Source organism: Mugil cephalus, chromosome 16 (genome assembly GCF_022458985.1).
Source record: "Mugil cephalus isolate CIBA_MC_2020 chromosome 16, CIBA_Mcephalus_1.1, whole genome shotgun sequence".
NCBI lineage: Eukaryota > Metazoa > Chordata > Actinopteri > Mugiliformes > Mugilidae > Mugil > Mugil cephalus.
In genome coordinates, this window is record NC_061785.1 from 23441407 (window position 1) to 23513495 (window position 72089).

The 72089-nt window shown below is 39.8% G+C and overlaps 3 protein-coding genes across 13 annotated transcripts in view; 2 read left to right on the forward strand and 1 right to left on the reverse strand.

The window, feature by feature from the left end:
* The first annotated feature begins 485 nt into the window (after positions 1–485).
* exoc6 (exocyst complex component 6) lies at positions 486–35007 on the forward strand. Of its 9 annotated transcripts, none has more exons than XM_047608618.1 (25): positions 486–687; positions 6780–6951; positions 7613–7660; positions 8274–8364; positions 8743–8788; positions 9173–9226; positions 9866–10016; positions 10093–10254; positions 10469–10537; positions 10808–10891; positions 14707–14753; positions 14853–14973; positions 15433–15504; positions 15607–15704; positions 16813–16918; positions 17072–17181; positions 17832–17943; positions 18498–18632; positions 19919–20098; positions 20866–20895; positions 25886–26027; positions 26395–26468; positions 27621–27733; positions 28368–28379; positions 29556–35007. In XM_047608618.1, exons 1-25 carry the CDS (start codon positions 548–550, stop codon positions 29680–29682), a joined length of 2496 nt encoding a protein of 831 aa, XP_047464574.1. In that variant the 5' UTR covers positions 486–547; the 3' UTR covers positions 29683–35007. The 9 variants fall into 9 exon arrangements, with proteins under 9 accessions (XP_047464574.1, XP_047464575.1, XP_047464576.1 ...); XM_047608622.1 differs by lacking the exon at positions 486–687 and adding an exon at positions 762–1202; XM_047608619.1 differs by lacking the exon at positions 28368–28379 and having other exon boundaries at positions 487–687.
* Positions 35008–43777: 8770 nt separating this feature from the next.
* LOC125022500 (cytochrome P450 26A1) lies at positions 43778–48149 on the forward strand. The gene is made up of 7 exons (XM_047609196.1): positions 43778–44106; positions 44513–44737; positions 45639–45920; positions 46198–46347; positions 46461–46595; positions 47257–47403; positions 47552–48149. Exons 1-7 carry the CDS (start codon positions 43918–43920, stop codon positions 47888–47890), a joined length of 1467 nt encoding a protein of 488 aa, XP_047465152.1. The 5' UTR covers positions 43778–43917; the 3' UTR covers positions 47891–48149.
* A 15839-nt stretch (positions 48150–63988) lies between these two features.
* Positions 63989–72089, reverse strand: part of jmjd1cb (jumonji domain containing 1Cb) — a 92421-nt gene continuing 84320 nt past the window's right edge. For all 3 annotated transcript variants that reach the window (XM_047608414.1, XM_047608413.1, XM_047608415.1), the window contains 12 exons: positions 72010–72089; positions 71292–71526; positions 70806–71026; positions 70357–70707; positions 70091–70259; positions 69860–69950; positions 69548–69678; positions 69104–69226; positions 68733–68872; positions 68437–68613; positions 67000–67131; positions 63989–65519 (listed from right to left, as the gene is read on the reverse strand). The exon at positions 72010–72089 is cut by the window's right edge and continues 45 nt beyond it. In XM_047608414.1, the coding sequence (XP_047464370.1) occupies positions 65427–65519; positions 67000–67131; positions 68437–68613; positions 68733–68872; positions 69104–69226; positions 69548–69678; positions 69860–69950; positions 70091–70259; positions 70357–70707; positions 70806–71026; positions 71292–71526; positions 72010–72089 (1943 nt within the window). In that variant the 3' untranslated portion in view covers positions 63989–65426. The remainder of the gene's footprint in view (positions 65520–66999; positions 67132–68436; positions 68614–68732; positions 68873–69103; positions 69227–69547; positions 69679–69859; positions 69951–70090; positions 70260–70356; positions 70708–70805; positions 71027–71291; positions 71527–72009) is intronic.

Here is a 72089-nt window from a genome sequence, read left to right on the forward strand (position 1 = left end):
TGTTTGAAACACTTGGAGACTAGGTATTCTGCTCCTGTTGTAGAATGTGTTTGATGATATCATTTAGTGTTTTCATTAGGTTTTTCTATGTTTGTTGATATATTTTCTGTGCTATGCTTATTGACGTTTTCATTAAGTAACTAGAGCATACATGTGAGAAACAAGAGGTACAAAACATCTCCTGGTTTGATTTCTATTCCTTTTTCACCGATAGATGTCATCAATTTATTCATTCAAGCATTGTCAGAAACCAAAAACCTCTACCACAATTTATTCCAGCCTGCAGTGGTGAATAAATTCTTCTTCCTTTTTCACTTGAAACAGAGATCAGCTCAAATGAATTTTGTTGGTCTCAAAGTTCAGTGAATCACAAGGTCTGTTTTTCCTGTTGCACCCTCTTTTTCTGCTGACCATAGCAGGTGCCCTGGAATTCATCGCATGCACATACACACGCACAGTAAAGTGGGGTTGTCCTTGAGTCCTTGCTGTCCTCTCTCACACACAACACCCGCAGATATTTAGTCATTTGTGTAGTATTAAGAGAGAAATGGCCAGTGACAGGGTGCATGCAGCTTTACCCAACCCCCCTAGTCAAGGTGAAAAAGAAAACAAAGAAGAAGAGAATGTTTTTGGGAATATTTTTGCAGAATTAGAGTCTGTGGACTTACCTCTCGGAACCACCTTAAGGTAAATCTTTGCGATATCCAAGCCATGTTGTCATTTTATTTTATTTCTCCTGCTAGCCACAAATGATGACAGGTTTATTAACCTATTCAACAAAATGAGTGATTGAAAATGTTGTCTTTTTTTTTTTTTTTTTTAAACGAAGGTGGTTTGTACCATTTCTTATTTTATGGAGAGATGATAATTGCTTCAATCACCGTATGTTGTTGTTGCTATGCCTGGCCGCATTGCATTACGTGGAGTGAAAGTTTGGGGATGCGCAATTCTGTTGTTCAGGATATGTGGAAACAGAAGTTGATATCGCGGAAATAATTCCATTTAAGTGTAGTGCGCCCCCCTCAGGCCAGACCTCGTTGTGACCTGTACTTTGCTGTAGCTGTAGCTGTAGCTGCAGCGACAGGCGTAACGTACACAACAATCATGGCAGAGAATGAAACCCTGGAGTGTATAACGGAGCACGAGAGGATTCTGCAGGAAATTGAGAGCACCGACACGGCGTGTGTCGGCCCTACTCTACGGTAGGAGACATGGGTTCTTAGTACCCCCTTAGCATTTGTAACCTCTCTGTGGCTGGTTGTATGTCCTATTGTTCCGCCGCTAGCCCTAGCTGCCCCAGCCAGCCACCGGCCAGCTAACGATTGCAGCGCTAGTCTACAGCCGACAGGCTGTTTGAATTGAGCACCAGAGCTAGCTGCCCTGTTAGCTTCCGCGCTAGCATCCACCATTGTTTGAGTTTGGCAATTTAATTCTGGTTTTGGAAAACTGAGTTCGTGTGGGATTTTTCAGGTGCCGTGTTAAGACCGACGGCTCGGTGACCTGTCAGAAACGTAAACATCGTTTGTGGGTGTGGCTGTGAGACATATATCACAGATGTCGTTGTGCAGACTGACGTTAGCTAGCAGGCAAGCAGGCAGGCAACAATTTCGACGAGTTGTTCAGCAAAAAAAAATGTGAAAATGTAAAATGCTCCGGCTTTCCGTTATGCTACGATAGGATGAGCCGCCGTTGCTTCATGTGGTTGTGGCTGTCAAAGGAGATTGATAGCTCTGAATTGAGATGCGAAATGGCTCCAGCTAACGTTCTCTAGCGCGCAGCACTGGCTACATTTGGTAATTATCTAGATTTGTAGCTAATTAGGGCCGCCATGAGTGACATTCGTTGGTCACTTGCTAATAAACTGATTTTAGCTTCGGCTGCATCCCTCCGCCTCTCTCTCTCGTGCGCACACACACAGACAGACATGCCTGTAGGCTGTGGATGCTTTTCAGCACACCTGGGGAAACCAGTCAGTATAGTTTGTCCTCAAGGTACGGCTGTCATCCCAGCTTATTTCACTTTCAGTGATTATATTAGATAGATAGAAAGATCGGTAATAATTATAATGTCAATAACAACTTGAGTAAATCGAAATGTGCCATCGTTTACAAGAAACACAAGTGATCAGGAATTAAACACCACGTAGCTATCAAGCGCAAGATCTTTCTGCCCAAAAGTTTACATACCCTTAGTTCTTACTAACATCAATGATTACTTACGTCGTGTCTATTGTGGCCTGTTCGATTTTTGTTCAAGTCTTGTCATTGTGTATTTTGGAACGGCCACTCTACATTTTTTGCAGAAAGGCCTGTATTTCAACTGACATTTTTAGCATTATGCCATGCCAGATGTTCCTTGTAGTTCTAGGTCTACTGGCTGTGTGTTGATATCGCATCAGTAGCACCCCCTTTTCCAGTTTTGATAGTCCTAATTTTCATTTCTAAGTTTTTCTTTACGTTTTTAGTTCCCCTTCCTATTTTTTAAAACTCAACTACCTTTCAAGGGTGACATTTTCCACCAAGATCATTTGAAGTCAGTTTTTATTGTTTAAAAAGTGCTAACATTTTATGCAGTAAAAAAACAACTTGATCTGACCCTGTATAAAAAAAAATCCCGCGGTATGTACATTTATGAGACGTTCAATTAACAAAATATCAAAGTTGAGACAAGTGGCCTAGTTGTACTGCACACATCAATTGATCAAGTGTTGCTATAGATGTGTATTACTTATTTAAATGTACTTTATGTGTAACTAAATCCACTTTGTACATTCCGTAGCAAGTAGGACAAGGCAGTAAATCAGTAAATTTCAGAGGAGCTTGCTGCTGCATTACATCCGTAGTTAGAGATGTAACAATATGAAAATTTCATATCATGATCATTGTGGCCAAAATTGTCATTATTATCACAGTATTGTTTGCTCAAAATGTTCAAACAGTTCTTATACACACACTGAAATCTTTTAACCAAATTTTATTTTGAAAAAAATATAATAATAACAATAATAATAATAATAATAATAAAAAAGAAGTACAGTGAACTTGAGGATGTTGTTGCCACAGCTAGCATCTCTGGGTTTGGCTGCTGCATCCCCACTGTGTAAATAATGGAAACAAAAATGTATGATGGTTATCGTCTGACTGAGACACATTAACGTTACTCTAAAAAATAAAAACAAAACATGTTGCAGTGTTTCCTTTACGATTTTTTTTTAACACGGAACGTTTTATTCTTCAAATTTTTTGGATCTGTGTCGGACTTCCTGTTTATTATTTATTTATTTTAAGGATCCCCATTCGAACCAAATCTGAATATTCATATTCAGACTTGAAGCTTAGTGCAGCGCCAGAGCAGAAACAGACCAAACTTTAAGTTATGTTAAATTTACTTAATTAAGTTTACAGGAGTAATGTAACACTTAAACTTCAGTTTCCTGTATTCACTCTCTCACAATGTAGTGTAAGTAAAAGTCACCATTAAGGATATACAACTTAATTCTACATGGATGGCTTTTCAGGCATACATATGGTAAATTGTTTTCCTTTTATGTAGCAATTTTCTACCTATTGGTACTCAAACTGGTTTGCAGTCACACACCAGTGCCACTGGTGCAACTAGGGGTTCAGCGTCTTCTCAAGTCTTGTTGCACATTCCAGGATTCGAGCCACTAACCTTCTGGCTCATGTACAATCCTACCTACTGAGCTACAGCAACCCCATATGAATGCGGCAAAACATGAACAGAACCTTAGCAAGTTTACTGATGACTTAAGAAAATGCAGACACACCTCTGTCATTCTCTATTCTTTCTAGTGGCTGTGCCATGTACACGACTTTCTTTCTGAGTAGTCATTTTACATGCAAATATATGAAAAATTCTAATGCAGCTCTTGTCTTCAGCTGTGTATGGTCACATACACACACCTGCCAGTTCTCTGTGATGAGTTAGTGACGCTTCCATTGAGTTGCTGGCATGTCTAAAGTTTTGCACATTGACACAGCTACAGCTGCTGAAGAGAATGAAATAACACAGAATAAAGCATGTCATACTTGTTTGCTTGTAGGGAAATGGTGTAGCAGGAATAATTACTCTGCAGCGTCACTTTAATGTAGAAGAATAATCATTTAACGTGTTTCACAGCTATATGAACACATTGTAGTGGAGAAAAAAAACATTCTGGATACTTTTTGATGATACATCCTATATTTGCTATGGAAGTATCCTTTTGTAATATTTTCATGATGAATGTTTCTTGGCACTTTATATTATTCACATAAATAAACAAATTATGTGCATAAACACATATATGTTGTGTATTTGTTATCAATCTTGTTTGCCATGTAGTTTTAGTGATTTTTATTTTTATTTTTTTAACTTTGGTCTTCTGTTTTTGTAGAAATAATTGATTAAATCGTAAAGGATCCATAACATAAAAACACAGACATTTTACTTTTTGGCCATATCGCCCAGTTTTAGTTTATGGCATTTTATATGTTAAGATATATGCCAATCAGGCATAACATTATGACCACTGACAGGTGAAGTAGATAACTTGCATGGTTCCATGTCTGTCTGTGTCATGTTGTGTTTCCTGTTTTATTTTGTTAAGTTCTGGTGTTCCTGTCTGTGTTCCTTGTTTGTCTCTTGATTGGTTATTGGTTTCACCTGCGTTGATTGTCCTCATGTGCCTCACCTGTGTCTTGTCATCCCTCAGTCCTCATGTGTATATATAGCCCTGCCTTTCCCTTTGTTCCTTGTCGCGTCGTTAATGTTAGCTCCATGTCCTCATGCCATGTTCCATGTTTCCTCGTCCTTGTTCCACGTCATGTTCAATGTTACCTTGCCGTGTTTGATGGTTCTTTTGTATTTTTGGTTTTCCTGCTGTGCGCAGCGGTTTTTGTTAATTATTAAATACCTTTTTGTTTTGGAGATCCTGCCTCATCAGTAGTCCTGCATCTGGGTCCTCACCCCAACCTCCCCAACTCCCCCTTCTTGAGAGAACGACGCAACCAGTATGGACCCAGCAGACTTTGTTTTTGGCAGAAGAAATGAGGCGAGTAATCGCGTGTTACCAAGAGCGTGTGCTCGGGAGCGGGCTCTGGCTCATGCCAGAGTTCCAGCCCCGTTTTGAGGGCACTCGCCTGGCTAGGAGGGCCCCGACTGGGAGGCATGGCCCTCTTGGCCGCCCGGGGTGCAGACCTGCAGTCAGGCAGCCCGGGACCCGGCCGCCCGCACCTCCTCCAGTGCCTGCGCCCCGTACCCGGCTGCCCGCAGCGCTCCCAGTGCCTGCGCCCGGACCCGGCTTCCCGCAGCACCCCACATTCCAGTTCCTGAGGAGCCGTTTGCTCCCGTCGTCCACGTTCCAGTTCCTGAGGAGCCGTTTGCTCCCGTCGTCCACGTTCCAGTTCCTGAGGAGCCGTTTGCTCCCGTCGTCCACGTTCCAGTTCCTGAGGAGCCGTTTGCTCCCGTCGTCCACGTTCCAGTTCCTGAGGAGCCGTTTGCTCCCGTCGTCCACGTTCCAGTTCCTGAGGAACCGTTTGCTCCCGTCGTCCACGTTCCAGTTCCTGAGGAACCGTTTGCTCCCGTCGTCCACGTTCCAGTTCCTGAGGAGCCGTTTGCTCCCGTCGTCCACATTCCAGTTCCTGAGGAGCCATTTGCTCTTGTCGTCCATGTTCCTGAGGAGCCGTTTGCTCCCGTCGTCCACGTTCCAGTTCCTGAGGAGCCGTTTGCTCCCGTCGTCCACGTTCCAGTTCCGGACCCGGTCGCCCGCAACTCCCAGTGCCTGCGCCCCGTACCCAGCTGCCCGCAGCGCACCCAGTACCTGCGCCCCTGACGTGGCTGCCCGCAGCGCACCCAGTACCTGCGCCCCTGACGTGGCTGCCCGCAGTCCTCCCAGTACCTGCGCCCGGAGCCGATCTCCCGCAGCACCCCACATTCCAGTTCCTGAGGAGGCGTTTTCTCCCGTCGTCCACATTCCAGTTCCGGACCCGGTCGCCCGCAACTCCCAGTGCCTGCGCCCCGTACCCAGCTGCCCGCAGCGCACCCAGTACCTGCGCCCCTGACGTGGCTGCCCGCAGTCCTCCCAGTACCTGCGCCCGGAGCCGATCTCCCGCAGCACCCCACATTCCAGTTCCTGAGGAGGCGTTTTCTCCCGTCGTCCACATTCCAGTTCCCGAGGAGCCGTTTGCTCCCGTCGTCCACGTTCCAGTTCCCGAGGAACCGTTTGCTCCCGTCGTCCACGTTCCAGTTCCCGAGGAACCGTTTGCTCCCGTCGTCCACATTCCAGTTCCCGAGGAGCCGTTTGCTCCCGTCGTCCGCGTTCCCAAGGAGCCGTTTGCTCCCGTCGTCCGCGTTCCCGAGGAGCCGTTTGCTCCCGTCGTCTGCGTTCCTGTTGAGCCGTCCGCTCCAGCAGTCCATGTTCCTGAGCCAGTCGCCGCACCTGTTGCCCACGTCTACGTTCCCAATCCAGACCCGGTCGCCGCATCTGCTGCCCACGTCTACGTTCCCAATCCAGAGCCGGTCTCCAGTGGAGAAAAAAAACATTCTGGATACTTTTTGATGATAATATTTTCATGGTGAATGTTTCTTGGCTCATTGTCAGTGGCACTTTATATTATTCACATAAATAAACAAATTATGTGCATAAACACATAAATGTTGTGTATTTGTTATCAATCTTGTTTGCCATTAGGTTTTAGTGATTTTTATTTTTATTTTTTAACTTTGGTCTTCTGTTTATGATTAAATCGTAAAGGATTCACCTCTTTTGTCTTTCTCAGGTCTATTTATGATGACCAGCCCAATGCCCACAAGCGCTTCATGGAAAAGCTGGATGCCAGGATAAGAAACCATGACCGTGAGATTGAGAAGATGTGCAATTTTCATCACCAAGGCTTTGTAGATGCCATCACAGAGCTCCTCAAAGTCCGCGCTGATGCCGAGAAATTGATGGTAAGCAAGTTTATTAAAATGTCGGCCAGAAGAGGTGATAACAAAACTGTTTGCTTTTCAACTCATTGGCTGCTACATAGAAAATACACTGTCCACTTGAACTAACTTTACTTGTACAGCAGAAGGGCCAAATTAAAGTACATTTTCTGTCAAAGAGAACATTTTGATTTCCTTTGATTTCGTCTTAACTTTCTACATTCTCCACCAGTATTACAGAGTCTATAGGACTTGTAGTTAACATCTTTAATTACAGTTGCCTTAATTGAATTAAAACAGCATGGACTGTTGGTGCAGATATGATGAAAATTAAAAAAAGAAAATGTTGTGGTCACTATCCAGTGGGTATTGGAGACAGTAAGCATCTTTAATTTCTAACCTACCTGAAGTGACACTGATACAAATCAGACCACTTGACAATTTTAACAAAGTTCTCTTAGCTGATCCTGTTTTAAATTGTTGAAGATATTTCTTTCCATCCCGCCTTTTTGTGTGAAGACCGTGTTTCAATTGCCTTTGAGTAAAACTTCACAGACTAAAGAGCAGCTTGTATAGAATTTTGCTATGGAAGTATTCTAAAAATTCTGAATAAAGGAAAAGAAGAAAATGAGAGATTTTGTGGGTGTATAATTAAATTTACTTAATAAATTTGTTTCTCTTTAAGGGTCAAGTGACAGACACTAATCAAAGACTTCAAGAAGCTGGGAGGGAGGTAAGTCCATGTATTTTGTGTGTGTGTGAGCCTGTGCATAAGACCAAACTGCACCTTTTCTCCTTGGGTGACTTATTGAAGACCTTTCTGCATTAGCATTAGACAGTAGCCAATAGCGGTGATCTGTTTCTAAAGCCCTTTCACGTCGGACGAAAACCTGCAACACCGCAATCGACCCAGGATTTTATAGGCTCGGCTTGGCAGGAATGCTGCATCAACCTGCAAATTTACATGATGACGCTGATGTACCGGCTTGTCACATTCTGATTTTGTCACTGGACAGAGTATCAGGTATCTGACAATGACTGTGTCATTGTAGAAGCTCCAGAGCTGTGAGCAGCTCAAAAACAGAGCCAAGTTTTGGTCTACTCCTATAAAGACAGATCTATGAAGGGCAGAGATTTTTGTCCATTTTTTCTATCAAACAAATCAAATGTGTTTTGAAAAAATCAGGCGTGCAGCTCTCACAGTGGGAGGTCAGACCTGGGATTGCTGGCGATGTGAAAGCACACCAAAGGCGGGTCACCCAGGTCTGAAAATCTTGTGTCGACCCGGGATTTTCCATGTGAAAGTAGTATAAATGTCTTCATTCATTTTCTACTTGCTCTGCCAGGTGACATCTCAAACAGAGGAGGTAATTCGCTGTCGAATCCAGCAAAGGAACATGGCTACCACAGTGGAAAAGCTCCAGCTCTGTATACCAGGTATCACTTCTGCTTTTATGTTGTTTTCATGGTAATTGTAGTTGTTATGTCAGTGTGGTGTTAATGTTAATGGTTTAGGTATTAGTTACACAAAATATTTGTTGATAAATATTGTTCCTACGTGGTATAGCTCTTAAGATGCTACACAGTACGCTGCAGCAATGACAGAACAAATACTGCTGTCACAAAGTGGTCTGCCCCTTCAATGCAGCCTACTGGTTACTTCATGTGGATGTTTGTGTTTTTTTGCTCCTATACCAAAAATGCTATCAGACTGGTCAGCCACTTGCTGTTAAAACTTGCTGTCCAGTTGAACAACTGAGCAGAATGCTTGAATAAACATACTTATCCAACTACCTTTCTTCTCCTCCTGTGCAGTGCTAGAAATGTACAGCAAACTAAAGGAGCAGTTGGAATCTAAAAGGTAACAATCTAATAATCTAATTAACATTTCTTCACAGTATGGGTGGTGCGCAACAAAGAATGGCAAATATATATGGTTTCCAGATTATTCAAGGTTGACTTGATAATCCAATCCAGTCTTATAATGGGATTTACTGTACTCATTTATCCTGAGATGACTGTAACTCCTTCCAGCTTGATGAAAATCAGCAGCAACTTTCCATCAAGTATTCTGGAATACTGCTGTGTTGTGGCATGATTCACATCAATAGATTTTTATTCTGAACAGCCAAATCAAAATGTTTGTGTATTTATTTAGTAATAACCTACCACAATTCACAAATTTTGAACTTGTCCTTTAACAATCGTGACACCCTAAGTGAAGCTATCCTGTTTATGTTTACAGATACTATGCTGCTCTGAAAACCATGGAGCAGTTACAGAAGGTCTACATCCCACGGTACGATTGAATTATTAAGGGAATTCAAGAAATACTAAATGTTTTCAGCTCCTATGTAAACGGTTGTAACTTTGATGCATATGATACATAGTGTGTGCATAGCTGCTGAAATGTATTTTGAGTAGCAGGGACTGAGTAGAATAGAAAGTGCCATTAGTTGCTGCCAAGAAACAAATTGCTGTAGAATGTGGTTGCACCAGGTGGAATTAAACAAAAGGAAGATTTTGAATTCCAACCAGCTTTCATGCTTATTGGTGCTCTCAGCCCCAAAAATTCGTTGTGCAAATCTAGTCTTGAAGCAAAACAATGCTTAAATAAAGGATGCAGGAAAATTTTGTTCCTGCTGTTTGACCCATCGATTTGTTCACACAGTACTGTGTACAGTTGGAGCAGTGGGTTGCAGCCTCTGGTGGGTGCGCCCGGGGAGAAAAATGGGGGTTAGGTGCTTGCTCAGGGCACCACAGCCATGGACAGGATAGGAGGCGAACCTGTGACCCTTCAAACCCAAGTTTGAGGAGGACTGTAATAAATACATTAGTTAAAAGTTGCTGACAGAGGTTGCCAGACAGTCTCATTACTGGATTTGATTTGTTACCCTGCTGAATTGGAGAAGACTGGACTGTTTTTTGTCTCCTGCAGGGTCAGTCATTACAGGTTCTGTCAGATCATGGATGAAAACCTGCCTAGACTAAGAGAGGAGATCAAAGAAATCTCCATGTCGGACCTTAAAGATTTCCTGGAGAGCATCCGGAAGCATTCAGACAAGGTTGGCGAGACTGCCATGAGACAGGTATGAGAGTACATTAACATTTCCACCAGCAGATGTGAATACATATTTATTAGCTCAATGACCTGTGTGTGTCCAGGCACAGCAGCACAGGACTTTTAACAGCGCAGTGTCAAAGCAGGCCAATTTAGGCCACTACAACAAGCCTGTGTACTCCCTCAATGAACAAATGTGCGCTCATGCACCCAACAGCCTGCTGATGGATGGCGACATAGGAGATGAGGAGGAGACTGATGAAGAGGTAAGGAAGGTTTGAAAGGAAGTGATCATACTAAAATGACTCCATATTTGGGGGTCGATTATGCTTACAATCTAAATGAATTGCATATAGTTGTTTTTCAGTCAGTAGTGTACTTCAATTTCCTGCTCATTTCCAATAGTTTATTTCTCTTAAAACAGCACCAGTGACTTGATGAAAAAGAAATGGCATTTAATATAATTGTTGTGTCTGACAGATTCTAACAGCTCAGGACCTGGTGGACTTCTCACCTGTCTACAGGTGTCTGCATATATATACAGTTCTGGTACGTGTCTCCACGGATTTCACAGCTACAAAATCAAAGAACTACTGTGTGATGGGAATATTATTCTGGAAATTTCACATGAAGAATGAATGACCTCAACACTGAGACTTTTCTGTTTATTAGATTTTGTTCAGCTGCTCTCAGCTAATGAATGCTAATACAGTGCATGCCATATATTTCCCACCACAAGATTATTTTTGAAAAGCTACAACATAGCATTTTCAAATGTAGATTACTTCTGTTTCTCTATTTTCATTTGTGTGTCTGCAGGGTGACCGAGAAACATTTGAGAACTACTACAGGAAACAGAGAAAAAAACAGGCCCGACTAGTGCTCCAGCCACAGGCCAACATGGTGAGCAACACATAAGGTTGTTAGAACTGTGGGGCTCCGCCTGTATTTTCTCCATATTTTGCTTTTTTGGCACATTAATTAACAAGCCCTTGAGCAGTGGATGTGAAGCCCCCAGCAGATAAAAGCATGTAGACTGTAATGACAGGACATCCACAACCGTTCAATGTTGCTGCCTCCATTTTTCTTCTCTGCTGCCTGTATGTCATGGACATATAAAGAGCTGCTAGTCTGAGTATCAGTTTGACCAAGGGTGCGGTCGAACTCTGCACACATCCACACATGCAAATCAAAATCTGGCAAAGCAGCACCTTGAGCAGACGTATCCTGTCCCTGGCTTGCTCAACCATCACACGCTTTTTCTCCCTATTGTTGAGATGGGCAGAAAAATATGATAAGAATTAAGTAAGAGAAAAGCAATATAATAGTATAATATTTTAAAAGTACAAGATAATTTGCAGTTGCTATAACACACACACACAAAAGGTATTGTATTCATCTTCAGTCTGTGAGACCTTCATGCAGAAGTCAGTTACCATCTCTATTGTCTGGGAGGTGATTGTGATTGAGTTCATACCAGTCGATAAAGTTCTTGACCACCTATATTCCGGATTGTTCCCTTCTGATATACATCCAATGATGGCTGTCCTTTGAGTACTTCTGGATATGGCAACTGCTTCTTTTGTTATGGAAATCCTCTGTGTACATAGCAAAGAGGAATGGAGAGAGCACAGTCTGGAGCAGATGCTGCCATGACCTGTAGTTTTCCTTGCCTTGATCTTTCTTTTCTCACCTGATGTTTTGTTATGCTGAGCCTGGGAGGGGGCTTGGGGATGGAGAGGTGTGAAGGCATTGAATAAGGAGGTGTGAGAGGGTGCAGAAGATGATGCTGGGGGGAGGAGTTGGCAGGAACAGAGTACATTGCTGGCCATAGACTGGTCAAAGGTCTGGTGGGTCGAGGAGGGGAGTACATCCTGAAACATTTTAAATTAATTTACCCACTACTGGTCTACTCCGTGATGCAGTGTGTCAGACTGTTTATGTGCTCCACACATTTCCTTGTTGTCAGTGTCTTCAAAGCAAACCATTATACTCCAGAGATCTCCAAACGTCACTGTCGGTATGGTGTTTTTGGGGTGATGTGCAGTGCATTTTTTTCATTCAAACATGCTGTGTGTTATGGAATCCAAAGAATTCAGTTTTGTTCTCATCTGACCAGACTATGTTCTCCCAGTGTTTTACAGCCTTGTCCAAATGTTGTGCAGTAAACTTTAAATGAGCTTCAACATGCTTTTTCTTCAGAAATGGAGTCTTGCGTGGTGTGCGTGTATACAGGCCATCGCCGCTGAGTGCATTGCTTATTTTTTTCTTTGAAATAATTGTACCTGCTAATTTCAGGTCTTTCTGAAGCTCTCCACAAGTGGTCATTGGCTTTTGGACAACTCTTCTGAAAATTCTTTTCACTCCTTTCTCAGAAATCTTGAGAGGAGCATCTGGTCGTGGCCGGTTTATGGTCGATTTATTATGGCCCCAACAGTGCTCACTGGAATTTTCAGAAGTTTAGAAATCCTTCAGTAACCAATGCCATCAGAATGTTTAGCAACAATAAGTTTGCAAAGGTCTTGAGAGTTCTTTGCTTTTACCCATCATGAGATGTTCCTTGTGTGAGTGACACCTTGGTAATGACACCATGACAGCCATGTTGGTAGCACAGTGGGAGAGATCCATTATAGACAGTTAAAATATTTTACCGCTCCTCAAATGTCTGTGTTTATTTGCATATGGAGTACAAAACTAAGATGACATCAGGAGGACTGGCTGGGGATGCATGAGGAAATGCATTTCACTGCCAGGTGTTAACACATGTAGAAAAGCCACTGGATTGCCAGTGAATTGATTGGTCAGATGTTAATTCAAGGTCTGACAGACTTCTAAGACCAGTACTAATGCCAGGTCTGTGGTGCTGTAAGGTTACTCCTTGAAACCAGAGAAGAAGCGAAGACCTGGAGCATGCATATAATCTCGCAGGGCTGGGCTGCAACATCGCTGTCTCCAAAAAAAAACCTAGCAGTTGGCGTTTAGACGAAACTGCATGGGCCAGTGTTTTCAAACTTTTCCACTCTGGAAGCTGGTCAAAAATGTGTGGCTTCATGCTCTGAAAGCACTGGCTCCATTAAAAAGGAAAGCCTAAAGCAGGGATCTTCAACGTTTTTCAGGCTAAGGACCCCCAAACTGATGAGAAATGAAGTAGGGTAGCCCCTATCATCTATATGTGTTCTGTATTAAACTCAGCCTATAGTGCTATTCATAAATATAATTTAGTATCATCATTTTGCATTCATTAAGATATTCACAGGAGGCTTAGATTGACAGGTCTAGTGTGGCACTGTGTGAAACGGCGTGCTGTTCAAACAGCTCCTGTATTGCTGAATGAGTGGAGTGAGACCTCCATTTATCCCTTTACTGAAATATGTTGGATTAATGTTAATGTGCATTTAATGAAATTTAAATTTGTGGGGGAAAGGAGAATATATATATCTAACATATTTTAGTAAACGGGGTAAATGGAGGTAGCACTCCACTCATTCAGCAATACAGGAGCTGTGTGTGTGTCGTGTGTAAAATGTAATTTTCCAGTATGCACAGCCTCTTCAGTCAGTTAGGTTTATGAAGGAATAACTCACTTCTGTTGTCAGTGACTGTCCATTAATTCTGAACTCCTCAAAGTTGGTATAAGAACTACTAAGCATAAGGTACTCTTGGGGTTATCTTGGCCGGTTCCAAATAAAAAGTCAGACTTGTGCTAAAGTTAGAAAAGAAAAAGAAACATAAAAAGACAAAATCAGAATCAGCTTTATTAAAAAGCACGTAAATAAGCATAAAAACCATGCAAGAAAATAGAAAAACTGTAACATAAATTAGACATTGAGAATAAAATGATAACAGAAGCAGATATATACAATGAACTTGAACAGCAGTATACACATGAGAGTGGATCAGAGAGTGTGGATGGGAAGAAGCTATACACAGGAAAGAAGACAACGAGCCAAGAGTGCAAACATGACAAATAGCTTCAAGCCAAAAGCCGAATGGGCGTAAAACAAAGGGGTTGTAGAGCATTGTGTCAAAAAGCTTGAAACACTGTACAAAGGCAGTCAGGCTGCTTTATGACCTTGGGTTCTGTGGGTTATTCTTGGTGCAGGAAACCAGCTTTTTCATGTTCATAGATTCGCTCCCTTTTGTCTTTGTTTCAAGTATAAATATAAAACTTTCTTTTACTCTGAATGAATCCATCCTGGATTTCTTACTACATTAACTTTTGACGTAACACAATAATCATCAGAAAATAAAACATGGCGAGAAAATTGCAACACATTTTTATCAAATATATTGACAAATGCACTGGAGGTGGGAGAAACATCAGTAATCCCTGATCAAAGATATTAGAAGGCTCTAATTCATTCAGATCAGAAAAATTCTATCAAATGGAAGCAGACACAAGCGAACATCAAATGCACCTAAATCGACAGGTAGTATCAAGACTTTTAAGCGGCTCATTAACTCTGTAGTATTGAGTGGGAGGATTGTGGAGACTGTAAGGGCAATCCCTATCATTTCACCTTTTAGGAGCACTTAGATTCAAATTGTAAACAAAACAAGAATATAAAGGGTATATTTATGGAGTGTGGAGTACGAAAAATTGCACAATTTGCAGATGATGCCTTGGGACACTTATTTAAAGAAAATTTTGTTCTACAAATTGTGTTGTTTCATGCACCTGTGTTTGACATGACTTTGTGTCTTTTTTGTGTGTTCAGCACGAGACAGTGGAAGGTTACAGAAGATATTTCAATCAGATTGTAGGGTAAGCTATTCCTGTCATATGATGATATGCATGTCAGACAATTTTGTTTGTGTCAATAGTAAATTTCACAGTGTGTGTTTTTTCTGTGAATGTCATCAGGTTCTTTGTGGTTGAAGACCATATCCTTCATGCGACCCAGGGGCTGGTGACGAGAGCATTCACTGATGAACTGTGGAACATGGCCCTCTCCAAGATTATTGCTGTGCTCCGCACACACTCTGTAGGTGCACACACAAATACAACACATGTGTATCATTGAGAGGGAATTGACTGCTAATGACAATAAATCTATTTATGCTGACAGAGCCTCCATTCACTGACTGATAAATACACATAATATAAGGTTATAGTCAAGGTAGAAGATGACAGCAAGGGTTGAGCATGCAGTTGTTAATGAAGGCCTCAAAATGTGTGACATCATGATTATGCCTGCTCTTGTCCAGTCCAACACAACCAGGTGGGATCTGGAGGCTGTTTTGAATTTCCTTTGTATGATTGGGCTCTTTTTTTCATTCACTAGCTGTTCCTACAGGGTTTAGTAAGGCTTTATGACTGTGTGTATATGTCTTTTGCAACCTTAATACATTTTATATCTGCATTGTACACTAATGATACATTATATATGCAGCGTCCAAGGCTTCTTATAATGTGTTTTGTTTTGTTTTGTTTATACCTCCAGTCATACTGTAACGACCCAGACCTGGTCCTTGAACTGAAGAATCTCATAGTCATCTTTGCTGACACACTACAGGTTGGGCCAGAGCTGTCCTTAATTAGACACTTTGAGGTGTGATACGAATTGTGTACAGAACAACTTTGATTAACACATTTGGTATTCTGTATGTGTGTACAGATTTATGGGTTCCCAGTGAACCGGCTATTTGACCTGCTGTTTGAGGTCAGAGATCAGTACAATGAAACTCTGCTGAAGAAATGGGCACTGGTTTTCAGGTGGGCATCATTCATTTATGACTATAATTTAGAAAGGCATGCTCCTAGTGTGACTGTTATCGTTTTCAGGTTCAGGGAGATGAACTAACACTTTCTGTTGAGTTCACAGTTTCTTGTGATTAGAATGATTTGAAACGATGACCATTTCAGGATATTATCATAACTGCAGGCTCAGTAAACAATTATGTCAGACCAGTCGCAATCAGACAAATGTATACGACTCATCTATAATGGTGCAATGTACGCTGACTTTCACAATTTTTGTTAGAAGCACAACTGTCTAGAATCACGAAATAGCCAGCAAGTGGCTGATGCTCAAAAGGTCTGTACCTTTTGAGCATTAGCCAATTGCAGCGCATGAAGTCCGAGCCAGTTGCAGCACACTTTGCTGGTGAGGGGCGCACATTGAATAGCTAATGAATTTCTGGACAAATAGTTTGGCTTCCCAGAGTGACCAGTTATGTGCTCTTACAGTACCGTAACACTAATCGTGCGTATAGGGGGTGTCAATATTGTTACACAATTACGCCACAGAAATACAAAGCGTGTAACTGCAATCTTTAATTAGAGCCCAAGATCATGACTGACCATTTGTACAGCTGTTGCTATCCTCACAAAAAAAATTTAGAAATTACTTATTTTCTGTAGTGTTGTTGTCAAATTTGAAATGGGACTAGTGGTCCCATTGTGTTTTCCAGTCCCCACCGTTACAGTCACTTTGAAGGCAAATATTATTGAAAAAAAAAATAAGAATAGAAAAAAATCCTTCAGATTCTGACTGTTGGGGAGAAAAATCCAAAGTGTTTACTTTCAAAAGATGTCAAAACCTAATTTGCCTAAAATCTATTCTCAAATAGTTCAAGAAAAGGTTTAAACTAACTGTTTGTAATGCCTTTTTTTAGTTTTGGGCAAAAATTACACAAATGACTCGAAAGGTTAAAGAAAGATTAGAGAAAGATTAAAGAAAGTGTTTAATGTTACATTTCTAAAACATCTTACTATATTTAATGAATTAGCAGACTGAGAAAAGTTAAAAATCTAATTTTGTTTTTATCAACATGTGAACAAGCCACCATGAAAATTACATGATAACCTTTATTTCATGCAGGGAAATCTTTGAGTTTGACAACTACAGTCCCATCCCAGTGGATACAGAAGAGGAGTACAAACTGGTTTTGAGCCGCTTTCCCTTCCATGATGCAGAGATAGAGAAGGTAACGAGTTCATGCACCAGACTCGAACCTGTACATTCATTTTCTTACAGCCACATAAGAGAGATCCTCAGCAGATGACCTGTATTTACTTATAAGAGTGTCATTTAATCCTGTTGTTTTTTTCTGTTTTTGTGTATTTGTGTGTGCAAGTAGCAAGACTTTCCCAAGAAGCTGCCTATGTCCCAGTCTGTTCCTCAGATCTACACACAGGTTAAAGAGTTCATTTACGCCAGCCTCAAGTTCTCAGAGTCACTTCATCGCAGGTACACTGACATAGAGTACTGCTTAAAATCTTCCTTTTATACTCTTCTGCCTTAGAAATGACTAAAAACATTAGCCAATTGAGTCCTGAGAAGTTTTGAAAGTAGACAAAAAGAAGCCGGTTAAACAAATGAAACAAAAATGTTTTACTTGTGTTTTTTTTCTGAAAATGAGGATGGATCATTGAATTCTGTCTAAGTCTACCACATTTTTCAGTTGCAAAAGTTAATGAACCCTTGTTTCTGATATCTGGTGTGGCACTCTTGAACAATAACAGCAGTTAATTGTTTCCAGTAGCTGTTAATGAGTCTACAGCAAGAGAAGCTCTAGCCCATTCCTCACTACAGAACTGCTTCAGTACTGAGATGTTGGTTGGTTTCTTCACATGAACAGCTGGCTTTAGGTCCTTCCACAATATTGGACTCTAATTTGCTCTTAAAACTAACTTCTAATGTTAGAGCTTCATTAAGTTTTGCAACTAACAGATATGTAATTTTGCCTCATAAACAAATACACAAATGTAATGTTTCTGTTTCATTAAATTGATTGGGTCATTGGGTTGGAACATTTCTACATATTTCATTTTTTTGTTTTTGTTGTGCAACTGTAAACTGTCTGGACTTGCTGAGCCTAAACTTATTTGTGTATCCAGTTCAACAGAGATTGATGACATGTTGCGAAAGTCGACCAACCTACTTCTGACAAGAACTCTTAGCAGCTGCCTGCAAAACCTCATCAAGAAACCTCACATAGGACTGACTGAGGTGAGAAGAAATCATGCACACTTATCATTATGATTGAGGTTTTTCGTTATCTAGTTTAGTCCAGATTTATTGTTGCAAAACACTTCCATGCTTTGGTACACGTAGTTCCACTGTACACCGTAGAACCTCCTCTTTCAATAACCCCATTCAGTTCCACTGACCTTTGTGTGAAGTACCCCGAGAAACTTAACACAGCTGAATGTTTGCAGACTAAAATTTAAACGGTCTACTTACAAACAACACAACAGCACACAAGTATCCACCAATCAGGCATAATGACCTCCTTCCTAATAGGGTAGCACGATTCTGGAAAAAATGTGAATCACAAGTTTTTTTGCTTTGAATTGAGATCACAATTATTTGGCACGATTTTTTTTTTTAATGTTTATTGCACTGATGAACTTTAACAAAACAATACAAAATTGCTGCAGTGGTTTTAATGTTGTGGCTGACTGGTGTAAATGTCATCACAGAGTAGCCCCTACAGCACAAGTCTGCATAGAGTCTTACAGGAATGTAAACCAAGCTTAAAACTGCAACTTTTTCTTCTGTAGCTGGTGCAGATCATCATTAACACCACCCACCTGGAGCAGGCCTGCAGATATCTGGAAGAGTTTATAACAAACATCACCAATGTCTCCCCTGAAACAGTTCACACCACAAGACTCTATGGCTTGTCCACATTCAAGGTAAAATCTGATTGTAATGTGCATTTTTGTGGTGGTGTTCGGTGTCATTGATCTGTGCAGTGATGAATTTTATACAGTAGGTGTGAAAAAGTGTTTGCACCCTTCCTGATTTCTTATTTTTTTGTATGTTTGTCAAACCTAAATGTTTCAGATCATCAAACTAAAAATAAGACAAAGATAATGCAAGTAAGCACAAATGCAGTATTTAAATTACGGTTTTTATTAAGGGGAAAAAATTCTAAACCTAAATAGCCCTGTGTTAAAAAAGGGTTACAACCTGGGCTAAAATGGCCTGCATGGAGGAGATCCAAGATGAAAACCACTGCTGAGCAAAAAGAACATGAAGACTTGTCTCAGTTTTGCCAGAAAACAGCTTGATGATCCCCAAGACTTTTGGGGAAATACTCTGTGGACTGACAAATTGGAAAGTGCGTGTCCCACTACTTCTGGTGTAAAGCGGCCACATTTCAGAAAATGAACATCATACCAACAGTAAAACCTGGTGATAGTGTGATGGCTGGGGATGTTTTGCCGATTCAGGACCTGGAAGACTTGCTGTGATAAGTGGAACCATGAATTCTGCTGTCTACCAAAAAATCCTGAAGGAGAATGTCAGGTCAACTTGAAGACAAACTAAATGAAGACTTTGTAGTGACCTAGTCAAAGTCCTGACCTGAATCCTATTGAGATGCTGTGGCATGCCCTTAAAAAGGTGGTTCATGCTAAGAAACCCCCCAATGTGGCTGAATTAAAACAATTTTGTGACAATGAGTGGGTCACAATTCCTCCATAGTGCTGTAAAAGGCGCATCGCAAGTTATCACAAACTCTTGATTGCAGTTGTTGCTACTAAGGGTGGCCCAACAAGTTATTAGGTTTAGGAGGCAATCACATTTTCACACAGAGTCATGTAGGTTTCAATGCAGAAAAAAATGGCAGTGTTTGCCTCAGTGAATAGAGCACCCAGCCCATGTGTTGAGGCTACGCTGCAGGTGGCCCCGGTTCGAATCCCGCGTTGAGGGAGCTTTCCTGCATGTTATTTCCCCCCTTCTCTGCCTCCCATTTCCTGTCTCTCTCCACTGTAAATAAAATTTTATATTAAAAAATTTTAACTGGATTAAAAAAAACAGCATAGAAAACTAAAACTCTTCATCAAGATTCATACAGTGCTGTGGATGTAGATTTTTAAAGACTTGTTCTGACAGCAGCTCTCAACAGCTGTGAGGAAAAACTAAAAATTCCTGGTTTCATTAGTTTCAATAACCTTTATGAAACGTTATTTTCCAGGATGCTCGTCATGCTGCAGAGGGAGAGATTTATACCAAATTAAACCAGAAAATTGATGAGTTCATCCAGCTAGCAGACTATGAATGGGGCATGGCTGAGTCAGATGGCCGCGCCTCAGGATACCTCATGGACCTCATCAACTTCCTACGTTCCACTTTCCAGGTTTTCACACACCTACCGGTGAGTTTGATCCACCCACTAACACTGATCAGTTGAAACTTCGACATCTCCCTGGGGACTGTGGGACATTGACATTGTGTTTTTGTTTTTAGTCTCATTTTAGCTGTTTTCTAATGTCTGCTGTGTTGATTGTTTTTTTTCATCAAGAATGGGGATGTGATCATTCTTTTTTCAGCTCACTTACCATTTTCCCCATACCCCCATTTTTTCTGCTGCTTTCTTCATGTTCATTACATCCCTGTGAAATATAGATCTGAAGATGAATTAGTTTTCATTGTTCATTTGAGTTGTACTTATGTTGTGCATTGTTGATCTGTACAAATGCATGGTAGTTACTTATTGGTGAACCTCTTTTTCAACTAAACAAGGTACAAGGTAGTGATAGCCGAATGTGATGGACATTGTCAGTAGCTCCGTTTCCGATCAGATGACTGATAACTGCAGTCTCTTCACTCCTTTCCCATTATCCCTTCCTAATGGGTGACTCGCTTGCTCTTCTCTCTGACATCTGTCATTGTGTGGAATAAGTTCCAGTTCAGTTTGTTTGTCAAGAATGTCTACGTATCCCCACTCACACCTCTTTTCATAACAGTGCTGTGACTGATCTGTTTTTCTCCTTGGTTAATTTCTCTTGTGAAGCATGCAACATATCTCTAGTTGAATTTACCTCCTCCTGTCCATTTATTATTGCCACATTTCTTTTCCTGTCCTTTCCCTTTTTCCCTCCCCTTCTTCCATTTTTGGTTGGTTTGGGGTTCCCTTCTCAGAATAACAACAATGACCATGCATCAATGTCGGTGAGTAAATCGGTCTGGATTTTCAAACACCTATGCCATTTTACGGGCAGAGACGACATGAAACGCATGCACATGTTTGACACATATTATAACCCTACAGAAAACATTCACAAATTTGCATTTAAGTAGCAGATATTCCCCTTTAGATCAACTTTGAATGAGTTAGGTCCAAGTGACATGTACCACAGCTGGAAAGAATTTCAACTATCCAATGGATGTATAGTCATGTTAAAAAATTAAGACACCCTTTAAGATTTGTGTGTTGTTGTATTTTATACATATTTGGACATATGGGTATTTAATATCAATTTGAACAATACTGAGATATTCAAGCAATAAAACTAATATACTAGAGAAAAGACTTTTCTGTAAAATATTTAAAAAAAAATGCAGTTTCTGGTGAGGAATACAAAGGGACCCACTTAAAATGGCAAAGATCACACACAGGTGTATTTCATCAGGTGCACATGGTTAGAACATTGTTACTCAAAGATTTTATTACTCAATAGAGAATGAATACCACAGTGAGATTAGTAGAGCTGTCTGAGATCATCCAAAAGAAGACCGTAGCTTATGAGTCTGGTGAGGAATTTAAAAAGATCCTGAAAAATTTTAAAATCTTTCATTCCACTGCCCGGAAAATATTCTACAAGTGGAGGACATTCAAAACAACTGCCAGCATACAGATCTGGCCGTCTAAGGGAGCAGACTGCAAGCTGCCAAAAGAAGTCTCAAAAACCCCTAAAATGTCATCCTGGGGTCTACAGCAGGCTCTTGCTACTATTGATGTGAAAGTGTATGCCTCTACAATCAGAAAAGGACTGTGCAAGTTTAACTTTCATCTGAGGTATGCAAGGAGGAAACCTTTGCTCTCTAAGAGAAACATGAAGGCCAGACTGAAGTTTGCCAGACAAACCACTGATCATATATGGTAGCAACAATCCCTTTAAGAATGAAAAGATTTTTTATTTTTTTTACCCTCACTGAGATCATGACAAAGAGGGCCAGTCATGCCGGTTGGGTGCGATAGTACAAGATAAGCAGTAGTAGTGTACTTCAACTTTTCTTGTCAGGTCGTCTTTTATAGTTTGTCACACCAATTGTTCAAAGTGTCTTATTAGTGTATTATTAGAGGAGTCCGGCAATATGTGGTAACATGTGAAGTTTGAGGTTGCTGAACACTGTGACTCTCTTAATAGTTTCTATGTCTAATTCCACTGTTCTACCACAAGATTTTATGTGTACGGTTGATAAATGAGGCCCCAGGGAAATAAACCTCATACAAACTGAAGCATAGAGGTGGAAGTGTCATTGTTTGGGGATGCTTTGCTGCACCTGACCAGTTAACCATTATATAATTCACCAAGAATTCGACTGTGTATCAGAGGAACATGTGAGACCATCTGTAAATACAGTTATAGCTGTGACAGGTAGATGGCTACCAGAACTGTCTCACTGAGGTTGTTTCAGCCAAAGGGGGTAACACTAGCTATTAGGGAGTAGGGTGTCCTAACTTTTTCTTCAGTTAGAATATACAATTTTATTGGTATTTTTGTTTAATGGGCAAAACAAGGTTCATTTTAGTTGTTTACCTGCAATTAAATCACTTAATTTTCCCCAGAGGTAAATTAAAACAAGATTAGACACTGATATGTGAATATTTTTAAAGAAAGAATTAAATATTCAATGGGGTGTCCTAATTTTTTCATATAATGGTTAAAGCCTGAAACCTGTATCTAGTTGAACTTAACATTCTAACAGTGGTGTGCAGATGTTTTATCATATCACTAAATCACTTCAAATGATTTGTTTGATCCCTTTAACTTAAAATTGCAACCTGCAATACCACTGATAACCAGGGTGTTACATTTCTGAGAAAGAATATCTTGCACCCTTTGATTTTATGTTGTTCTCAGGACATAGTTTGTTCTGTGTATAGATCTATGAGCTTGGCACATCTTGACTTGAAAATATTTTGCTATTCATCTCTACAAAAACCTTCCATATCTCTTACATTGTGAGAAATAAGAGGAGAGATAATTGATACATGTAGGCAATAAACCACTATTTGCTAGTGGTGCTCCTTAAATGTTGCTATAAGCCTCTTGATAGCCTCTCAAATCAGTTTTCTCTTTGTCTTCTAATATGTTCAGAAACCAAGGTTGTTTAGCCTCTGTACAATATATACTCTAGTAGCCTAGTTGGTGGATACTTGCCAATGAAGTTTATTCCCTTTTTTTGAACCTTGCTTGAAAAACAAAGTCCATCCCTTTTTCTGTGTTTCAATAGGTAATGTGATATTTTTGCTGTGTCTTGCTTACAAAAGGGAAGCTTTAGTTTCTGTAGTTGTTCAAAAAAATAGATCAAATTTGAATTGTTACATGTCTTGTTGATAAACAATTTTGTTTTGAAAGTGGGCAACATGTGCAACAAAATATTAACTCAAATGTCCACTATTCCCCCATAAGCTACACACCATTTTTTGTTGGCCTGTATTTTACCAGGTGTGTGCGTTTATTTACAAGGCAGCTCAATTCTTGCAAGATTCATGAGATCACAAGATTAATCAAAATCTGTGGCGCCTGGCTAAGGATGTGGGCTTCTGAGGAGGATTCTAAGAAGTCTGTTTCCTTCTGAAAAGGCCTCAGTTTATGCATCGTCATGCGTGTTGGAACAGTCAGTTGCCCATGTTAGGTTTTCTGGAGATAAAGCAAAACATTTTACCATGTTCCCTCCTCAGCTATCTGAACATCTAATGCCACTAAATCTAGTAGCCCTGCTTATTGCTGCCACATGATTGCTAAGTAACATGAGAAGACCTGGGCTGACAAACATTGTCAGTGTTACTGTACTTTCTAGTCCTTTATTCTTTATCTCCTCAGTCCCTCTTTTCTCACGTTTTATTCAACACCATCACTATTATTGTGATAATTGTTTGTAGAAACTTGGGTCACTCATTGAGATATATCATGTAGCTGTGTTGGGATATATTTTATAATACATAGGCCAAAGGTTATGCATTCAGATCATGCAGGTGTTAACCTGACACTTGGTCAGAACATCTGACATCTTCTGACTTCATTGTCATTGACATTTGGTGTAAAGCCATAAGTAAAGCTAATTGATATTAGAGTATTTTACCACTACCTTCACACCTTCTCAACTTATTCCTATACATCTATATTATTTGACGTGGCTTTTGAACTCATACAGAACTAAACTTGTCTCTGATTTACAAAAGCTTGTTTTTCTCACATCCATTTTAAAATATGCAAACATCACAAAAACATTAGAAGGCCAAAGCAGTTTTCATTGAAATGCAGTTGTAGCAGACTCGGTCTTTGTTTAGACAGAGCGGGCTGCTATACCACATGCAACTATTGCCTTTTAATTGTCTACATGAATTTGGATGTTTGCTTGGATGTTGTGGAGCTGTAGGAAAATAAACATTGTTTTATTTTTAGACATAAATTAAAAATTGACCTTCTTATTTCAAGATTCTGTGGTCATTTGATATGATGTATTTGATACATTTTATTATTCTTTACAATGGGTTCACCATATCACAAATGAGTTTTTCCGCAGGATTAAGTGTGAGAAGATTTTTCGTACTGCCGTTCTGCTCCAGTTTACCATATACATTTGACTTTATATTATACATTTGGCATATATATGTTATTTATAATGTTCATTGATATGTTTGTCACCATTTGAGTTAAGATTAACTTGTAGCATTCCACATGTTTCAGTGTGGATATTTAAAACAGACATCACAAAAATCACAGGACCTCGAGTGGTGACAGTAAACATGATGCTAATGACGTTTGTGGAGTGTAACATGAGTGTTTTCGATTGAGCTGCATGTGTTTGGCTGTGGTTTGTGGATTTTCTTCTCTTTTTTATGAGTTTTACAGAATAAAATATACACTGGAACTAAAATTACTAAAATGTTTATAATCAATCATTTTCTTATGTTGTATAGTTGGTCTAGACTATGTGAGATCAGGAGTTGGGAGTGTTTAAGACTTCATTGTCATCTTGTCAATATGTCAGCTGGCATATACCTTGTAAAGTTGGCCATTCCGTGGCTAAAGGATGGTACACTACAGATCGACTGTATATGCTGTGGATGTCGAATTTCCTAAAGCCGTCCGGGCCAAGACAAAAATGGCTTTGTTTTTGATTGAAACACATCTTGGTCTCACAGTGGAACAGCAACGTTTATCCAGCTCTGCTTGCCCTACAGTATAGACTGGTGAGTTTGTGTACGACTCTATAAATGGGAAAACCTAAGTGGCAAGCAGATCCATGAAACTGTATTCCAGCCAGAAATGGCAGTGGTAGCAGAAGGGAAGTCTTTAAGCAAATCTTTCTAGTGCTAACATGCTGAAGTCCAAGAGAGCAAGTTTGCTGAGAAACAGCTGAAGAGGATAACAAAACAGAGTTATAGTCAATCCTCTTTGATACGTGGTTAAAATAAGTGTTTCTGTTTCACATTCTGTATACTGACTTAAAATACCTTCAGTCTTTAACAGGATTGGCTTACTTCACCTTTAACAGCTCTTTTGCTGCATTTCTTGTAGTATACTAATGATGTACATGACATAATTTTGTGCAAGTGGGCATTGGCAGTTGTAAAATTATCTAGATAGAAGGGTGGTTTATTGTAAATGAACTTTTGAAAACTGAAAAATTCTCACACAACTATAGGTTGTGGACTCCTGGACCAGATAGTACATGGTTGGTTATTGTTATGACTTGTACATATTTTCACCAAAAACCTTGGATATGCCAGACTTGATCTCCCCCCATATTTCCATTTTACCTATATCGTGATGTCATCATCCTTCTGTTCTTTGACCATTTAACCTTGTACTCTTTGCATTCTCTATTGTCCTTGCTTCCATCCTAATCATTTTCATCTTGTTCCCCTTGTTTGCATCCTCTTTACCTCTGTACCTCCCTCATTCCCCTATCTCTCTCTGTGCAGGGAAAAGTGGCCCAAACAGCTTGTATGTCAGCCTGTAAGCATCTGTCAACCTCACTGATGCAGATGCTTCTGGACACAGAACTCAAACAGATTAGTATGGGGGCCATTCAACAATTCAACTTAGATGTTATTCAGTGTGAATGTGAGTATTTAAGTATTAATTATTTAATGTTAACAGAAATCTAGAGACTTCATATTTTCAGCACATCCCAACTATAAGGGTCACACTATTTAAAAACAATTTAAGTTTTTTCTACCTTAGTTTAAATATATGTTAAACCTAATGTACAAAAGTGGCTACAGATATATGCTTATATATTTATTCTTGTACATAGTGTAATATTATCATGTTAATATACTGTATGTACTGCCAAGTATGCCTGAAAAAGTCTGCTGTGCAGAAATTTATTTCTATTTTATTGCTATTTTTTATAGCTTATGGTGACCACAGTTTATACTGTATAATATTTCAGTTTGCAATGATTGGTGGTGTTTTTATTTCTTCTCAGTGTTTGCCAGCTCAGAACCAGTCCCTGGCTTTCAAGGAGACACGCTTCAGCTGGCCTTCATTGACCTAAGACAGGTATAAAGTGGTGTTTTGTATTCTTGCTGACTGGTACAAGTTTAGTTCTGTAAAATTAGCTAGTACAAATTATTTAGTTTAAGACTCATTTATTGATTTTTTCTTAGATTTTTATATTCTTATATCAAGTCAATCTTGATAAGACAATCTTAGTGAAAACTTTTATGGTCTATGTTGCTATATTTACATAGCATGTAAACGTAGCATGTATGTATGCAGAGTGGCATAGAGAGAAGACAGAGGGAGGGCTTAAGATACCTGAGTGTTAAGTGTGCACAGGAATATTTAAATTGATACCCCTAACCCTCCACGGCCATGACCTGGTAAATCTGATGGTCTTTATCTTTCTTTATCAGTTTCGTGCTCTGTATGCAATTTGACACTGACACACTCAGTGTGCAGAAGAATATTACAGCTACTGTCTCTGAGAACAGCACTATTTTATGTGTGTGCAACACGACTTTGGCACACATGTTAGGTTATTATTTATTGGTCCTGTCATTAGTTAGACTTAGATATTAATTCGTAAATTCTTACATTGTTAGTTAACTATGCAGACAAAATATTTTAAAAGGCTGACTGTAATAATGAACAAATGTCACATATGATGCGTTTTCCTTCTCGGGTCATCATTTATAATAGTGTTGTGTTTTTTTTTCCTGTATGAATGAGGTAAAACTGATGCAGGTGCACCGCTGTTGAATATAGGGGATCTTTAATGGAACTCAGGATGCATTGTGTTCACACTACCAAAGGAATGCGGACAAATCCGTCCCAGACCACCATAACATGTGTTCAGAGATTGGATCTCTCAGATACAAGCTCAGTCAGTGCGTTTACATGCACGTGAAATAAATTAATTATTGCCTTAATCGGACTATAACAGGAGAACTTGAATCAAGTTACTCATTCATAGGTTTTAGAATCATGAGATAATACTCACCAAATTATCTGATCAATATGTATCACGAAAAGGTATCCAGTAAAGATGGACTGTTACAGAGGGAAATGCCTCTCTGTATTGTTTTCTTTTTTGAAAGATGTAGCCCTATGTCACTGTTAAGGTTTAATCTGTTCGTTTATTTTGTCTTATTTTAAGTGCCCTATGCCTTTCTTGCACATCTCAGTGTTGTACATGATTTGTTACTGTAGCTCCTGGACCTGTTTATGGTGTGGGACTGGTCGACTTACTTGGCAGACTATGGTCAGCCAACCTCCAAATACCTAAGAGTGAACCCAGCCACTGCCCTGGCTCTGTTGGAGAAGTAAGTGCGTGTGATGTTTACACATTGCTGGTTTGGATTTCAGTATTTAATAGGAAAACTGACAGTAAAAATTCACATTTGAGGCGAGGGATGTGCTGGTAAACAATAGGCTGAGGTATCTTTTGAACGTATTAGAGTACTAGTGTTAGGATAGGATTCAGGTATAACAGAAGCTATGCAAAATAGTCTATCTCAAGATGTTTCAATCAGGCTGGTTATTGCCTGTCGTCACTGCTGCATCTGTAATTAAAAAAAACAACATGCACATCCTTCATAGAGTTTATAAGTTTTGCCAGTGCATATTTTTTGTCACAGATGGCATTATTAATGTAATATTTTTTTATTAGTATATTAGCATAAATTTAAATTTAAAAGATTAAAGACAGAAAGATGAAAAAATACATGAAAATGTTTAGCAAAAGCTCAAGTGAATGTTAATTGAAATAATGTTATGAGGAGAAAATTGCACGTCCTGCTCATAATAAAAAAATTCAATTACAGTTGTTATAATACATTACATAAAAACTTAATGTGGACATGAAAGTGATGCTGTTCTTTTTGTGTTTGGATTCATTTGTTGTTCTTTGGTTCCTCTAAATCTTTTCCTCTCTGCTGCTTTTCTGCTGCTGCTCAGAGTGTACAGGGGGTATGTACAGCACCCTCACCCTCACTGCTTTTCTTTCCTTTAATGCATGCATGCTCTGGTATAGAAAACTCTATAGTAGAATGTCTCCTATTGTACCTCCTCTGTACTGTATAGAGCAGTGGTTCCTGACCGTTTTTCCTTGGAGCCCCCCCTACTTGTATACTGCTGACTGCCTTCAAGGACATTTTTGTATTTGATTTATTTTTCAGAGTAAAGTGCTTAGTCCATTCTTTTTGACAATTTGTACCTCAGGTGTCACAGAAATTATGAACATTAGCCATCAGTTGGACCGCATATACTCTACCAGTCAAATGTTTGGTCACAACTTCTTATTCAATGAGAAAGCTTGTCCAAACTTGCCTGGTAGTATGGTGTAGTTATATTGACCAAAGAAAAAGCAATATGTGTTACAATAGAGCATATTGTGGTCTTCATATTTACACTCATTAGTTGCATTTCCTGAACATATTTTGTTGCACAATGTAAATTATTGTATGACAAAAGAATAATGGAAATGGCATAATACATTAATACATTTCTTCACAACTTATTAGGTTGTAAATTTATATTTGTATTTTTCATCAGCTGTTCCAGCTTCTTTCAGACAAGAAGTTGCTTCTCCTGTGTATGTGGCACCTGTTCTTGTCAAATAGCCCTTTTTACATTCACTAGTATTGCAATTTCTTTGTTAACAAAAAGTATAGCCAATATCAACTGATATTGGCTGATATCAACAAAATAATAATTACAGTATACCCAATAGGATATATATATATGTAAGTCATGCTTTTCCATAGATGCCAAAACCAACTGCCAACTGGATGTGTTTATTCTAACCTTCTAGATTTATTGACAAAAAAATATTATACATCTAATTTATTTAGGATTACAGCAATGTGTAACCTAGCCTATACTGCCACCTTCTGGTGACAAAATAATCTTCATAGATTATTTATTGCTCATAGTGATCAGAAGGATGCCTTCACTCTAGGCAGTGTTTTCTTTTACCACCTCTAGAATCATCTTGGAAATGCAGCTGTTAAATCTGCTGCTCTGGACTGACAGCATTACAGCAGCTTACCTGTCTAAAAGAAAAGCCATTCGTCCACACTAAGAAAATGTCTTACTGCACTCAAACATTTGACTGACTCTGTCCCCATTTATCTTTGCATCCAGGATGAAGGACACCAATAAGAAGAACAACATCTTCTCTCAGTTCCGGAAGAATGACAGAGACAAACAGAAGCTGATAGAGACTGTGGTGAAACAGCTGCGGAGCCTGGTCAACGGCATGTCATCCTAAACACATACACACACATGCACAGGAATGATATGTGTGTCACATAGAGATATGTGTGAAACATGCATGCAGTCATGTGCACATGCTGATCTGCAGAGAAACTCAGAGAAAGGTCGTTTTGACACATGTAAATAAGTTACCACACACCACGTGGCAAAAGAAACACATTATGAACTCTCTCACAAACAGAGAAATACCTACAAAAGGGACAAGCAGGCAAGTAGACTGTCGCACACACTTCACATGAAGTTGCAGCTGCACACTGTATGAGGCATGCAGGGATTTGACTCCTAACTAATAAATCACACTCCCATTTGAAGTCGTATGTGTGTAAGACATATGACTGTGTAAATGACACATGTTAAACAGTTTCCTGGACACACGGGAATAAACTAAAATATTTGTAAAGTATTTTTAATGGCTATGAGAAGATAAATTATGTTTTGTACATTTGTGAAAGTGCAATGGTGAGTTGTCGAGGGAGTCTGGAGGAGCACATGAGTAACTTGACAAGTGTTTGGACAATGAGTTTCAGGTCAACATCTGCTGCACCACAAATCAGTGGCCTAAGCCACTGACTAAGCCATTTCTGAATGTCCAGAAACACACCAATCTGATAATCTGTCATTTGAATTAGTTGTACGTTCATTTAAAAATGTAATTCCCTACTGCGAATAGACAAGTTTTTCTTTATGACTTCTTTTTGTGTTATTTTTTTTTTTTCTGTTATCTCATGTGTATGTCACAGATGCACCAGAAGTAGGGTTAGTAAAACAGCAGAAAGCAGCCTGAATGCCAGTGACTGTGTGATGTACGTTACTTTTTTATATTTTTATATATTTTTACTTCAGTCTCTTTAAATTTAATGCCAGTTGAAAAATGGAATTTGGTGGCATGAGATGGCATCAAGGGAAGAGTTAAATACTCATTGTGCATTCTACCCTTTCTCACCAAAGACAAAAACCAAGTCCTGCTATGGAAACAAAAGTATTCCCCTACTGTAGAATCAAGTGATTTCATTTACTGTTTAGTTTCAAATCATTTCAATCAGCTTGCTTGGTGCTAAAGCTTATTCTCTCCTTGAGCCATTATTCACTTCATTGCATAAAACTCAACATTTACACATAGTGGTGTGAAAAAATGTTGGCCCCTTCCTGATTTCTTATGTTCTTACATGTTTGTCACACTTGAGGCTTGTGGTTCAGAACATCAAACTAATTTAAATATTAGTCAAAGATAACACAAGCAAACATGAAATGTAGTTTTTAAATGAAGGTTATTAATATTAGAAGAAAACAAAATCGAAACCTACATGACCTTGTGTGGAAAAAGTGATTACCCCATAAACCCCTTACAGCAACAACTGTAATCAAGCATTTGCGATAATTTGCAGTGTGTCTTTTTCAGCACTGTGGAGAATTTTAACCCACTCACCTTGCAGAATTGTTGCGACATTGGAGACTAGCCTTCATGTTCTTTTTGCTCAGCAGTGGTTTTCATCTTGGATCTCCTCCATGCAGGCCATTTTAGCCCAGTCTCTTCCTTATGGTGGAGTCGTGTCATAACACGAGGGAGAATCACTTTTTCACACAGGGCCATGTAGGTTTCTGATTTCTTTCCTGTAATAATAAAAACCTTCATTTAAAACCTGCATTTTGTGTTTACTTGTGTTATCTTTGTCTCATATTTAAATTAGTTTGATGATCTGAAACATTTAAGTGTGACAAACATGCAAAAAAAAATTGAAATCAGCAAGGGTGCAAACACTTTTTCACGCCACTGTATGTTCAGGGACTTGTAACATCTGCCTAAATGGTACTTCACTGGTCTTCCAGCTCCATTTTTGTGGCTAGCGCCAGTTCCTGTTGGAACCAGGCCTTTAATGTGTTCTAAACTCATGACCAGTTAAGAATAGAACAACACATCATTCTTATTCCTTCTGTTTGTTGTCAACCATATGGATATGAACATGTAGTCCAGAATGGTTCTGGCAAAGACCAAAGGAACTCATTGTCCAAATACTTCAGCTACTGTGTATTTGTGTGCACAAACATTGTGATGCTGGGGCCATGGGTGGATGGAAGATTATATAAATGGATGATGACATCTTGAATCATGTCATTGACAAAAATGTTTTGGTGGCTTTGCTTGCTATTGCTGTTTTTTCTCAGCATACATTCACAACGACCCTCCAATACAACCACACAGTGACTGGACATGAAAGAGTTCCGTGTGTGCGCTCCATCATAATATAGTAACATGTTTGGAGACTGAAATAGCCTACATTTTACTCCCTGATTGCATTTGTCATCTTCTTTTGTCAAAAATGTGGATGAATAGCTTATTAAGATATTTGATTCCTCATGTGCATACACTGGTTGGATGACATAACACCAAGCTTTGCTCCAAATTAATCACACCTATATCCTACATGAAAATTTGTCGTTTGCAGGCATGCATAATGTAGATACTCACTGGTATAAAAAAAAAATGTAAGTACAGATTGCACTCCTGGAAGCCACTTAGTGTGCAGTCAAGATGCTGTTGGCTGTCATGTGACCTCAACCTACCATGTCATAGCCACATATCTGTAGTCTCCTGCATAGCATGTTGAAATCCAGCAGTTACAAAATCTACAAAAGCCTGACAAAGAAAAGGGTTTCTAGTATCCACATCACATGTTAATACCAAGCAGAGATGGGGTTAGTGTTTGGCCACTCAGCGGTGTTAAAGGTGACTTAACGATTCCCTTTCCCTCAGTTGTAGGATTAAAAACATTATTTAATATGAAGTTAATTGCAGTGTTGCTTCTCGCTTACAAAGTTCATGTACCTTTGTGTCAAGTGATTTCCTATTCTGAAATGAAAATAACAGTTAAAATGTGAATGTTTTAAAATACCAACGGGTTTCTGTTTAATTTGTTCTCTGAATCACACTTCGTTTTATCTCATTTTTAATTTGAGCCAAACACAAATGAATCCATTGTATATTTCTACAAAATACACAGTGAGAGCACTAATAGTTGTTATAGAAAGATGATCTGAAATGACATATTAGGCGCATTATGGGGTTACTTCTTTGTTGTGTATCATATATTTTAAACTGTCAAGATAATGAAAGGCAACCACACCAGAAATCCTAGCGAGTTACAGTGTTCAGTGGCTACAAGTAGTGAATTGCTTAGCGCATTTCTAATTGTGACAAGTTGTTGTAGCAGATTTACTTTTTGTTTTACCAGATATAAAGTTTAATGATAGAATGATGATGATAGAAATTTTGACTATGGTAGGCAACTCTTTACTGTCAAAATGATGGCCATGTGAGGGTTGCTATTCAGCATTTCTCTCAGCACTACATCACAATGTACAGTATATCCCTCGCCTTTGATTACTCTACTTAGTAACGAGTCCTCGAAGTGCCAAACACTGCAGTACTTTGAAAAGCTGCTAGAGTCCGGCTTCAAAGGTGAGTCAGTGCTACGGACAACCATGTTAAAATGTGCAACTTCACAGCAGAAATAAACATATTTAGAGTGTGATCCAAAACACGGCTTTGGTCTCGGTAGCTAATTTCCCCTTTACAGGGATGAAAAAATAATGTTATCAGTTCAAAGTATAATTAAGGGTGGGTACATGTGAGTGTCCTCGCAAGATGCTAATTATCTCCCTATTTGTCACCCTCCACTCATGCTGCACCTCCTTAACTTTAAATTCAACAAAAACTGTACTCCAGTGAAGGGAATGACACTGTTACTCTGTTCATTACTGCTTAAAGCCCACCCAAACCATTTGACTGGCCCTGTATATGTTTGTAGAGAACAGTTACCAATGAAGACACTCCAGACCAATTTTGCAGGCTCAAAATCTGGCTTCCAGCATAGATTTAATATAATTTATTTCCAAATTGTTCCTGGTTTATTTTCCAATTTTTATTTCATAATAGGAAATCGGTTAAAAAGAGTAGATTCTACAGTACGTGGAGCTTGTAACACTGTAAGTGATTACTTATACATATGCTGTATATTTAACATGTTAATAACATGCATCACTTCAAGTGTTTTGCTTTTTGTTCCTCAGGGTGAAATGAAGCTTTAGAATCACATAACCCACAAAGCACAGCAATAATGAATTGGTTCCTTTATCACCTGATGACAAACCTTTTATAAAGAGACTGTTTTTATTCAGTTTATGTTTTGTGGTCTCTTCTCCAGTAGACCTTGCTTCATTGGAAATGAATTTTAAATTTTCCTTATAGATTTGTTTAGATTTCAGTTTTCTTTTGTGTTGTTTTTTTGTTTTTCGAGTTCTTTTTTAATAGTTGCTTGTAAATGCCTCTGTATATAGTGCATATTTTGTAAAGAAAATATTACGGCAGCTTGTCTGCTGTGAACCGAATTGGAGGTTGACGCTGTGGTATGCACCTCCAATAACACCTAAAGCAAATATGTAATTTATAAGGTTTCAAATTTCTGTATGTTGCCTACACAAGGATCACAGTTGTGTATTACATGATGAGCTCAGTGATTTACGCTGGTAACTTTTCTTTACTCATCTGCATTGGTAAATTATAAAGATCCTATACTGTGCATTAGCATGCAACCTGAATTACATTCCAATATGAAATATTTATATATCGGTCCTAAACATTTCAGCTGTCACAAATACAGTTCCAGTTGAAGGGTTCTTATGCACATACTTCCTTTTTGGGTTTTACCCCACAGGCCTAACTGGTTTCTGGTTTAGGAGTATGTACAGGGCCTCTGCCATTCTTATCTCCCTCTCCATGACCATACATTCTCAAGTTGGCATTTAAAAAAAAAATAAGAGAATCAGGACCAGTCCTAATAACTTCAGGCTGAGTAAAACATGGAGACATGCAGAAACAAAGGAAGTTTGACAACAGAAACCACTGTGTTTAGGTAAACAAGAGACTCGTGACTCTGGAGTTAAGTCTGTACTGAAATGTTCGTCAGAAACTAATGAGTGCCTGACTGTGGCATTTTTATATAAATGTGTTTCTAGGGGACAGGGTTGTAAAAACAAGCAAATAAGAATTAACTAGCCCACCCTGCTTGCATTTCATATACGCGCTGCTTGTGTCGCATCATCTCATAGGGGAAATCTTAATCAATAGATATCAATAACACTTTTGAAATTAACAAAACAATTTAGTATTTCCTGCCTTCCACAGAAATGAACAGAGGGTACATTTGGATATTCAAAGGAATCCTTGCTTTGCCTTGTTTAGTGAGAAGCCCTGACTGAGGATTTATTTCTCTAAGTTTGCTGTTTTAATTTTGTGTGCTGTAATAAACGTTTCTTCAACATGTGTGGATGTTTAAGAATGATCACTGTGTTTTACTACTTCTGGTTTTCATTTTAATGACATTGTGAATTTTAGTGAATCACAAGGATACTGAAAAGAAACTTATCACATGTTAATTGTAGGGAAAGTGGAGAACATGGTAGTTGCTATAGTTATCCTGCTCATTATATTAGAGTTGTGTAAGAAATACAAACAATTATATCAGATATCAGACAAGTTAAAATTGTTTATTAAGTGGTGACAATGTCCATTTAAAACCAAATATCCAGCAGCCTAGATGTGACTTGTAGTGACCTACTTTACAAACCAAGCACAAACTATCTCATAAGGAACAAAATGTACACTAGAATCATATTTTAACTGACCAAACCCATGGCAAACAGACAAACCTCTGGCTTTTGAGAAAAGTGGTTATATGATAATTTCACTGCCTCATCACTGGGACTATTGGCCATTGGGCTGACTTGGTACTTAATGTAATGCTTTGAGCCTTAATTTGCCGTATTCTTCTGGCAGTGTGATACAAACGTGAATTTATACACTATGAACATAATTCTAAAGACTTTCATATTTTATAAATACAACAAATATATCAACAAGTGCTTTCAGTCAACGGAGAAAAACAAAAATGAACTAGTGAAGAAGAAATGAGGACAGGAGAGGGAGCTCCTACACTGCTGTACATTCCTGCTCAGGAGCATCCACCCAGGGACATTAGAATTACACAGGAAGTATGAGGCAGAGTTTAGTCTGTAGAAAACTAAGTATCACAAATTAGATATTATAAATTACCTCGCTAACCTTAAATCCTACTCACTACAGGTCTCTGGAAATGCCGTTTTTATACATGTACATGAAGCAACATTGTATCCAACTCAAGTTGGTGAATTTCTGTGATTCAGCCGCCAATGATTGGTTTTGTTCTTTTTTTCTAGGCCTATAATCCCCAGCTTTAATTTAATGGGAAAATACACTACTTCTAAAACATCATCTGAAGAAAGACAAGTCACACAGCGATGACCAGACTAAGATTCTTTAACTATCCACATTACAGCTGTAGATCCAAGTAATTACATTTTGCTCACAAGACTATCAAAACAAAGTGTACTGTTCAATAGTGAAGTGCACGTCCTGCTCTGGTAGATTCAGGACAAGTTCATAGGTGGTTATGCTTACGCTTCTTAGAGGATGCATGCTGGGGATACTAAACCTTCCATAGCTGTCCTCATGGTAGGAAGTTCTGTTTCTAACTGTTGACAGCCTGATTTGTAGACAGTCTACTGTAACATGACATGGAATTTGGGACCGAGGTAGAAATCTAAGAGACGAATAACTGAAAACTAAGACAGGTAAACCCAAAGTTAGAGGGCATTGCGAAAAGAATAGAAACAAAGACAGAAACCCTACTTGTTCTGGGAAGATTCTCTGATATCTTAGATCTCGCTCTTAGAGTCTTGCTCCCACCACACAGACACTAACTGCAAAACAGCGAGTGAACTTTGGCCTGGGTCAGCGTTTGAATGCGAGGATCCCTGTTGTCACAGATGTAATGAGGCGAGAGACATTAACACTGGACAGCAGCCTCCCTGCTAACACACAAATGTGGGTGTTCATATGCACCTTCACAGTATTTATGTATCATGAGAAGGGAAAATAAGATCTTATTGCTGATATTTGAGAGAGTCACTGGTCAAATCAGGAAAGACGTTCACTGGTGAACATCCGTAGCTCAGTTTAAAAAAACAAAACAAGACTATTATTTCATTAAATGATGAGACATGTTAGTGTATTGGTAGTGTATTTTGCTACAGTGGAAAATATATTATCTCATTTTTAAGGCCCATAGAGGCAACATACCATGTGGGACAGGTGAATTCCGTTTTTTTTTTTTCTGCTTTGTATAAATTTCCTTCCTAACTTTACTGACCACATTTTCTACGACTGTTAAGGTTATTTAGTTTTATTTTGCGGATTATGCTTACATACTTTGCATATGATGAGATATAACAAAGATTAACTTCATTCTGTATTAAGTCTGAAAACTGGTGCATTGCTTCAAATAACAGTTTATATAGTATTTAAAGTTTTCATTCATTCATTTTACATTTTATTGAAAACATTTAATTCCAACTCAGCCACTTCACAACATCTACAACACGGACCACTTCCAAATGTGTTCTGAATAATCAGATCTAAAGGTTCTTCAATGCATTTAGGATGCATTCATACCTGTACTTGTGAGGTCCTATTTAAGATGCAGGTGTAGAGGAGGCCAGGGTGGTCAGGGCGTAAAGTGTATATCTATCTGTCATACATGCAGTAAAATCACAGCAGCAAACATGATTTAAACAGAGGGTAATAATCCAGAGCACCGTGCATCGCCCAGATCAACAGGCAGAGCTTTACCTTACATTCTAACCGGGCTGATGTAGTAACTCAGACACTAAACCACTAAACCTCCCTTTATCCATCCACAAACCTCTGCCCGTTGCCACTCAGCCCAGCCTGATGTCACTATTGATGATCTCAACATATAGATAGGTGACGGTACTTGGCACCTGATCCGTGAGATATGAAAAGGTGGCTAGGTCACAAAACAACACACCAGGTGAAATTAGAACAGACCGAAAAAACTCAAAGGAATCTTCATTTGGCATTTGAAAAACTGAGCTTGTTGACGGTCCTGGAGAAAATTCTTTTGTGGCATTCGCCCGAGGTATGAAGTTTCGCTCTCAGCTCTCCAGGTCGTTATTAGCTCCTTCCAGAGCCTTAAGCAATTTCCTGCCAAACAGCAGCTCAATGGGAAACAAATCCATGGGGCTCTCTCACATTGTGAGTAGAGGTACTTGCAAGTTATACTTTTGCTATTATCATCGGGTGTGAAATTCTGAATAATGGATTTTAAGTTTCAAGCATTTTAAAACCACACTGAGCAACAACAAATATATTAAAGACAATTTCCTGCCTGTCTGTGTGACATAGTTGAAAGCTAGCCAACAACCTTGGAATCATGTAAACTTTGGCACAATTTAAAAAAACAAAAAAACAAACAAAAAGGATTTAGTCGTAGAAAGGCCATGTAACTTTTGTGTGAAGGTAGTGGAGGTGTCCACCTAAGAAGCAATGCTTGGATTGTGACCAACTATTGACTAGCTCTCCTTGCCGTCACTGCATCACTTCATTAAAGACGAACCTACTGTCAACAACTAGGAAGCCAAATGACATTGGGGAGGATGGGATATTTGTTTTGTTGTTGTCGTTGTTTGTGGTAGTAATACATACTTAGATAGTTTGAATTTGGTACCTGGCCAAAGGGTGTTTAATCTGTCATTACTACAACTCACTGAATTTAATCAAAATTGCATGGTCTCTGTTGCCATATCGCTGCTTATCTCTAACTGGGTAAAAGACTGTTTTGCTGTAAATGAAACCACAGCAGGTGTTCCAACTTGTTTCTGCAAATACCTGGCAGGGAACTACATTTACAAAAAAAAAATGGGGACTGTAATTATAACCAGTACATTTGACAGGTAACTTTGATCACAAGGTGACTGTCAATCATTACTATGGGGGCAGTGGTACTGCTTGCTTTGCTTTATAGAATATGAGCTCAGCCACCGTCGCCCTCAGGCTGCTGTGGAGGTTGCAGACTGGTTTTTGTGAAGCGTCTAGAGACAATTTGTATTGTTATTGGCGCTATATAAATAAAAATGAATTGAATTTAATATCAGTATGAGTTGTTTTTACACATTAGCTATAGACAGATAAATCACGTTTGAGATTCAGCATTTGAAAATCACAGCTTGGTAAGCTGCAGTATAACAGATGATCATAGGAATGTGGTCTAGGCAAGGAAACATTATATATATATATATATATATATCTTGAAGAATATTTCTTCGAAGCAAATTAAACTGTTCCACCCTACTCCTCATCTGAACCTTCAGAGTCTCTACAGTGAGATACAGGGAGACAGTGATGTCAGTAGACAAACAGTAAGTGACCTCGTGCTGAACCAGGAACCTGACACTCCCTCTGACCTCCTCCTGCTGGGAATGCACCTCAGATTTGCACCTCAAACTAGAAATCCCAGGAGCCAAACAGACCAGCTGCTGTAAAGTGTGCTGTAAATCAGAACAAATATAGTCCTACTCAGCTAGATAAAGGATTTTGAAGTATAAAAGTCATAGTGGTGAAGTTACAAGGGCCAGTGTGTAACATTTTCTATCTTCCATAATTTACAGCAGTTTCATAAGCAGGACACCTTTTCTTGAGGACACCTTTTCTTGAAAGACACGCCCATGTGCACACTGCATTGAATTTATCCATGTTCTGCATTCTGTTAAAGGGCACATACCAGCGGTTCATGCTACATTTGGTTATTAGTTCTGACACCTGAAGGCAGCAGAACATCTGAAATTACATTATATTTAGGCAAACGGTTGCATAGAGCAGCCACATCAGTCACATAAGAGCCCACCTGATAAAGCCAATGTGGCAGTTCAATGTGCACCTCATCAACAAATGTAGATTCACACCAGGGCTGCTGCTGGTTCAGATTCTACATCAAGCAAAAAGAAGCAAATACAGAGGCTGGTCTAGATGTGCGTTTTCTTTAGCAAACTATCTGCACACCCCAGTGAATAAATTAAGATGAACACAATGACTAGACTGCTCTGTTACACTATTCAGTAATGGAACCATGTAAAATAATGAGCTATATTTTATAGTTCACAGATAGTCTTGGATAAAGATAACTCACTATCTTTTACAGAAATGTTTTCTGCAACTGAACAACCATTCTTTCAACTTAATAATTGAGCTTCAGTGTCACATAAATAAGACACTAGCCAAACCAAGTCCACATATAATAAGGTACATTTAGTAGCACAAATAAACCTGCTAAAAGGTTTAACTGTATTTCAAATAATACGCACAGTACAGCATATGACGATTACCCAAAAACAAGATGAAACGGATGACTGACAACCTTCACAGACATATATGACGATTACTCTTTTATTTTATAAATAACCATTTTAGTCATCAGAGAAGTCATTAAATAATGGTTTAGAACTTATTTTACTCACTCACTTTAGCAAGCCCTTTTCATATACTGTATCTTCACTATTTCTGTTGATGTCAGGCATTGCATACAATGCAGGTAACCAGGACTAACCTGGGCTGAGGTACTGCACAAAGACAGACTCTTTGTGTCATCAGTGAACGCTTAACTTCATAACATAGTAGAGAATATACTCCTAAAGTTTTCTCCTCATGGGTTTCCTTAAATCTTACCAAGCAGACCAGCAGCCTCAGTCACTTCAATCAGTTAGATTGGAGAGTGTTAAGGGATGAACGTTTTTTTAGGCTGTAGATTCTTAAGGGATTTGATCAACTCTCTCTTGGCTTCCCATCACACTTTATAGAACGTAGGCGGCATGTAGCCTTATGTTTAATTATTGCCAGGGTAGATTTAGTCATTATCTCTTTCCCACACCATTACAGCTGATTTTAGTTCAAGCAGACATGTGTTTTGTCTTTGCATACTTCGGATAACGGCCGAAGCATGCGCACGTGTACGCGCACACACGCACGAATACTAACACACCGTCGCACTTAACGGAAGAGCGCTAACACAGTTAACACAAGCGCCCGACAGCTGCGGCGCATGCGTGCCTGCTGTAATCACTCCTCCCCCATCCTGCACGCTGGCTGACCCGCTTGTGACCCTGACATCTCGGTGAACTCTGCTCGCAACCAAGTTCACTGTCCATCAAACAGAGGGAGAGAGAGAGGTAGAGAGAGGGGAGAGAGATAAAAGTGTGAAGACAACAGATATGCATATCACTATCATTAACAGCAGTTATAACAGTCATTACATCCACAGCACAATAAGGTGGCTTTCACATTTTGTGTACAGAACAGGTCAATGCAGGGCCAGTCCCAGGTTTAGTGGGGCCCTTAGTTGAATAGGACCCAGTGACTAACTCTAGTTTGTAGAGTTCGTACACCCTGTACTGACCTCACGCATAAACTGAAAAGGCACGTGGCAAAGAATATTTTTGCTGTGCTCTTATTTTAATATTACAGCAAGTTGACTGAGAACCTGGTTACAGATCAAAAGCGCAATAGTTAAATAGTTTTTATCCAGTTAAATCAGAGAAAGAACTATACAGAAACTGCAACCAGACTCCATCAAGCTTCTGCTGTTACGATTCAAAACTCACCGTCACAGAGTTTTGAATCTGTAAATGTAACCACAGTATAGAAACAAAGCAATAAAAAATAAAAACAATAAAACACCCAAAAACATATTCAAGAAGGCAATTAAAATTTCAGAACATGTGTGTTGGTCTTAAAACACTATCTATAGACCTGGACCTAAAAACCAAGCTCACTTTGACATGTTAGGGATACAAACAGGTTAATCACAATGTTACTGTAACCTGGTAGATGAAGTCCTGATCAGCAAATAGCGTGGCTGGTGGTTTTAGCCTGTCCTGTCCCAAAATGCTCCAGAGAAGTGATTAGATCCTCCTATGTACTAAATTCATTTTGTTCTTATTCGTCTTGTTGCATCTTTGCATAGCCATCCAGTGATCATGAAGTTGCTAGCCAGCTTTATCCAGCACTGATGGCCCATCCATTTTAATGATATCAGACGACCTCTTTGAAAACACAGAGCGCAACAACCTTGTAAAATTTGCATCATGTTACGTTGTAATAGCAGGAACAGCCCAGGTAGAAGGTTTGACCTACAAAAACATACAATAAACTAATAAAAATGGTGCATTATTGTACACTACGACCATTACCCCAACCCCCAGACCATCTACAACTCCTACCCTCCCTAGTTTTATCACACTTGAACGGTAAAATCCTGTATCACACAATCACAGAATCAGATCAATCAGAAAAAAAATCATCAGCTATCGTATGACCATCTGGAGACCATTTCACCCTGGACATGCATCACCCACTACTGTCTGACACATAAGTATTTGTATGTTTTATACTAGCCTAAGAAGTACATGGCTAGTTTTCAAACCTAATTTGTATTTAAGGCTCAGAAAGACAATGGGATCATTTATACAATTGATTAGGATGACTCTCTGTGGTCTGGCCTCAATGCAAACTCCTGCTGGGAAAACTCTTATAAATTGTGAATACCAGAATTTTAGGAATAAATCACTTCACAAAAATGGAAGGGCATCTTACTGGATCACCAGCTGAAGTGGAGGCACAGAGGAAAATAAGTAGACACTTCTGTAGCAGGAAGTAAATACTGGTGTCATTTGTCCAAGTCCACCTGACCCACACAAAAACTACATTTCAAGCATTTCAATTATTTGTTGTTCAGTTATTCTAGCATTAAGTGTTCAATTACATTTTCTTTGTTTTTCAAGTTCTCCTGAAAAACCAAAAAACTGTCAGAGTAAACTACAGTGACTGCCTTGGGATACTAAATACGTATAAATACAAAGCCAATGCAGGGGCAATGACTAATGCAGTTTCAGTCTGTGGACACTGCCCTGCCCAGCTGGTCCCAGCTGTTTAATCCTCATGATGAATACCAATACATTCAAATCCAGTTGGGTGCAAGGCCATGTCCCCCTGTACTTAGTCGAATGAAAAGGTGAAAGGACAAGGATATTTTACATCCAGGCCATAATGGGAGATCAGATATCCTGTTTTTTGTGTGTGGATGTGGGAGTCACCTTGAACCTTACTTTACAACAGCTCACATTAAGCCACAGCGGATTAATTTATGTGGCGTGTTGCTAGAAAAGTAGCAGTCAAGATGTTCGTCCCCACACGCACGCGCGTCCTGGAGTTATGACAGGTCGTAAAATAAAAGTCCAAATGCAGGAGTGAGGATGTGGTAAATCTGCTGATGAGTGCATTCTCTGCTGGATGTTTATTTTGCATGTGGAACCATAGCCCGGGGATAACCTTGCGTCTGTGTGCGCGTCCCTTTGCCTGACTCTGCTGACCTGAGTTTGAACCCGCTGAGAGAGATATCATTTTTATAACGCACATGGCGAGAGAGAGCGCGGGTTAAAGTCTTCCAGATTAGGAAGAGGGTCCATGCGAAAGCAGACTGATAGAAGCTACGAGTCAATCGGAGGGCAGCGCTGCTGTTCAGCCAAGTGTCATCGTTGGATTTCACTGGAGGCTGTAGAGGGAAGGCACGACTTGTTGGCTTTATTATTTACAGCCATATGCGTAAACATTCCAGTCAGACAATGTCTCAAACATTTAGGCGAATGCAAAAAGAATATTCAAATCTTATAACAAATACAAATAAATTTCCTCATAGTAAAAATAAAATGTAGGCGTTACTTCGAAAGGGATCAGCGAGACCCACAGGGAGAGAGGGATTAACTGCCTATTTTCCATTTTCTTACGCGGCTGAAAATGTGCTGCTTAAGAGCCTTTTTGCTCTTGAATGCAGTTCGCCCTGCAGGCGTGATTACTGATCCTACAAGCGGTTCTTAAGCCAAGGTAATGAGTGTGTAAACTAGCTGCTTTATTGCCAACAAAGGCGTCTTGGGACGCGCTTCCATTGTCTCGTAGGGAATCATCACCTTTTCTCAGTGAAATTCGCACCGGATTGTCTGAGTGCAACGGGAGGTAGGAATTAAAGATGCGGCCCTCGGAACAAATGGTGAGACAAGTCGGCCAGTGGCCTACAGGCCGGGGGCGGGGCCGAGCGACACCCACAATTAAAGATGAACTTTGTGTGAACTAATTTATCTGAGGGAGGAGAAGGTTACCGGCTGCCTGCGGTCCCGGCAGCCTATAAAAGCGCCGGGTGAGCCGCTGGCGTCGCAGTAGAGCAGCTGACAGAGCTCCACCTGAACGCATCCACTGCTCCAGGACGCTGTCTTCCACGGACGCCGACGCAACATGGCTCTGAGCACGCTGCTAGCCACAATCCTGTGCACAATCGTGCTTCCCATCCTGCTGTTCTTGGTGGCCGTGAAGTTGTGGGAAGTTTACATGATCCGAGGCAGAGACCCGAGCTGCCGCAGCCCGCTGCCCCCCGGTTCCATGGGCTTACCTTTCATTGGAGAGACGCTGCAGCTCCTCCTCCAGGTAAATACTAACACTTGATGATGTTTGGCTTTTGTCCACAGCAGTGTCAGTAGCCTTATTAAACTTTGTGACAATGTCTTATCTTCATTTCCCTACTGTGTTTTCATCCGACTAAACATAAAGCCATACTTGACTTTCAAAGTTTGGCTCTTATGGCACCTGTTGTGGTGTTATTTATCTTGGCTTTATGCAACTGTTATTTAACTAAACCATTAGACATATTCCGTTTTAGAAATTTAATATAGGATATGGATATGGGATATAATATAACATAGTCAAACTTGAATGGTATTAATTTGGTTTCTGCCCGCATATTTGATTGCAGTGGGCTGTGTGTTGCCATGTGCAGGATCTATAGAGCTGTACCTGTGTCTATAACGGTGTGTGTATGTGTACATGATTGCAGAGGAGAAAGTTTCTGCGGATGAAGCGACAGAAGTACGGTTACATCTACCGCACGCACCTCTTCGGGAATCCCACAGTGCGCGTGACCGGCGCGGAAAACGTTCGGCAGATTCTGCTCGGGGAACACAGGCTGGTGTCCGTGCAGTGGCCCGCCTCTGTGCGCATCATCTTGGGCTCGGACACGCTCTCGAACGTCCACGGAGCCCAACACAAGACCAAGAAAAAGGTAGTACCTTCTTTAATCTGATATAAGGTATTGATTTTCAAATATATTTCTGGAAGGGACATGGAACATTAGTAAATAATCTCCGTTGTGCAAATGTTACAATTTGGAAACAATGATTTAAATGCTTATTTTTTCCTGAAATATTTTTGAAAATCGATATGTCAAAAATGCATGGATCAGGCATAAAATGACCATTGAAAGGAGAAGTAAACAACCTTGATCATCTGTGGGGGGGGGGGGACTTTTGGAGCTACCATTTGTGTAGATGTTACTTGCACATATGCCACTGACTTAGACGGGACCATGCAGCACCACCCCATACCAATGACAAGCAGCATGCAGCCTGACACACACACACACACACACACACACACACACAAAAAAAAAAAAAACGCACAACACAAGGGCCTGGCCTTAAAATTCACTAGATCTCAAACTGTTCAAGTATCTGTGGGATGATCCACAGGGGGCCCTCCCCTCAACCCATAGAACCCAAAGACCCCACTAACAACATTGTGATGCCAGACACCACAGGACACACTCAGAAGACCCATGTCCATTCTCTGAAGAGTCACAACCGTTTTGGAGGCACAAGGGAGACCTACACAATATTAGGAAGATGGTCATAATGTTGCCTGATGGGTGTATATCTGCATGTTATAATTTGTTTGCATAAATATAAATTCTGTTCCAGTTTATCATAATCTTTAAACACTACCCCTCTTAAACCATTGGAGGTAATGCTTATTCTCAATATATACCTATGTTTTTCAGTTTTTCTACATATTGGTGTCAGGGTTGGAGCTGTACTAATATAAAACGTTGTGGCAGATATAAATGAAACAGATCGTTTGTCCTTTAATGAGTTTTAGCCTCAACCCAGCACTTCTGCCCTCCCCAGGCCATCATGCGGGCTTTCTCCAGGGAGGCTCTGGAGCTCTACATCCCAGTCATCCAGGAAGAAGTGAGGGCTGCAGTGAAAGAGTGGCAAGAAAAGGACTCCTGCGTACTGGTCTACCCAGAGATGAAGCGGCTGATGTTCCGCATAGCCATGAGGATTCTGCTTGGCTTTGAGCCAGAGCAGATCAAGACTGACGAGCAGCAGCTGGTGGAAGCTTTTGAGGAAATGATCAAGAATCTGTTTTCTCTGCCCATCGATGTTCCTTTCAGTGGACTGTACAGAGTAAGAGAAATACTATATTACATGATCTAGCAGAAAGTTTTTTGTCATTGTGCAGAGCTAGATCTACACAGTTGGAGAAGTATAAACCATTTAACTTGTAAGGTGATGAACAGAGTTAACAGGAGTAATGTCTAAAAATATTAAAAATTATATACAAAATTAGGTATGTGTGGTCAGACGGGTAATTTAAGTTGTTCAGACTGTTCATCTCCTAACCTCTTATTTCTCCTCTGTCCTCCATTTGCCACTACCTTCCATATTTCCACCTTCCTTCCAGGGTCTGAAAGCAAGGAATTTCATTCACTCCAAAATAGAGGAGAACATCAGGAAGAAGGTGGAAGATTCAACCAAGGAATGGAAACACAGAGATGCCTTGCAGCAGCTTATAGACAGCAGCAAGAAGAACGGAGAACCCTTCAGCATGCAGGTAATAAAGATGTCACACAACATCAACTGTGTTAAAGTATGAAAATATAAATATAATGATATAAATGCATTTTCTACAGTTATGAGGCCTAAAAGTTTCTGTCTAATTTCCAGGCTATCAAGGAGTCTGCTACAGAGCTGTTGTTTGGGGGTCATGAGACCACCGCCAGCACAGCTACCTCTCTGGTCATGTTCCTGGGCCTAAACCCTGAAGTAGTGGATAAACTGAGACAGGAACTGATGGAAAAGGTAATTATACTTTATACATTTACTTCTGTAAACTGTTAGCAGTGGTTATTTCTATGGTAAGCTCCACATAATAAGCTGTCACTTAAAATCACTTATGGTCACCCTACTTATCACTGGCTTCTAACTCCATCTCATGGCTGTCCTTAACAAATGGTGCTCAGTTTTCAGTGTCAAGTGTCATGTTTTCATCCATACGTGCATAATCATGTGAGCCCTGTGACAACTGAGCAAATATCATTTATCTGAGGATGGCTATGAACTATAGTTGTTATACTTGCCATTGAGATAATAATCTGCACTGGATCTTTCTCAGTAAGACACATTAAACTCTAATCAGGAGAAGGATGATGATGAATAGCACTGAGCTGCTCAGATCAACACAAGAAATTTCTTTTTTTTATTGAGTGTGTGCCTTAACTTTCTCAATAACTAGATGTGTGTCAACTTGGAAGGCCCGTACAGCTAATCTATGAGTAAAATATAAATTGATTTATTTTCAGCTGTTTCTTAGTTATCAGTTTTTATTTGCTTTCTCAATACCAGTTGTTATGGACTCAACCACTGAGATGATTTCAGTGCTATAAAATGACAAGTCTGTAATGATTAGTTTGCACAATTCTCACTGCTGTCTTGTCATGTTGCTGTTTGTCTCTATGTTCAGGAGGAGCAGGGGATGGACCTCCAGAGTCTGAACATTGAGTCCATGGAACAGTTGAAGTACACAGGCTGTGTCATTAAAGAGACATTAAGGATCAACCCTCCTGTCCCTGGAGGCTTCAGAGTGGCTCTCAAGACTTTCGAACTCAGTGTAAGCAATCAATGATCTCTGAAGTAAAGCTAGAAACCACCTTGTGATGGGACCACACCAGCCTTAACACAAATACATTCTGTGCCATTTTGCTGACACACTCATACACATACAGAAACACACATAACCTGCTTGTTGATGTCTTCAGGGTTACCAGATTCCCAAGGGCTGGAATGTCATCTACAGTATCTGTGACACCCATGATGTGGCTGAGATCTTTCCTAACAAAGAAGACTTTCAGCCGGAGCGCTTCCTCAACAAATCCTCCACAGACTCCTCCAGGTTCCAGTACATTCCGTTTGGTGGTGGCTCTAGGATGTGTGTGGGGAAGGAATTTGCCAAGGTTCTTCTGAAGATCTTCCTAGTTGAGGTGGTCACAAAGTGCCACTGGACTCTTTTAAATGGGCCGCCAACCATGAAAACAGGACCTACTGTGTATCCTGTGGACAAATTGCCAACCAAGTTCACCAGCTATAAACAAAATTAAATTGGGTGCTTTAGGAGGTTCTGGTTTTTGGTTGCTCTTATGAAACTAATTATAGGCCATGTCATTTACCCATGAACAGGAAATGACAGTATGTTCTTCTTTGGACTCATGAATTGTACATATTGTAGATTAGTTAAGAATGTATTTTAAATTTTCTGTGAATACAATAGATTTGTACTGTATATAACATTTCTATTTTGAGATATGAACAAAATAAATGAGAGGCACTATACACTTGGAACACTTCATAAGCTCAGAGGTGTATCTATGGCATTATGTACATATATGATGTAGTCTGTTTATATAACTTTTGTATCTTATGCCAACTTATTTAAGTGACTTATATTGTTTTTTTTTATTTTTTTTTTTATTTAATAAAACTCTTGTAGTGAACCATATATTCCATTTATTATACATACTGAACATAACCACTCCTACCTAAATCATTCGGTCTCGCACAAGTCAGTCTTAATTATAGCACGTAATTGGGCTAATATGCCAAATGACTATAACTAGGAAGTAGTAGAAATCTTCAGGTAAGGTTTGCTGATGTGTTTACTCTGATGGTGGGTGGTCCTGAGACACTCACACATTCCATTATCCTTACTCAATAAGTTGTGATGAGAACAGAAACATAGCAGAAACCTGGAATCCATACAAGGAGGGAAAGCAATGCACTGATGACCCTGGCAGATGAGCAGACAGAAGGTGAAACAGAGTTCAGACTGATCAGTTCAGTTTCAGGGCACTGAATCACTACAGACCTCCAGTACAACAGTGGAGATAGGCATGTAACAACCTGTAAGATAGATTTGAGATCACTTCACAGACAGTGTTAAAACATAACTCTGGTTTATCACACCTGAGTTCAATTTCTCTAGCCACACCCAGGTCTGATCAAAAAATCAATAAATCACTTCAATAGGACCTGTCTGACAAAGTGAAGTAGACTAAAATATCCTCAAAAGCTAGACATCATGTCAAGATCCACAGAAAAGCACGAACAAATGAGAAAGAAAGTAATTGAAATCTATCCGTCTGGGAAAGGTTATAAAGCCATTTCTAAAGCTTTGGGACTCCACAAATGGCAAAGACATGGAACAGTGTTGAACATTCCCAGGAGTGGCCAGCTGACCAAAATTACCCCAAGACCACAAAATACTGTCCTGAATCCTATTGAAATGCTGTAGCATGAAAGGCGTTTCATACTGGAAAACCCTCCAATGAGGCTGAATTACAAGAATTGATGAGTGGGCCACAGACTCACTGCAAGTTAACGTTTGATTGCAGTTGTTGCTGCTAAGGGTGGGCCAACCAGTTATTAGTTTTAGGGGGCAACCACTTTTTCATACAGGGTCATGTAATGAAAACCTTCATTTAAAAACTGCATTTTGTGTTTACTTGTGTTATTTTTGTCTAATTAAATTAGTTTGATGATCTGACACATTTAAGTGTGACAAATGTGCAAAAAAGTAAGAAATCAGGACACTTTTTCACACCACTGTGAACGTATGCACTAGAAAATTCCATCCATGGACCATGGAAATGTTGCATCCTTAAGAGCACTAACATGATACACAAGCTATGTTCCAGACTTCCACTCCTCATTCTTTCTCATTCCTGTGGTTGTCTGTGCTTCTACTTCTCTCATGTATTGTTCATGAATATAAAATGGATTGGTGTCTTTAGTAAAACTACGTCACAAGCCTGAAGATCTACTTGAAAGCTTGCTTTAAACCTCTTCAAACCCTGTTGTGCTACAGTGGTCACAAATTTTGACAAAAATGGCTTTGGCCTTGCAGGGTTTTGTTCCCACTTGGTGATGGTGAACAATAGAGGAAAGCAAACTCTCTTTAGAATATGGAGAGACGGCAAAGGTTAGAAAAGTTCATTCACATCGTTTGAGTGCTGGGCCAGCAGCGATAGGATGACTGGACATAAAGGTGTCAGCTACGATTTACTATGACAATTTGGGCATTAAGCTGAAATTCTTATCCACAGTGACTGTACAGCAGTTCAGCATTTGTGGATCCAATAATTGCAAGTACCACAGTAATAAACAAGGGCTAGGGACAACAATACAATGCAAAGCATTAAAGTGGAAGGAGGCTGCGTATAAATCAGAATGGTACCAGATTGAGAAACAACTTGTGAATGAGGCCAAACACACCTGCCAAAAAGGACGCCAATCTACTGCTACTTTCTATAACTTAGAAAAGATTGCTACTAAGTGTTGCAAATACATGCAGTAAAAATGATTCATGAACAGACAGAACAGTCATTTACACACACTTACTGTAGCCAAGATACTCCAGGATGTGTGTTACGCAGGAAATGAGAGAATTCCTTTACATGCACTGCAGTAACCTGGTTACTGTGCATCCACATGTAGATGCAGCAAGTCAGTAATCAGATGTAAAAGCAAGTAAGTGTGTTTGTAGTTGTTGTAGTATGTTGCTACAGAGAGATTTAACTCTGAACCCTTAGTTCATATGTAAGACAGTGCATACAGAAGTCAACATCTGAACAAGCTACTGTGCTGTTAAATTGTAAGAGAAGGCAAGAGCATGTGCCTAGCGCACAGACAGATGTTTTATTCAGTGTGCTCATATGAATCCTCTTATTGCAGAAGTACAATATGTTCAGATTTGTTGCATTTGTTTTTGTTGTTGTTGTTGTATATGATCATTAACATAAGTCTTCTACTGGTCACTTTATTTATCCACACTGAGGGATAAATAAAGGATTATCTTATCTATGCGCTGTATTAGCCAAAGCATCATCTACAGAGAAATTTTATACATTTACAACACATTATTATTTCTCGAGAAGGGAAATACTCTCTGCTTCACGCCTTCAAAGTCCACAAGGAAGATTTTACTGACTGCCGATAGCCTTCAGACTTAATTGGCCAAGTTCAAAAGTTCAGGACAGCTCAGAACTTTGTCAGGCAATCTGGAGGCAAGCAGCCTATTCTTCTGAGTTATGGTTGTCTGTACTTCCAATAAGAACAGGATTGCCACTAAAGGTCAGCAAATGTTCAGGTGAGGTTGGCATTAATGACTTATCCAAGACGTCATCTACAGGGTTATCTAGTGTTGACACAAAGTTATGTGCAGTAGTGGTAGCTAGTTCTCTGTTGTGTGTGACGACAAGCACAGTGCATAAATGGATATATACATATTTAGCAGAAATGGTTTAATAAAAACAAAAAACAAAAAAACAGCGTCATAGCATTTCAGTGACCAACTGGCTGGGACCTTTATCTGTGTAGTTTGCATCTTCTCTGTGTGCCTCACTGTGAATTTACTACAGTTGCTCTGGCTTCCTCCCAAAGTGTAATTTAGGATCCTTGTTATTTGTCTGAATACTTGATGTCTCTGCAATGATTTGCTTCTTGTCTGAATGGACTCCGCCTCTTGTCCAATGTGAGGTGGGATCGGCTCTAATGTCCCACAATTGGATAAGTGGTTATAGATAAAGGATGGATGGATAAACTCTGGATAAAGTTTAGTAGAGTACAGTAGAATGAACCTTTCACAGTAGGTGTATCTGCTGTTAATCCTAAAGTTTGACCTGTGGGTTCACATCCTCAGTTACAAACCTCTGTTATGTACAGCAGTGGTGCATGGGTGATTAACTTTCCAATTTCCAAACTTATGGGTCATGGCATACCTCATTAATTAGGAAAATATATTCACTCATTACATGACATTTTCATGCATGAATAGGCAGACTTTTGTAAGTTTAGTTTGAATAGATTAAAGATATCAACCTGTTTTCTGTTTATTGTAGAAATGCCTGTAACCATTTTTATTTAAACAAAAAAGACCACTTGCTTTGAATACCTACAGACACAGATACAGACAGATACATTTGTTATCTGTTTGTATCCATTGGGTATATTTTTTTAATCTGTTCCAGGCTACTGTTGAGTATCTGTCTAAATACCACACAGAATGAATGAACTAGCATCCCTCCCATTTGCATCACTGTTGTTAGATTCAGATTTGGTATGTTTAAAAGATGCAGATATTTAGATATTTAGGTTTTCAGCCAGACAATTGTTAGGATGTTATTCAATCCTGAGTGAGAATGTAGGTGTGTGGGGGATTTCTGTCCTTCCTGACAGGTTGATGAAACAGTTATATTGGGGTCTGCTCACACACAATAGCCCTTTTTCTTCCTTTCTTCCTCATCAAAGGACCAACGTTCTCCTAAATTTGACATAGATCTGTTAGATCCTTTGGCCTTTCCTTGACCTCCTACTTTGAAATTCAGATATTCTGGGTTGTGTTTGTGAGCATGTATATCTACCCATCCGTCTGTCTTTGTGTGAGAGAGTGTGGTATACTGCAAGGAATCAAGAATTTAAGTCATATTTCAAAGGATTTCGTAGAAATAGGCAAAGGGGTGGATTCATGTGTTCTCTAGAAACATCGGAGTCAGTTTGTCTGGTCCGTCAGTGTTTGTGAGGCAGAGTGTGTTATCTGAATGTTGTTAACAGCACTAGAGGAGGAGAGTGGGTCTTGTTATAGTCTTTTAAACGTCTGATAGTTCTTGGGTTCCTGGGCTCATGAAAAAGGACAATCCTTGCGCATGTTGAGTGAAGTTCAATTCAATTCAATTCAGTTTTCCAGAGCAAGCCTGAGGGCGACTGTGGCAAGGAAAAACTCCCTTTTAACAGGAAGAAACCTTGAGCAGAACCCAGCTCATATGGAGGGACTCATCTGCCAAAGGCCAGCCGGGTAGAAACAGAGAAGATAGAGAGAAAAGAAAAACAGGAGAAGCAAGATAAACAAACTGATTAACAAATTGATGATCTATGAGACAGTTTGTGAGAATAACAGGAATCTTGAGGTTGGTGAATTGTTCATCTAGGAAGGAGTGGACAACTGGAGGAGGCCATGAAGACTGGGGCAGATGCAGTTTATGGAGCTCCACAGGTCTGATACACAGCACTCCAGACCATGAAGACTGGACTGGTTGATGAGGCCATCAAGTGACAAGTATGATAGCCATACAGTTTATCCTGTCCCCTAAATCCTCCTCAATTCATGTTCAAGTTGTTCGCTTGGAATGTGAATACAGCACCTGACCCTGATGCATTATAGTTAATGGTAGTTAAAGAATGTTGCAATAATATCAGCAGAGCCCTGAATGTATGTATATTGTCATTTCAATCATATATAGCAGATGTAGTACATAGTGAGATGACAGGACGTTCCTGCAGGACCATGGAGCTACATGAAGACATAGGACTAGGTACAATACGAACCTCGCTGCATAGCTGACACACACACCAGAAATGGAACTACTTTCTGCTGCGAGGAAAAGCACAAGAGCTGTGATTGGTCCACAATTTGATTAATTTAAATCATTACAGAATCTGTAAGGTTAACTGAAGAGGTTTGGAGTCACAAACATTTGTGTGACTTGTGTTTGGTGAAATTAAGGCAGAATACAACCAGAATTTCGGCAAAATTTCCATCGCCATTTTTGAAAGTGAAACAGGAAATGTAAAGTGAAGCAGGATGTAGAAACAAAAATGATACCAGCTGGCAAAAAAGACAGTGTCATCCAGTGGAGTTGTTATAGAGCAAGCCAAACTGACGAGCACACAAGTATAAATGTCTCACACCGGCTGAGGGTCTGTGTGCAAGCTCTCTGTTAACTTTTCACAGAGGGAAGGAGGAGTGTGTGAGGTTTGCGTGGGGTCATTCACGAGACACCGATGATCTTCTCAGCTGTCCTCACTATCCGCTGCAGGGTCTTGTGATGCGAGATGGTGCAGTTCCCTGCAGCTGCTCCTGATGCTCTCTATAGTCCCTCTGCACACTGTTGTCAGGACGCTGCTGGGTTTTCTTCGTGATGGAGCTAGTGTTGAGTGGCCAGGTAAGGTTCTCTGCCAGGTGAACACAGAGGAATTTGGTGCCCTCAATGATCTCTATGGAGGATCCGTTGATGTTCTCTTTAGGTTTGTCAACACTGAGAAAAAAGTGTTCTACACAAGGCTGTCAGATGCTGAACCTCCTCCCTGTATGTATTCCTTTTCTAGTTGGAGTGTGTGGTGATGTTATAGAGACTGTAATGTTGTCGATACACTGAAGGTGTCCCATGGTTGTAGACACCAATACATTAGCATCAGATCCCTTCAGTTCTCTAGGTTATGAGGCCTCCAAGAATCATCACTAGTTTCTCTGAAAGTCAAGTTAAATCCTTACATCCACAAAACCTACAGAACGTATAGTTTTACTGCAGAACATTGCCCAGAGCATCACACTCTCTCCACCTGCTTGACTTTTTACCAATAGGGCACCCTGATTCTATCTTGGGCAAACAAAGCATGTGGGTAAACTGCACACATGCAGTTGCCTTTCTTTATAATGTAAATTCAATTCAATTTCAATTAATTTTTATTTATATAGCGCCAATAACAATACAAATTGTCTCAAGACACTTTAGAAAAACCGGCCTCCAACCTCCAGAGCAAGCCTGAAGGCGTCAGGCAAGGAAAAAGGAAAATGTGTCTACAAAACCACGAAAAACAGGCGCAACTGGACTTGTAGAGTTTCTTGAAGACTTTCCACCACTTATCTAGATACATGATACATGATAGACAATATATACCATGCCTTGGAACACTTAGAACCTTCACAGACATCTCTGGTTACCCAATGGGCTCCTGCCCATATACTGTAGGTCACTGTATTATGGTTGTCAGTCATTTTTGCTTATAAAAATTATGAACCACACAAGCCAGTCTTGGCTCCCCACACACATGATACTGTTATTACTTTCTTGGACCACTTTTGTATTAACCACTGCATAGTGGAAACTCCACAAGACCTATTGTTTTGGAGATGTTCTAATCCAGTCATCTAACCATGGCAATTTCGAACGTTTTGAAATATAGTGAGTGCCTTTGTTTCACTCACCAGACCAGATTGAAACTCCAGAAAACAAAGATCCAATACAGGAACAATCAGGTTGTATCATGGATGTATATGAGACTGGTATTAATCTTCTCATCTCTGTAAAAAACTAAATAACTGTTTACATGCAACCAAGAAACCAGATTACTCAAAGAAAACAGCTCATGTAAGTAATTCGAGAATACAACTATTTACACTGCAGCAACCTGGTTGATGTAATTCAACAATTGAAAATTCAACAATAGAGAGCAGAACTCAGACTGGGAAAATCAGGGTTGTTTAAATAAACCTTGTACCTATAATATATTTCATGAAAAACAGTAACAAAGGTGATCAAAACAACACAGATTGTGGGAATCAGAAAGTGAATAACGGTGTTCAGGTGTCTCTGGCTTCCTCTCTGTGTGAGTTTTGTTGCTCCATACCAACATTAGCGGGCTCACTTCTTTGCCTGCATCTCAACCTGTACTTTGTCTCAAGTTCCACTATGTCAATAGCACATAAAACTGATGCTGTTGTTCTACATAAGAGATCAGCTATTTGTTAATGTGAATATTTTAGTCACTATTCCATTTTTTCCTAATCTTATTTTGCACATGCAGATTAGTTATATATGCAGTAGGATGGGACGAATGGAAATAAAATAAGTCAAGAGTAGTAAGTAAGAGGATGAGCGGTGGATTGAGAACAAACGTGTCTCTATTAAAAGGCTGGTTGTTAGATCTGAGGCGTGTCTTGTTTATCACTGCGCCTCCAGCCTCCTGTCCTCTCCCTCTGTTCTTTAAAAGCTTCTCACATGTGTGAAGGGCGTAAAATCACTTCCTGAGTTGGAACTCTGGAACCCCATCGCCTCGGTGAGAGTGGGACTGAAGGCCAAGCCTTTCACAGGGCTAAAAGGTGACTGCTGTCTCTCTGAGACAGACACGGACAGATGAGAGAAGGAGGAGATGAAGGTTGTTGATGGTTCCAGCTGGAAAACCAATCAGCGAGTTCAGGAGACAGAAGGAGAAAGAATGCTGAATGTCAAACATTTGTTTATGAGGAAGTTTTACAAATGAATGTGAAAATATAGAGAATGAGAAATGTCAAATTTCCAGGAGATAAATATTAAAATGAAATGTTCATTTGTATACTATTGATTGATTGGGTTAAGATGCAGATGAGTTATTTTAAAAATCTTGACTGAAGTAATAAATCAAATTAGCAATTATAACTTCTTCTCTTGAAGCCTTTTTGTGAACCATCTAAATCCACCAGAAAAACAACTAAAATGACACACACACCTCCACCATGTGACCTGTGGTCAACCTCTGTCCTGCTAACCTGTATTTATTGGCCATTAAAGGCCAAAAGTTCACTCGAACTCTGACAACTCTGATTTATAGGCAGATTCATCTCACTGGGATTCTGCAGGACACACACTTACTCTCAAGTGGTGGTACACAAGACAGGGATGGATGTGTGGGGAGATGGATAGCTGTACGAAGGGGTGGGCATCCGAGGAGTGAAATCATCATTGAGATACAATGGTAGAGTAAATAAAAAGTGACTCAATGATTTTGGTTTAATTGAGTAAATGTCAGTTAAGAATATTTGGTCCTAGTCTGTGGCCCACTGATAATACTAAGTATTTATATATTTGCATTATAATTATGTGGGTGTCTGGTTAGTTTCACAGAGACATTAAGAGCTACTGAACACACAAATATACAAAAACTAATGTAGTTTTTACAGAAAATGCGGGAAGTGAGATACACTATCGACAACTATAGGTCAGATGTTGAAAGGATAAGGTATGGATCTGATCACCTCGAGCCTCAGCTACCCAGGTATGCTAGTCTGGCCCCGTGGTGGAACAATGCTATGATGGATTCCCAGAGAGACCCAGAATACATTAAAGGATATATGCAATGAGTCAAGAAAAAAAATTAACTAATTTATTTTACAATGAAACATTTTCTGACTGTAATGAAAGGATGTCAAAGAGAAAATCACGAGGGCATCAAATACCAATAATACCTTAACATGATCATCTTATGTCATGACAGCCATGTACAGTATTTACACACAGCAACTAGGGCTTGCACCTCACACCCACTCACACTCCCCAAAAGGGGAACAGAACTGCCCAAGCAAATGTCAACACCTGGGTGAATTAGGGGTGAGTCTCAAAGTACAGTTGTATTTTATAAATGTTTGTAATAGAATTGAAATTGCAAAGATAGTCAGAACAAAACTACAAGATAAGCACCTTATTCATTTCAGACCATGTTAAGGTTTTCTGTACAACACAGTACAAATTAAAAAGGGTCTGAAAGATATATAAAAGTTTTAGATGCAGTAATGGTTTTACTTTGCTCAAAAACATATATAGGACAGATATAGACGTCCCACAGACAAGGCCATTCTACTCGACAACAATTCTTTACCATTTGTGGTAAGCATATATTAAATGCTATGGTAATGAGATCTATTATGACCTCTTCCCTATTATTGTATACGTCCTATTTTGCTGTCAAAATATCCCTGACTTGTAAAGGCATGGAATCCACTAGACCCCTGAAGGTGGTCTGTCCTCGCTGTGGTATCTGGCATCAAAATGTCAGTAGCAGATCCTTTAAGTCCTGTCAGTTACGAGGTGAGGACTCTATAGATCGAACTTGTTTGTTCAGCACATCCAACAGATGCTGGATTGGATTGAGGCCAAGGGAATCTGGTGGCTAAGTCAACACCTCAAACTTGTTGTTGTACCTCAAACCATTTCTGAACCATTTTCCTTTGTGACAGGGTGCATCACCCTGCTGAACAAGGCCACAGACATCGAGGAATACTACAATAGCTTAAAAGCAGAACATTGCCCACAGTGCATCACACTGCCTCCAGTGCTTTGCCTTCTCTTCCACAGAACATCCAAACAGGGTTTAAAAAGGCAACCGGACTTAGAGTAGTGTTTTTTCCATAGTGGATCCTGGTGTCATGTGTTCCCCAGGTAAGCAACACATATGCATCAATGAGCCCCCACTGTTTCTATGTTAGAACAGTTTTGATAGGTACTGACCACTGTAGTCCGGGAACACCCCAGTTTTGGCGATGGTCTGACCCAGTCGCCTAGCTTCTTGTTTCTAACACATCAACTTTGAGGACAAAGTTTTTAGTCAGTGGCCGTGGTGTTGTGCCTGATTGGTATAAATCCTTTGTATTTTCACTCAGTCATTGTGGCTTACTAGCTGCTTAGGACAGCCAGCTCCACCTCCAGCGGCAGCTATTGCTTATTGGTTGTTCCATGGTTGTTCAGTGAATAGAAATAGTATTTGAAGTATAGGTTAAGTTTCAGTAAGGTGACACTGATACTGTATGTTACAATAGGAGATTGTGAAAAGCAAGTTGTGTTATTAGAAGAGCTTAGACAAAATAAATAAATGCACTGTATGGTTTAGGAATGGCAAATGGGACACAATACACTCACCATAACATTCAACTTTAATGATCTAGACATTCCCAGTGGATCCATGATGCATGACTAACAACTTGTAGTGTTTCCTGATTCAGTTAAAATGTAGGAGTGTTGATGTCAAGGTGCATTGACGAACTGCTTCTTAGTTGCTGTGGAGTAGTGGTTAGAGGTGTAGCTTGTGGGCCCAGGTTCATCTCCTGCCCTGTCCATGGCTGCAGCCCACTGCACCAACTGTACACACTACTGTGTGAACAAATGGATGAGTCAAGCAGCAGGAACATAACTTGCCCATTGTGGGACCAATTCAGGGTTACAATTTATTTTTATTTTTAAAAGAATATGATCTCATTATGATTTAATCGTTTGTATCACCTGATACTGTAAATAAATAGATAAAGTCAGTAATCAGATCCATTGTGTTGTAAACAAATTCAGCTCCACATTGCTCAAAGCCTGGCCAAATGATCTGAATGGACCAGGAATCCTTCACTGGACATAGGGCACTGGACAATTTCAACTTGGTATCTGGAGATTCTCTAGTTAGAACTGCAGCATTATTGATTAATTCTGAACAGAGGGACAGAGGGAACAGGGAGCATCCGGTTGACCTCCAGGCTTCCAGGTTTTGGCTTCATAAAACATTCTGCAAATACCGCTTCAAATAGGGTATACAGTATATGACGAAAAACATTGTATGGATGCATATAACACCTTCTGTATGTACCTACTAATGCAGAACTTGTGAATACACACAAAGTTTTGCTCCTGTCATGATTAACAGACACTAGAGGATGTGACACAGTGAAACATATCTATGGGAGGGTTGTAAATGAGTGACTTACTTAAACAACCTGACCTCAACCATGAGGAGCCATATAGGAGGATTGGATGGACTTGACAAGGTTCTCTTATCATCCTGACAGTCTGTTTACCATACAGTCATACCTTTCTCTGTCATGTGATTTGATCTGTTAACAAAAGGCCAAGGCCATGTTGGCTTCTTAAAACGTGACATGTATCCTTGCCACTGGAAACAGCTGCTTGAAAAAAAATTATTACTAAAGTCACTCAGCAACTGCTGTGCATTTCAGCATCAGATTATCCAAAAAGTACACTAAGCACGTTTTATGAATACAGTCTCTCCAGTGAAATCAGTAGAAGGATGCATGCATGTAGATCCATACACATACAAATAAGATCAAATATACCTTTATTGATCCCCTATAGCAAAAATTCAATGTTAAGAAATGAGTCTATGAGGGGGTCATTCAGGGGACAGAAACACGCAGGCAATTTCTTGTCTGCCTTCCACTTAAACTCTTCTGCACAACAACACACACACGCCTCTTCTCCTCTCTTTCCCCTCTGCCCTCAACTTAAACCCTCACCCCAATCTTACCCCAGCCCTCTACACGTAGCTTGAACCCCCACCCACTGCCCCATTACGCCTGTTACCTCTCTTGCCCCGTTCCTCAGCGACATCTACCCACCCCCACAACACACACTGACAGAGAGAGAGAGTGAGAGAGAGAGATGCCATTACAAATGACTTCAAACATCTGACTTGCAATGTCTCCAGGTATCACGGATGACACATTCCTTTAGACTTCACAATTTGACACAGAGATTCTTTATAGCATTCAACACATATTGTTTGGTAGTTCAGGCAATTCCAAGGTAGGCCGCACATTCTCGTACTCTCACAGTTTGAAGTTGGCAAATATCTTCCACCAAGCAAGCACCAGCAGACACTGCTGTCCCAAGAGTTTGTTTTGTCTGGCCTTGTTACACTATTTTGCCAGAAGTATTGGCTCACCCGTCGTAATAAGTGAATTCAGGTTTTCCAATCACTTCCATGGCCACAGGTGTGTAAAATCACCTTGGCATGCAGACTGCTTCTACAAACATTTGTGAAAGAATGGCTCGCTCTCAGGAGCTCAGTGAATTCCAGCGTGGTGCTGTGATAGGACGCCACCCATGCAACAAGTCCAGTCGTGAAATTTCCTCGCTACTAAATATTCCACAGTCAACTGTCAGTGGTTTTATAACAAAGTGGAAGTGATTGGGAAGGAAAGCAACTCACAAAGTGCACAAAGCAAAGTCCATAAAGACATGGTGAGGAAGAACTTGACTGGTCTGCACAGAGTCCTGACCTCAACCTGATAGAACAACTTTGGGATGAATAAGAGTGAAGACCACAAGCCAGATCTTCTCCTCCAACATCATAGTATGCCCTCATAAATGTGCTTCTGAAAGAATGGTCAAAAATTCCCATCACCAAAAACTAACAAAGCTTCTTTTATTTGCAAGATTTTCTTCCCCCAAGTATTTTTAGTATGGCTTTTAGCTCACTGAAGCCCAATATGAGAAGAACATTCTGAGTAAACTGGACTGCTTTCTTGGAGCAACTTGGAGTAGCTGAGATGAATCACAAATACCACAAAATGACAGAATTAGCATTATGAACAAATGTACAAAATTAGTTGGCAAAATATAATACCATTAATGTATCTTGGAGTCAGTGTGTGTTTCAGGTCTTGCAGCATCGTGCACTCTTGCGATCCTGTCAAGGACTCCAGCAGCATTTACCGACAGGTCCCCCTTCTTCCACTGCCACCTAGAGGCTCTCTCAGCTGTCTCTGTTGAGGCTGTTGTACTCAGAGACCCCCTCATGCCCAGCATGAGGCAGTAAACTCTGTGCTGCTTCTGTTACAGGATGTTGTTCTTACTGTATAAGGTTGCACTGCTCAGGCTGCTTCGTAAACCAAGTCACCTGGTGTCTCCTCCCCTCCCCTCTACTGATATGATGGGTGTCTTGTAGATTAGCAATGGCCAGAGGATCCAGGAAAGACAGGAGGAGGTAGTGGTGGACTAAAAACCTCAAAAAAATTCCACAGACACTAATTGGATGGACAGACAGCATCTTTAATAAGTGGAACAATGTTTGCCTTATTTGGGAGTAATAGTGGAGAGAGAAAGTAAACATGAGGAGAGAGGCTATTGGTTCGACCCCAAGGAATACAATATTATACAAAACTGATTAATTGTATAAAACTTTGCAACATGGATTAATGCTTAACCATGGTTGGTTGTGAAGGCTATGACAACAGCTGCACAGCCAGCCATGCTTATTTGCATGTGGTGTTTAGCAAAATTGTGAACATGGCATCATGAATAACAGGAATGGTTGTAGTACTCATCTCCCTGTTAAAGCTACATATCTTCAGATAGTATAGAATAAAAAGGATTTGCAAACATAAAAATGACATGTAGCCATATTTAGTCTAATAAATTACATTTATTAGACATAATTATGTCTGTAAAGATTCAAGGTCATTCAAGTCACTGTGTATGTGTATGTGCAAAGAAAAACAAACAAACAAAAAAAAAACAGCAAAAGAAAAAAAAAACATTATAATCCCTCACACTGCTGGATTATCTAGTGGAAAAGCAGCACATAACCAGGTTAGTTTGAACATTTCCAAGATGCAGGTGAATATTGTGGAATTAAGAGTGGGTTTCAAGTGTGCACCACCCTCAGATGTTCCTCATTAAAACATAAACTTCCCATTTACCTCTCAGATGTGCGCTGGAAAACCAAACAAGTCCAGTTACTTTGCTTTAATGTTATTTTTTAATTAGAGGGAATTACTCTCAGAAGCTATCAGTAAATGAAACAATACAATTGATTGAGATATCAAATAATGAAAGACAGATAAGCAAAAGAACAGTCATTATATTTCTGTTGTCAGGTTCAGACTCAGTCACCTCTTTTCTTCTCAAAGCAATTGTTTTGCGTGTTGCTGTTTGGTCCTCTCTTCGAGGACGCTTGATCACTAGGGCCCAGAGTCGGGTCAGGGGACCCAGCCCCTGAAAACCTGAAGTTCATATTTTTCTGCCCTCATTCAGCTCTGCTACCGCTATAAAATTCACTTGCAGCGCTTGAAAAGTCCAGGGATCAGGTGGTTCAGATGAAGACATTTCTTGTTGGTGTGTTTTGTCTGCCGGATATTTTGGAGCTTTTGTATGGGCTGTTTAAAGACGATTAGTTTGTACTGTGTGTGCATATGTGCAAATAAATCCCCAACGCATGTCGAGTCCCAAGGACCTGATACTTAGAGAAAATAGAGGGTCTCCAAATATGGTGGACATGATCTTCTGGAGGCCTGAGGTGGAGTGTATGGGTGCAGAAACAAGTGTCTGTGGGCTGTGAGGTTCAAGTATTCAGGTACAGTGAAACATATAGATATCCCTGGAAAAAGGTAAAGATTTCAGAAGATGGAGAAACTGGTGTATTTGGCAGTGAGGTTCCTCCCCCATGGGCGGTGGTTTTGACTCTTTGGTACAGGTACAAATTACACTAACCATCATAGTTTAAATGTTACACTCTGTAGCACCTCACCCCCACCACGTCCCAAATACGTTTCACCCACACATGCCATTAACATCTTGTCAAAACTAAAATGAGTTAAAATAACAACTTCGGCTGCTGAGACAGTTTCTAAAATTCCTACGACCATAGACTGTAAAAACAGTTCTTTTCCTTGATATTGCCATCTCAGCTTTTATTTGACCCAGCCATGCTGCCATAAATCCTAAATTCACAGTTCCTCTCTGAGACAGCCTGAGGGCCCAGGTCTACCTATCATAGAGTGAAAGCTGGAAGAGATTTAATATGAGTTTCTATAGCTATCCCTGTGCCTGTATGCATCCTTTACATTAATGTATGATCTTAACTTAGTCTTTAGAATAAAGACAATTCATGACCTGCCTTACATACACTTACTGTATGAACTACTAATTCAGACAATTCAGGCCCAACAAGTAGAAGCTGACACGAAGGTCTGAAGATCTTTCTTATTAGATTGTAAAGAAAATATTAATTTTAAAGTGTGTTTGCTGTTCTGGTTGTTATTTACTTCTACTTTTAATGTCTTTACTTCAATATGTCATCTGTCTTTTCTATACCAGTTATAGTCTGGTGGAAGAGGGAGTGTGCCAATACAGCAAACACAATCGACCTGGCATATCAGCACCACCATGTGGTGATGAACACACAGTGCTTAAGTTTAAGGAATCATTAATATATGTGTATATTGTGTAGTGCACCTTTATTTTCTCTTTATTTCAACAATTAATTTAGATTTTATTCCACCAACAGAACAGAAACAATGTTTGAATAAACACTAGTTTAGGTATGAACAAACACACAATCAGAGACATTTTGGTAGTTATACTAAGGCAGCCTGCAATCATTTATTTTTCTGAACATGTGACATACAATATTTGTCTTTATTGTGATTATTGTCATTCTAGCACGTGCAGGTGTTTCTTTTTTGAGACAAAGAGTTGGTGTTAGGCTCAATGACGTCAATAAACTGGATTTTAACAGTGGATTTGAGGCTTTTACCGTGAATTCATTCAAGACCCAAAACACTCCTTTTCTGTAAGAGTTAGATGACAAAAATAGATTAGAAATGACAAACACGTTGAATGAAGTGATTGGTGGATGATGAAGGTGATGTTTAATTGACATGGCTGGATATATTCCAGGTGTCAGCACCGATTTGCTAGTATCAGTATATGAATAGTATATGTTTACTGTACAAATCTGGATATCTGGTCACGTTTGGGGACACAATAAGGTCAAACAAGCAACAAATCTTTAACTCAGTTTATAAGTGTATCACAAAAACACAAAACCAAATGTTCAATAAATCCATTTTAATGGAAAATGTAAAACCCTTTTGAACTTCAATGTACAAAGTATGTAACACTTGCACTTTAAAATTTGAAATTGAAGCAAGCCATGTTTTAAAAAAATACTTAAGTGAATGTATATATTTACATGTTATAGTTCACTTTTCAGTCTTTTACGTTTTAACTTCAAAAGTTCACCATAGTAAACAAAACAAGACAATCCTTTCATTTCTTAAATAAATTACATCTTTTTTGTAAATGTGTCAATTCTACAGCAAATACTTTATTCATAAAATGCTTAAGTGTATAAGCAATATTGTTTTTTCTTAACATTATACAACTTTACAGTCTTTACAATAGTTTGGCAGTTCATTTTTAGAAAATGTATTTATGGCATGAGGACAGTAGAGCATCAACACTTTCCAAAGCTCCCAAAGTAGCTGGTGTGTGCACGTCCTCCATCACAGTTGAGCCGTATTACAACTGAAAACCACATAGCAAAAAAAAAAAAAAAAAAGAAAAAAAACAACAAAAACTGTACAACTCACATTTATTACATCATTATTAATGCATTATCATAGATCTATAAAAGAAATACATCTTCACAGAGAAAATAAAACCATGTATGAAAAAGAAAGCAGAGAACAAAGCTGCAACTGACAGAAAGAACTAGAAAAAAAGGACAAGAACAGACAAATTACAGAAGGAACGATAAATGAGGGAGCAGCAGAGACTGATGACTGAAACATCTGAGATTTCTGGTTTGCATTTTATCCCAACATTTTTTTTTTTTTTTTTTTTTTTTTAAATAAAACATCAGAGGTGTCAGTTTTGATCTTAATGTTGCTGGTGATGCTGTTATGATCAGCAGATTCTTTTGTCCATGACAATGTGTGGGCTGCTGTTACAGACAGGGATTAAAGCTCCTGGCCTTTATGTCCACAGCATGTTACAGTAAGAGAGCAGCAAGGGCTCAGCATATCTCAGCGGCTCCACCATCACTACCACTTACAGGACAGTCTTCATTGTCATGGAAACTGCGTGCTAGCAGGATGTACGCCAGCAGTCACACTAAAGAGTTGTTCTTTTTCCAGCAGAAATACGTAGTGCCATTTCACTCATTGTAGTGGCTTTAACAAGGCTCCAAGCCAGCGTGCTACTTCTTACAGCTTTATCCCTGTCAGTCCAGCGGACTTCTTGTCTTTGTCTCCTCTTGGCACTGAAGGTTTGAGGTGATGATGGAGGTGGCTGTTCCTTTCACTGGCAACCTGGATGTGCAAAAAGGAGGCAGTTCACACTGTGAGGTCACTTGGTTCACATGACCAGGTCTGACCTGTCACCTCTTCCAAAGACAGTCCTCCACATGATGAGGACGATGTGGCGAGGTGCAGAAGGGAGTCGTGGCCTTCTCTAGAAGGCATGTACAAGGCAGGGGGGTGTTTGTATGTCATGAGTTCTCCTCCTCCTCATCTTTGTCACTGCTGTTACCCTTCAGAGAGCTCACCACCTCCTTCACACAGTGGTAAAGGATGTTCTTCACCTGAGAAGGAGAAGGAAGAAGAGGTTTGACAGAGGTTTAAATCATATTTTGCATACAAATATGGACGTTTCCTTGCATTGGCCAAATTGATGCTGTCATCTTTTGAGTTTGCACAGTAGACATGTAGCGCAGTATAGTCCGAGAGTGGAGCCAAGTGGAGCCACGATACCATTGACCTGCCCACACATCAGCTGACTCACTTTCGTTTCTTTTCATTTAAATAATACTGCACTCTACACTGTACTAATTTATTCATTTATTACAACTCTCACAGTCTCAGTCAAATGGGAGAGTTTCATGGAGTGGTTGGCATGGCAGCTTGTAATCATCATCATGTCACAGCCCATTTCTATAACATCAAATAACCAACTAAAAGAAACTTATCACAAAAAAGTGACACTTGAACATACATCAATTTTTATATTAAATACCTAAAAAAATACTCGACACAGATTTTAGTGTTTTAGTTTGGCCCGAGTCCATTCACTAACATTGAGGTGGTGGAACTTAGTTTCCATCAACGCACACATACAGGATTTTGGCTCAAACACATATGGGTGCACAACTAGCTCTATAGGGATACCAACACAATTTGTTGTTTAAGTTGCGCATGAAAACAAGGTATAGTTGTACAACAACTGGAGACAGTGAAGACTTTAATTTAATTCACATCATGTGAAACAGTAATTCTGACCATTTCAATAAACCAGTAAGGCATGGCCATGCCATCACACTGTGCAGTACAGTTGTTGTACGGGTGATTTTGCTTTTCTATGTTTCATACAATGTGCTGTTCCAAACCAGGTCATTTGCCTGCCTAACTGATGAATAAGTAATGAAGGCACATCCCAGACCAGTTCACAGAACAGTCAATCGTTCAATTATCTTTTGCTTCTTGAAACAGAGAGGGCAACATGGTAAATGGTCTTACTCTTATATAGCACTTTTCTACCTACTCAAAGCGCTTTTACAGTCAGAGACACATCCACCCATTCGCTCACACAAGCACACACACATTCACACATCAGTGTCAGTTGCACTGGGAGCAACTGGGGGTTCAGTGTCTAGTACATAGTGGACATAAAAAGTCTACATAATAAATCCTAGATGAACTTCTGGACAATGAAATATGCAATGCCAATGAAAATCAAAGCTGCAACAGTTTCAGCTAGAGGCTGAACCGACAGACTTTGTAAAAGACTAGTATGAGATAAACAGCATTTCTCCCCTGAGGGCACAGAATAAAATATAACTGTGCTGTATTTGTTCCCTTTCAATATGTTATCAGCATCAGAAGCAACATAAATTGTTGGTGCCTGATCACCATATGGCTGATGATTTTGCTAATTGTTTATTCCCTGCAGCCTGTCAGAACACAGACGCATAGACACTGGCACAATGTCTCAACTCATTTCCAACCGTCTCTAAGGCGGATATGTGCATTGAGTGTATTCAGAGCAGAGGGACCTGAGGGACTCACCTGCAGTTTATCCTCGTAGTTGACCTCCTCTTTATTGGGCCGGAGCTCTTGGGTGAGGTGAAAGGATCTGGCAACGTGCTCAGGAGACACAAAGTCATTGATGACTTGAACACAGCTATGGAGGTTCTGAACCTAACATGCAGGAAGAGAGAGGGTGTTCACAGAAAATCTAAATGTCAGCAAACAACACAACAATCAAGAAAAACATGCCACAACAATCCTGTCAAATCAAATCAATGTAGTAACTGCTAAGCTGAATGTCTATGTAGCTGAAAACATCTCAGTAAAAATAGGTAAATTATCAACACTCAAAGTCAAATTCTATGGGTTTAAACTGGAATTTTTACATTACATTGATGTTGGATTTATGTTTGATTTAAAGGCTATAGTTGGTGTCGTCAGTGTCTCAGTTTCTCTAGTTAAATATTAACTCGTTACTTAGATATTTGGGTAACTGTTTCACCTCTGAATAACAGCATTGTAACTGCATATTACATGCCTACATACAAACCAATATTTTCGTCAGTATCATCAAAAATAATTGCCCTTGTTACCTTGGTAACAGAAGAGCCTGTGCAGTAATCATTTTGAAAATCTTGTGCATCTTTACGATGTGTCGCCCCCAAAATAAAGGCAACCACAACATTCTGCCCTCTAACTGGACTGTTTAACTCTGCCTTGGCTTGTCAATGTCCAATCAAATTCAAGGGGTCAAAAAGTTATGAAGTCTCTAAACAAGCAGTCTTTAACAAATAGATTCATTTTACAGGTCAACTAAGTATGATTTACAATCACAAACACTGGATCTTTGGGAGGGATAAATGAAAGGACTATTTATCTAATAACAGTTGGTCTTTTTGTGCAGAAGTTTCTATTGTTTAACTGACTGGTGCCTTTTCCAGACAAAAATAAAATGGCACTGCATGTCTTAGAAGCTTCTAGTTTAATAAGACTGTCCTGATGCATTGATGTAATGGACTCAAGGGGAAGTTTTTCATACAGTATAACGCAGCTGCAGAGAGTAGATATTGTAAGGATCTATTCATTCAAAAATCAATACAGAATTCAGCCTCCCTGCTTTAAGCATATTTTATTTATTTATTTGACCTTTGACAGTCTCCATTACTGTTAGGTGTCACATGTGCATGTGTGTCAGGATATACACAGTTATACACAAATGAATGCATGGGTCACACATGTGTTTACATGGTTAAGTTGACAGATGACAGATGTACATACAGATGCAGCTGCTGGGACTTTTAGTTAATCATGATACAAGTGTATGTACATGTGTCTTGTCTTGTTTCCCTTTTCATCCCCTACTGTGTGTGTCAGTACGCAGTATGTTCAAAGGGTGCAACAAACGATTATTTTATTGATTAGCTGACTAAATAACATCTCTATACGATCGATGATGTCGACGAATATTCTGAATACCTGGTACATGGCCCCTGCAGGTACAAGGACAGAGTCTCCCAGGAACTGAACTATGGTCCAGCCTTGAATTCCGTGCTCATCCAACAACCGTTGACGCTGCTTCCTGCTCAGGTACCAACCCTGCTCTCTGATTGGGTCCTGATCAAGTGACACATCCAATTCCTGTTCTTTGCAGAGCTGAGGTGTTGTGTAATCAAGGGGGGAGAAAAAGGTCTGTGAGGTCAATATTGCACTGATATTCACCATGTATTCTTCTGAAGCTGCTGCATTATTTCAGTATCACTGTGAGTGCTAACCTTGTGCAGGAACTCTCGTACTTTGTCCATGTCTCTGTTGGAGTAGATGTGCCACAGAGCCCCTGGTATTTCACTGGAGTCTTTCAGCCTCTTTCGTACCCCCTCATCTAGGTCCTCCTCCTCCAGACGCTTTAACACTCCTTGAAACAGACACAAACATTTTAAATATTTCTAAAGTGTATTGATATTTTTGATACATTAAATCACTTATTCCGCAAAAAACAACATAATAAACCATTGTGTACAGCTTTTTGCTGAATAAACAGATACATCTTTTTTAAAAATACACTTTATATATTGTTTATCTCCTGCTGACAGAAATTCATAATGCACAATCCTAAATTGATGACTGAAATGACAGTAAGTCTCACCAGTTTTAGATAGGACTCCATTGCCTTTGGCTACTCCAACATAGACCAGAACAGAGACAACGTCTGAGACTTCAATATGGAGGTTGCCAGTCCCAAAGTCCTGGTCCTGAGATGCAGCTACACCTATAGTGACAGGCACAGCAGAATAAGAGGCATACCATAGAGATGCACTGAATATTTTTAAATGGAAATATATGGATGAATTGCAGCATTAAAGGGGTATAAACAATGCAGCAGTAGTAAATCCAGTGTGATTATACATAGTGAGTACATAAGTGTAATTACGTGGAGAGAAAGTGCCTCTTTAACTACCAATATCAAATCAATCATCAAACATTGTTTGATCTATTAAGGCATTAGGATGTCATTCATATTCAAACAATTGAGTAAAATGATGAACAGTGACAGGTAATGTTAAGTCCTTGTTGTAGTTTCCCCTCATACCATAGGCACAACAAAGTCTTGGCCCCAGATCTGGCCTGACGAAAAATGACGGCAGGTGGGAGGCCAGGTTGAGGTTCCCTTCTGGATCAGAGTACTCTGGCAGGGGCAGGTTCTTCATCAAGTCATCATATCTGAAATCAATAGGTGACATACTTTAATCATTTTATGTTTCTTTGTACCTTTGCATGTGACATTGTTTAAATATGTTATTGTCATTTTTAACATTTGCATTTAGCATTTTAAGATGTAAAGCTCGAGACCATGGTTAACACAAGTAACAGTGGGAAAATAAAACATGAATGTTATGTGTACCTCGAGGGCATGAGGGCCATGAACTCCTCTCCAGATGGCCAGTCTTTCAGTCTGTAAACCATAGGTTCCCCATCTTTGGACTTTGGCCGTTCTGAACAGTTAACAAGTTAACACAGATTGTTATTGACAAGTCTGTGGAATAACCTAAATATACTGTGCATGTAACATGCTCAATGACAGTGGTTATAAAAGCAACCAAAACAAAACAGTAAGAAATTAAGCTGAACTTACTGGTGATGTCCTCAAATCCATCCCAGAACTCCTTGATCCCAGAATTAGACACCACCTGATCTTTACAGTTTAGGAGGTCTCCCTGATGGTCTGCAAACTCCTGGTTAAATGAGTCAGCCTTCCATAGACTGGTATTCAGTCGCTTATGGATCCCTGACACCAACACAGGCTACAGAAAAACAAAACCACGTACTTATATCTCAAGACTTTGGTATTGACTGCTTTAGTACCGTACTGTGCATGCTTACTGTAAGACTGATGTGTACCTGTCCTTGTTCCCAGCACTCTCTGAACAACTTCCAGTTGTTCTGGTTGCGGTGATCTTTGAGCCACAGTAACCGTCCATTGTTTAACCAGCAGTGGGGAATGTCTGGATACTGATTGGTTGATTCCTCTGGCACTGCTGTTATAACAGGCCCCGACTTCTTCCTGTCTGGTTTGACATCCTCTGTAACAGCTGGACTGGTGTTGTTGTTGTTGTTTCCCGGGGTGACAAGCTCTTGCTTGATTGACAACTTAGTGGTGATGTTGTGTCGACTGGCGGGAATTTTATTCTCTACTACTGAAGCAATGATGTCATCAAGGATATTGGGCATTGTTCGCCCACCCTTTCCAGTCTACAGAAAGCCGGTCAAGCATATTTTAGAAAATATACATGTACATGTATTTCATTTATAGAATTCTCTAGGTATTCTTTCTATCTTGGTGTGCGTACCTGTGAAGCAGTAGAGTAGACGGGTGCAAAGGCAATTCCTGCATCAGTGGAACCCAGCTTCAGCTTTCCTGCTGTGGTGGTGAGCAGATCTCTGAGTGTGGAGCCCTGCTCTGTACTGTTAGCCACAAGTGAGGTGGTTTTACACTGCTGCAAGACTTCCAGGCTGCCTCTCTCTTTGTCCTCCTTCACAGATGAGCTCAGCAGCACTGATTCCTTGTTTTCTGTTAGAGAGAGTAGGGGGATAAAGTTGCATTTGTGAAGCAATTCATCTGTGTCCATGCTGCATGGAGGAGGGAAAGAAATAAAAGTGGCAAACCTGCAGAAAACCTTTAATTAATTCCTCATGGGCACATTTGTTGGTTCACATGTAGAAACTTATATTATAAAGAGCAAAAATATGCAAAATAAAATTCTGGAGGTGAACATAATTAGTGATGATAAATTATTAAAATGATCTTTATTGCAGAGCTTCCATTTCCCTCTCACCTTTCTTTTCCTCCCTAGATTTCTGCTCTGCCAGGTCAGCCAGGAAGTGCAGAGGTGACTGGGACTCTGGTGGGGTGACAGGAACACTTCCTGCATCACTAACTGGACTGCTTCCTCCACCACATCCTCCGTTAGTTTCTACTTTGGTTCCTCCTTGGTCTGAGTTCTGCTGTGGGCCTGGCTCGGCTTTCACCAGAGACAGCTTGTTACTGTGGTTTAACACATTCTGCAGAACCTGGCAGACGGAGACAGATGGAACAATGAAAGCTAAGATTAACTGGCAGATTTTACTATGCAAATTAGCAAAGTCACATTAAACGTAGACTAAGTGAAGATACAGCATATCATTTTTTTTTCTGTCAGCATATCATTTTAATTTGAGAGCCCATTCTCCGAACCATGTATTAAATAAAGGCAAGCTCTACTACTAAAATAACATTGCTGCATGTTGACCCCTACTTCTTTCTCTGTCGTTATACACCTAAGAATGGAATTAACAAGGTCATAAAGGCAAGATAATTCTATTGAAACTCACCACATATTCGGAAAGTTTAATAGAATAAATGGTATGATCAACTAATTGCAGTTCTGTATGTTTAAAAGTCTGGGACTCCCACAAAATGATTATGAATTTCAAAATTGAGGCAAGATTGAAGGCAAGACACTCAGTAAATGATTTTTTTTAAAAATCTGACTGAATCTGAACAGAATGCAGTACCTGTGAGACTCCATTGGTGGGTGGTGGTTTGGTGAGAAGGTTCTGCTTGTCTGTGCACGGACAGTAAGATTTTATGTTGT

Bases quoted from the DNA above. Each gene is read 5' to 3' on its own strand.
- exoc6 (XM_047608618.1), top strand. From the start codon at position 548: ATGGCCAGTGACAGGGTGCATGCAGCTTTACCCAACCCCCCTAGTCAA. The intron at 688-6,779 runs GTAAATCTTTGC...TGTCTTTCTCAG, and splicing joins CCTCTCGGAACCACCTTAAG to GTCTATTTATGATGACCAGC. The intron at 20,896-25,885 runs GTGAGTAAATCG...CTCTCTGTGCAG, and splicing joins ATGACCATGCATCAATGTCG to GGAAAAGTGGCCCAAACAGC.
- LOC125022500 (XM_047609196.1), top strand. From the start codon at position 43,918: ATGGCTCTGAGCACGCTGCTAGCCACAATCCTGTGCACAATCGTGCTT. The intron at 44,738-45,638 runs GTAGTACCTTCT...TGCCCTCCCCAG, and splicing joins AACACAAGACCAAGAAAAAG to GCCATCATGCGGGCTTTCTC. The intron at 46,596-47,256 runs GTAATTATACTT...CTCTATGTTCAG, and splicing joins GACAGGAACTGATGGAAAAG to GAGGAGCAGGGGATGGACCT.